Source organism: Myotis brandtii, unplaced genomic scaffold, assembly GCF_000412655.1.
Source record: "Myotis brandtii unplaced genomic scaffold, ASM41265v1 scaffold50, whole genome shotgun sequence".
NCBI classification, from domain to species: Eukaryota; Metazoa; Chordata; class Mammalia; order Chiroptera; family Vespertilionidae; genus Myotis; species Myotis brandtii.
The window spans coordinates 1,632,292-1,684,290 of NW_005369061.1; the positions used below are offsets into that span (position 1 = coordinate 1,632,292).

Sequence of the window (51,999 nt, forward strand, 5' to 3'; positions counted from 1 at the left end):
GCGCGCGAAGCCCCGGCTCCCGCCCCCTTTCCCATCCTCCCCCTGCCTTCCCTCCCCGACCGGGCACCCCTTGCCTGAGTGTCCTACCTTCTGCCTCCCAGCCTGAGATCTCCATGTCCCCCCTTCCCCTGATCTCCTGTGCCCCTCCTCTCCCTTTAGAGATTTATTTCCACCCCCTTCCTTCCTTTTGGAGTCCATCCCCTTTTCCTGTGGTGGATGGAGGTGGGGCAGCAGCTGAAACTGACCCCTTCCCCATGTGGTTTTTAGAACCTTTTGAATCCTTTCTCTGCAATAATGAGGAGGAGGCTGAATGCAGTCTGTCCTCCGCCCCCAGCCTCGAGGCTAGGTAGAGGCGGAGTCACTTAGGTGGCATTATTAAGGTCTCCCTGACCATTAATGCCCTCACCCTGGGTCCCCCAGGAAGTCTCGAACCACCCCCCTCCCCAGGAAAGGACCTGAGCAGGAAGCTTCAGTTGTTTGGGTCTGTGCCCTCTTAAGGGAGTAGGTTAACACCCCCCCTTCGCCTGGACTAGGGCCAACCCTGGAGGCCTAGAGGTCTCCACTGTGGTTGAGTTTCTGGGCTGGACCGCCTGGGTTGTCCCAGCTTTGCAATGTAATGGACTGTTTGGCCTTGGGCAAGTAACTTCACCTCTCTGAGCACGTTCATCTGTAAAACGGGGATAATACCTCAGAGCTATTGTGGAAATAAATTCTCTGGTTTTGCACAGTGCCTGGCTGTGCATGCTCTGTAAACAGGGCTCTTTTATGAGTAGTGCTGAGGGCCCCCAGGACTGCTGATGGCTGCTGCCTGGAAGCAGACAACTGAGCATTCAGAGCAGGAGAGGGGAGTCACCAAAGGCAGGGAACAAGGACTGGGAAGCCTCACGGCAGAAGTGGTGGCTGAGCCTCAAAGAATAGAAGGCGTTTGGAGAGGCAGTGGCCTTCCACTTGGACCTCACTCATCAGTAACCCTGCCCTGGCTCCCTCTGTGAGCAGCTCTTGAGGCCTCTCCGTGGGGATGGGGGGTGTGGGTGCTGGGTGGGTGCTGCTGTAGGAGCAGCAGAGCCCAAGGCTACCAGACAGAGCTGGGGACGAGACCATGCTGGCAGGTCTAGGCCTGTACATCTGGGTCCCTAGGGGACCAGCTTCTCTCTCCTCGCTGAGCCAGGCAGCAGCCATTCTTGGCTGGGCCCTCAGAGTGCTGAGTGGCCTTGCCCAAGCAGGCAGTTGTAGTGAGAGGGGGTCTGGACCACTCTGATGTTGGTGCCAGCTGGGCTATAATAGACAACAGCAGCATTTAAGATTCAGGTTAGCGGTTGGCTCTGGGAAAGAACTTCCTTATAGGATGATCTGTTCAGGTCCTAGGTAACTTTAGAGGTTAGTTTGCACCTATGGGGGTATGTGTGTTCCAGCCCACATGCCACCATTTGTCTCCTAATTTGGAGGAAATTCATAGCCTTAGAGATGGGGCATCTGTGGGGGAGGGAGGGAGGGAGGAAGGGAGGGGCTTCATGGGAGCTCTTTCCTCTATAGAAGCTGAGAATAGGGTGCCAGGGCTTTCCATCCTGGCACCTCCTGGTCTCCTCTGACCCTAATCACATAGGTCTGAGGTTTGTGCCTCCTGGATTACTGAATCCGGCTTAGGAAGCTATTTGTGGCTGATGGGAAGGGAGCAGTTGTGTTCTGAGCCCTCGGCCACTCTTCCCCTTCTCTGGCCTGACCCTGGGTCCCCGGCCTCACCCTTCCCTGGCGAAGGGAGGGGGTGGCTGTGGTGCCCTGAGCCATTGGCATCCCCGTTCCTCACTCCCTCAGAGGGGTTGATAGATTGAATTTGCAGTAGAAGAGACAGACTGAGGTCAGACCGCAAGAAGTTGTTTCTAAATGAGAGGAGAAGCTCCAAAAGTTGGAGAATAGAGGAAGGGGGTGCTGTGCCCAGCACCTTATTTCTACACCTCTGGACTTTCTGTGACAATAAGGTGTGTACAGGGTGAGGTAGGGGCTGCCCACTGCCATTTCCTCTTTCTGCCTTCTCCCCCCCATGGGCTCTGGTGGGCTGTCCAGGGCTCAGGCCCCTTCCCAAGCCTATGTAGTTTCTGCTGGACCCCAGGGTGCCAGGTGGCTACCAGGAGGGCTTCGTGGAGGGGGCTGGCCCAGGCTTGGGGAAGAGAGAACAACTTTACATTTACTTCCTCTTTCTGCCCCAGAGGAATAGGAGGTGCCCCCGGGGCCTGGAGGGTAATTTCCGGGCCTCTTGGGGGAGGATGTGATGCTGTGCAGGCTGACAGAGCCCCTTGCTGCACCTCTCTGCCTCTTCCTATTTGTTGCCAGGGCGTCCCTGAGCACTTGCAGTTGCTGCAAGCAGTGAGGGTTGGATGAGGCCCTGGTATTCCTGAGCTTCCTCAGGCGGGGCCCACCACTGTTCCTGGTTCCTCTTCTGGGTACTGAGGACTCCCCTTAACCCCCCCTGCACACCCTCTGCTGCACCTGCCACACCCTCTTCCTGTCCTCCCTCATACTCTTCTCTCTGGGAGTGGCTCAGAGCCAAAGCTGGGTACATGACCTTTGAAGGGGTTCCCTCTGTTTGCTAAGACTTCCTCCCATTTGGAGATCAACAGGGGATGAAAACAAAGGTGGCTCCCTTCCCCCCAAATTCCAGGCTCTGCGTTTGAGTCAGCAGAGCTTTGGCTAAGCTGCTTAGGGGAGCTGGGCTTGTATAAGCTGCTTATGGCGATAGGAGGTGACCACACGTGGGGAGAAAGGGTTGAGGAGGAACAGGGAAGGGGTTGTTCCTCTGCCCCAGCACTGCCCAGGTCAGGGGAAGTCTTGGCCTGACACACATAGATGTGGCGCCAGGGATAGCTATGTGGTAGGGGTGGGAGTATCCAGAGAAGGACTGGGTCTCCTGAGGCCAAGTTGTGTCACTCCTTTTATTTATTTTTATTTTTATTATTTCAGAGAGGAAGGGAGAGGGAAAGAGAGAAACATCAATGATGAGAGAGAATCATTGATCGGCTGCTTCCTGCACGTCCCCTGCTGGGGATCAAGCCCACTACCCGGGCATGTACCCTTGACCGGAATCGAACCTGGGACCCTTCAGTCCGCAGGCTGACGCTCTATTCCCTGAGCCAAACCAGCTAGGGCTGTGTCACTCCTTTTAGAGTGAGGTTTCCCAAAGCAGGGCTGTATCTTCCCTGTCATGCCAGGGGCTTCTTATGAGATTGGAGACCCGTTTGGCTCAGGGTCACCAAGCCAGCCCTGGCAGAGGCTGGAATAAGGGCCCTCAACTCCAGGGTAGGAGGGAAAATGTGGGGGAGGTAGCCTTGTCTGCCACCCTTCTCCGCCCTGCCCCTCCCTGTCCCCAGAGGCCACTAGTTGGAGATGTTTGTTTCCCATTAGATCCCAATGACGAGCTATGTCTCCCCCACACAGTGGGGTTCCTCCAGGGCAGGGGCTCAGTTCTCTCTTTCTGGAAGGCAGGGACTTTAGGGATCAGAGAAATGTAGTTAGTCCGGGGTCCCACAAAAGCTGAGCTGGAGCAGCCACCTGTCTCCCCTAGACTACCTGTGCTCCCCGGAGGAGAATATATATAAGATCGACTTCATCAGGTTTAAGATTCGGGACATGGATTCAGGCACTGTCCTCTTTGAAATCAAGAAGCCCCCAGCTTCAGGTGAGTGGCTGGGTGGGCCATGGACAGAGGGAGGTGGGTGAGCTGTGAAGTGGGCTGCCCAGGGACTCCTCAGGCCGCAGAGGGGTCAGAGCACAGCTGGGACTTGGACCCCATCATTCCCAGGAGTCATCTGGCAGGGGGTCTCTTCTTTCCCATCTGCTCTGGGATTGGACATTTTAGGACAGTCCTGTCCCTTCAGTCCCTGCCAGCCTGCCCTCTGCAGGCCTTCTTGGGAACTGCAGTCCTGGAGGCCCCAGGCCTTTGTGTCTCCTTTGGCCCTGGGAACCTCAGTTGAAAATTTTGACCTGTTGACCTAGAACTCCCAGGTGGGACTTTCCAGCCAAAGGTCTGAACCCTCAATGTGCATCAGAATCTCCTGGGAGTTTTAAAACTTTCTGAGAGATGGGAGCCCTGGGGTGAAACCCGGGATGGGCACGGGCCCCAGTCGGAAGCCCACTGAGCCCCAGCTGGGGTGCATTACAGAGCGGTTGCCCATCAACCGGCGGGACCTGGACCCCAATGCTGGGCGCTTTGTCCGCTACCAGTTCACCCCTGCCTTCCTCCGCCTGAGGCAGGTGGGAGCCACGTGAGTCACTGGGCCGGGGGGGTAAGGGCTGGGGGTAAGGGTGGGATGGGAGTGAGCCCTTCCTGAGTTCTTACTGAGCCTCTCTTAGGGGCAGTCTGTCCTGAACCTGGCCGGTTGACTTCAAGGCCAAGCTCAGCCCTGCCCCCTTCTCTCACTCAGGGTGGAGTTCACGGTGGGAGACAAGCCTGTCAACAACTTCCGCATGATCGAGAGGCACTACTTCAGGAATCAGCTGCTCAAAAGCTTTGACTTCCACTTTGGCTTCTGCATCCCCAGCAGCAAGAACACCTGCGAGCACATCTATGACTTCCCCCCTCTCTCTGAGGAGCTGAGTGAGTGGGCAGGGCCCTGTGGGCAAGGGGACTCAGAGACCAAGCTGGGGGGAGTGTGGTCTCACCCCCTTTCTTCCCACCCTGGGTCTCCTGTGTCTGGCACCTGTAGGGACACTCAGGCTCAAAGAGGCTGGGGGAATTCTTTGAGGTGGTTTAGCTTGTCCCTGTCCCATAGTCCTGAAGGCCCTGCAGTGGCCTGGCTCTGGCTCCTGACCTTTGCCCCGCCTGGCTGGGGCTCTCTTGCAGTCAATGAGATGATCCGTCACCCATATGAGACACAGTCTGACAGCTTCTACTTCGTGGATGACCGGCTGGTGATGCACAACAAAGCAGACTATTCCTACAGTGGGACACCCTGACCCCCCAGCTGCCTCCTACCCCAGGAGGGTCCTGGGCCCTCAGCTGTGACTTTCCAGTGCTCACTTCTCAACCCCAGGTCTTCTGCCTGGGAAGTGTCCCAGGGGCCCTGGACCCTGAGTCAGTGTTGGGAGGGAGGGTGCCTGATGTCCCCAGCCCCAGTCCATAAAGTGCATGGGGCCTGGCATCTGGGGTGGGATAGGGTGGTAGGGGGGCTGTTTGCCTCCATCTCCAGGAAGGCCTCCTATGAGAGGAGTAGCCAGAATTTCTGGACAGCCTAATTGGGCCTCTTGTGCTCAAGTTTCAGAACAGTGTTCTCCTACCCAGGCTTTGACTGGGTCAGGCAGAGACCCATTCTTTGTTTCCTGCCCACCACTGACAGGCCGTTTAGATTTGTAAATTCACAGATGAAGATCTTGGCTGGCAAGACTCCCAAGGGGGTTTAGGCTCTGGCCCCAGCCCTAGCCTCCATCATCAGGGGCCAAGATACTGCCTGAGGTGTGGGAGGGATCGGCCCCGACTGCCACCTGTGCTAGGGGCTGGACCAACTGTATATAGTTTTCAATAAACTCTTTCTCCTTTTCTGTTCTCTGATTGTGGGCCTGCATGTGTATCTGTTGGGGAGGTGGGGAGGAGAGTGGAGCAGGCTATAATGTGGTCCCCAAGTCCTCTTGTGCCCTAATCCTCTTGGTACCTGGAGTCAGCATTTAGTACATGTTGCAGCTGGAAAGGGTTTTTCCTTTGATAAAAGAAGGCGATTCAGGCCCTGAGAGGGGAAGCTTTAGGCCAAAGTCATAGCCAACCCTGACAGAACAGAGGATGGGACAAGGGACCCCAACTTTAGGATGGGAGGGAAGGTATGGGGAGGTGGCCTTGTTCCTTACCTTACCTTCTCTGACCCCCTGAGGCCACTAGGACCCCTAGGTTGTGCTTTTCGCCCTCATCAGAGAAGGTGGACAGGGCTGTGACTAAGAACTGGAGGGCTCTTGTTTTAAGCTGTCTTGGGGAGCCCCCTGGACTGGCCGTCCTACATATAACACTTGCCCCCAGCCCTACCCCTCCTTCATTTCCTTAATGGAGAAAATTGAAGAACTGAGAGGTAGGTGGAGAACTTATCTCAGGGTTCACATCCTACTGTTCCAAGCACAAATTTGGATATGCCTGGTGCTGAGGAGTTAAATCTAACCCCCGCGAGTCCTACACGCACTGGAATTCAGGTGGTTCCTGTGGAGCCCTTGCTGGGGGCCAGGACCTGGGCTGGACTCTGGGAATTCTAAAATGAGTGAGACACAGGAACAAATATCCATCCCTAGAATAGGATGGGCTGGGCATATAGGGAAGCAAGAGTCGCCTGCTTGGAGGATTCTGGGGAGGAATCTTGGAGGAGGCAGCGTGGAACAGCTTGAGAACTCAAGACAACTTTGGCTGGAAGAGATGGGGGAGAGTGTGTAGGCACAGGGAACAGCATAAAGCAAAGGTCTGGAGGCAAGATTTACCAGGTATGTTCAAGAGGGTGTATTCCTGATGTGAAAGGAAGACAGATCTGTGCAGCCTTGTTCAGGCATCGGGGCTTCTCCTGAGGAAGATGGGGGGTCATTGAGGAGGATGACCTGGTCCGACTAGTGAAGGGTGGATTGGAAAGAGTGAGACTAATAATAAAAGCTAATCTATATTGAGTGCCGAGCCCAGGGCTGGGTGCTTTTTTTTTTTTTAAAAAAAATATATATATTTTATTGATTTTTCACAGAGAGGAAGGGAGAGGGATAGAGAGTTAGAAACATCGATGAGAGAGGAACATCGATCAGTTGCCTCCTGCACACCTCCCACTGGGGATGTGCCCACAACCAAGGTACATGCCCTTGGCCAGAATCGAACCTGGGACCCTTTAGTCCGCAGACCGACGCTCTATCCACTGAGCCAAACCGGTTAGGGCAGGGCTGGGTGCTTTATATGTGTTAATAGAATGCCCACGATCATTTCTGAGGTAGGTGCTATTATTATGTTCATTTTGCAGAAAATGCAGGCCCAGAGAGGTTAATTTGCCAACGTCGCAGTTAAGTGTCAGTGTCAGGATTTGAACCCAGGCAGTGTGACTCCAGAGTCTCTGCATTGAGGATGTGCCGAGGAGGGTGTTGCAGGAATTTGGGTGAGAGAAGATTGAAGAATTGAAGGCAACCTGAATTAGGTCAATATCCACGGAGATGGGGAGAAATAGATGAAGTTGAGATTTTCAGGGCTGGTGGTTGATTGGATGAGGGACTTGGAGACAGGGAGGAGTCGAGGCTGCATCCCTGGTTTGTGACCTGCGTGTCAGGGTGAATGGGAGTGTTGGTCCTGGGTGTGGGGACCCAGGTTGGATCACGGCGGGGGCTGGTGGGAGGTGATGAGTTCAGGTTGGGGCCTGGTGAGGTGTGGCACAGATGTCCTGGAGGAGGTGATCTAGAGGAGACAGACATTTGGGCACTGAGATGAGGAAGGGGGTGAGGGCTGGAGATGGTGATGCTTGGAGGTCATTGGTCACTAGGTGATTGCTGGTGCTGTGATGGTGGCTGAGATGATGGGGTCCCCATCTGACACTACTGGTGTTTAGTGAGCAGGGGGCAGAAGTGCCAAATGTCCTCCAATTAATGGGGCGCTCAGTGCTAATAGTCCATACCCCCAACGGAGGGTCACTGAACGAGAGTGTGTAACCCTAGGGAAGGCCAGGGAGCTTTTGAGAGCAGGTGATGGAGACAGGAAGAGCAGCCAGAGAGGTGGGCATGGGAGCCTGTTTTAGAGGAAGTTATGTTAAAGCAAAGGGAATAGAGAATTTCACCAAGAAGCAGGTGGTCAGGAATTGTCACAAAGGTGAAGGGGTATGGTGGGGAAGGGGGTGATTTGAAGAATGAGGCTGTGTAGGTATAGAACTATTTGGAGTTGGAGGTGTTGTTTATGGGGTTACAAGAGAAGTTAAAGTTATAAAAGCCCTAGCGGGTTTGGCTCAGTGGATAGAGCGTCGGCCTGCGGACTGAAGGGTCCCGGGTTCGATTCCGGTCAAGGGCACATGCCCAGGTTGTGGGCTCAGTTCCCAGTAGGGGGTGTGCAGGAGGCAGCCAATCAATGATTCTCTCTCATCATTGATGTTTCTACCTCTCTCCCTCTCCCTTCCTCTCTCAAATAAATAAAAATATATATTTTTTAAAAAGTTATAAAAAAGGGACTTTTAGGCCTACACAGTGTCAGGAGGAGGACCCTCTCTTACCACCTGATAATAGTTCTCACTGCTCCTGCTCAGTCAATTGGGTTGAAGTTCTGGATTGGGCCTGCTGCACTTCCACCTCCAGACAGGGAGGGAGGTCCCTGGGAGGGAGGTCCCCATCCTTGGAGCAGGTACCAGGTTGGCACTCACTCAGAGAAGCCTGTATCCCTTGGCCCCCTGTCTCCTTTTTTTAAAAAAATATATTTTTATTGATTTCACAGAGAGAGGGAGAGAGAGATAGAAATATCAATGATGAGAGAGAATCATTGATTGTCGGCCTCCTGCACACCCCACACTGGGGATGGAGCCCACAACCCGGGCATGTGCCCTGTCCTGGAATCGAACCACGACCTCCTGGTTCATAGGTCAACGCTCAACCACTGAGCCACACTGCTTGGGCCGCCCTGTCTCCTTTTAAGTCTTCATGTCTCTGGCATTGGTCTGGCTGCTAAGGTGCAACTTGCTGCATTTAGTTCCTCGCACTTTCCTTAGGAACCTAGGAGATTCCTGGGCAGTAGAAGGAGGAAAAAGATGGGGGTGGGGTCGGGTGGGGGGTGCAGCTAGTCTGATGAGTTGTTGACTTTGAAGGTTGATCTAGACTAGGCTGGGTCTGACCATGCTCAGATTCTGTCTCTTTGAAGTCAGCCAGAGACAACGCTACCACTGGGTTAAGCAGGAAAGCCCAAATACTAGAGCAGTGATTCTCAACCTTCCTAATGCCGCGACCCTTTAATACAGTTCCTCATGTTGTGGTGACCCCCAACCATAAAATTATTTTCGTTGCTACTTCATAACTGTAATTTTGCTACTGTTATGAATCGTAATGTAAATATCTGATATGCAGGATGTATTTTCATTGTTACAAATTGAACATAATTAAAGCATAGTGATTAATCACAAAAACAATATGTAATTATATATGTGTTTTCCGATGGTCTTAGGCGACCCCTGTGAAAGGGTTGTTCGACCCCCAAAGGGGTCGCGACCCACAGGTTGAGAACTGCTGTACTAGAGGAAGACAGCCTGCTCGTGCCACCCCTGGCCTGCAGGGTGCACTTTGGGACCACCACACCCGCTGTGCAATACTGAGAGGTTTCCCTTCCAGCTGATGAAGAGCTGCTGTCTCGTGCCCGTAGGGCTTCCTCTCTAGCCTGGCCCAGCCCCTAAGAGCCACCCTCCATTTCCCCACCATCTGGCACCAAAAGTCAAGGGTGCTTGACTTTCTTGTGTGTCATGGACCCCTTTGTTATTGTCTACTGAAGCATATGGCAACACGGTTTTTATGTACATAAAATATATTGTAATCCTATATTTTATGTATTGAACACTACATATAGACACCTCTATCTATATCTATTCTGAAATACCTGTAATGTAATATGAAAACATCTATGGTTTCTCTTCTTATTTTTTTTATTTCTTTATTGATTTCAGAGAGGAAGGGAGAAGGAGAGAGAGAGAGAGAAACATCAATGATGACAGAGAATCATTGATTGGCTGCCTCCTGCATGCCCCACACTGGGGATCGAGCCCACAACTCAGGCATGTGCCCTTGGCCGGAACTGAACCTGGGACTCTTCAGTCCGCAGGCTGACGCCCCATCCACTGAGCCAAGCCGGCTAGGGCTATGGTTTCTCTTCTTAATGGCAAAGTCACAGCTTCTGCTAAAGCTACTGTGCTTTGTTGCTGACATTCATAATCAAGGGAGATGCTAAATTTGAGGTGGAGATGAGTAAAAACGAAGGTGTAATTTCTTTCATTGGACCCATGAATTCTAACCAGTTTAAAACCAGGTGTAGAGCCCCTGAACAAAAGGGATCATTTCCCCCAAAGGGTCTTCCAGACCCTGCATCCATTCAGACTGTTGCTCACCCTAAAATGGTGGTTGAACGCTTGGTGTAAGGTGGCCAGCAGAGGGCAGCATATGAGCGGGAGTGTGGGCTCAGCTCAGCGAGGCACTGTTGCCCAGTTTTAAAAGTCTAAGGGCCAAGCCTGGTTACAAACAACAACAAAAAAAGAAACTCTCAAGTCCCATCAACTTGCTACCTGTCTTAGCTGCGTGGGGGCCAGTTCAGGCCCCAGCTGAATGGGCCCATGGGACAGAGGTCTGACTGAGGAGCCCTGGAGCTGTCCTCTGCTCACTAGCTAGGCTGGAGGTGTACAGTATGTTTGTCTGAGGCCCCAGGGTTCGGAGTCTGAGGCAAGGAAGCAGGTCCCAGTAAAGTTCTCTCCTGAAACACTTGCCTTGTTCTTGGGGGCTTGGGCATTCAGACCCAGGCCTAGGGTTGGTCAGAACTGGGGGGTACTATCACCTGGGGGCTTGACATTGACCCTTCACCCCCTCCTATACAGCCAGGGCTGGGTGGGTCTTCCTCTTGGGTGTACGGACTGGCCATGCTTCCCCCACTCCTCACCCTACCCTATCCCTCTAGGCCCAGACCCCGCCTTGGAGCCTCTTGTGGGAAGGTACTGGTGTGTCTCCGTACGAGATCTGCAGAGCTGTCCTCTGGGGCAGGCAGGCAGGCGATGTTGGCCGGCCCCCAGGCCTGGCCCCTGGAAGAGCTTTCTAAGCACAGGCCCCACCTGTGGCTGTTGTAAGACTGAGGCTCATGCGAGTGCTTTTGGCTCCTACACCTTCGCATCCCTGTTCAGGCAGAGTGGGGGGCTGCCTCTCAGGCTGCCCTTTGGTGACAGCAACCTGTCTGCAGGTGGCAGCTGGGAGGTGAGCCTGAAGTGGGACGGAGTAGGCCCCGACCCTCCAGGGACCAGCAGTGCATAGCACCCGGCTATGCTCTGATCATGTCACCTGTGGAACCCAGAGCCCAGCCAGGGAAAGATGGGGGGCAGGAAGGCACAGCCTGGACAGGGAAGTGACCCTTCTTGTGCGAGGAAATGAGAGTGGGTGGATCTCAGAGGGGGGACAAGGGGAGGGCATCCTCTCCCTCCGGGCAGGACAGCTGCTTCTTTGCATCCCTTTGAAAGTTCACCTGGGAAGACGCTCTGCCCACATTCCCCCTCATCCTCTCGGCTGGTCAGAAGGCTGGTCAGAAAGTCCTCCCAGATGCTTCCCAGTCCTGAATGAGGGTGGGGGGAAGTCACAGGCCCAGGGCACCTACAGTCAGTGCGGCCTGACGGTTCTCCCTAGGGAGAGAGGTCCAGAAAGGAAGGCTCGGAGCTGAGACCACATGGCACTTGCTTTATTGTTCCAGGGCAAGGGACAATGGCAGGCCATTGAGGGATCTGCCTGTGCCTCTCCTGAGGCCAAACTCTGTGGGTTCTTGTCGTCCCCAGGCCCAGGGTAGGCTGAGGTTCCCACGTGGTGGGGGTTGGGCTCCCAGGTAGGGCCTGGCAGGCAACAGGGCCACGCCCCCAGCTCCAAGGGCATCCCAGGTCTGTCAAGCAGTCAGAGAGAGGGGACATGGGTGCTCCCCGTCAGCCTGTGCCAGGCTTCCCTTCCCTGAATGCCCAGGCTGCCTCAGACCGTTGGAAGTAATTAGTAAGCTGGGGCCTAAACTACATGAGCTTATAGAGAAGGAGTGAGACCAAAATGACTTGGAGGGGCCCTGCCTACACCCAGGGCTGGGAGGAGAGGATACTTTCAAGTTTCCAAGGGCAGGGGCTTTTCCAAACACTTTGTGTCGGAATTGGGCTCAGTTTGGGCCTGGGGTGGACATGGTCCCTCCTGTGTGTCACCTGGGGCTAGACAGAGCATGTGCTGAGGATGGGCAGAGTCGGTGCTGCTAAACAGCAGCCCCCTGGGGAGTCCCCGGGCAACGTGGGGAGAGGAAGGCTCCGTGTCTCCTCCTCCCTCACAGGCTGCTGGAATGAAGATGGGAGAATAAATACCTCGACTTCGGGGAAGATCATGCCTGGAGGGGGCCAGGCCCAAAGAGAATGTGGGCGTCAAAATAGTGGTCAGGGTGGTCTTGGGCCTGCATGGAGGTCACCAAAGCTCTCAGCTGCCCCCGAAAGCAAGTCAGGCTCTGTGACGTAGTTCCGGTTCCTCAGGATAGAAGGCGCGGGGGTGGGTGTATGTCTGAATGACAGTGTGTACGCACGGGCACAGGTGCAGGGAGGCTTGAGTGTGGATGAGTGAGAGCGGGTGAATTTTTTTGCCCAGACACTTGTTCTCAGGGGCTCTGAGTGAGGAGCTGGCACCGGGCAGCAGAAATGTGTGAGGGGTAGCATCCTGGGTGGTGTCTCCACCCCTGGCTGTCAGCTAACAAACAAGTTGGCTTCGTGGCAGAGGGGACAGGGAGAGTTTTCCTTCTTTGACCTTTAAGGTGAGCCCGATGTGGGCGGCCAGCGGGGACCTCCAGGCCAGGCCAAGGCTGGAGCTGCTGCCGGGCATGGCTCATGCTAGGGCCATGGGCTTGGAGCTGGGGCTGAGGTACACAGAGGGGCCAGCGGGGGCCGTGGGGGGCGGGGGCTCCAGCTCCATGAAGGCTGAGTAGAGGGTGGTGAGGTGCAGGTCACCCAGGGCTGCCGAGCCCCCGCTGCCTGGTGATGCCAAGTCACCCGCCCCACTGCCTGTCTCTCCCAGACAGGGCCCTGGAGGGAAGCAGTGGGGAGGTGGCGGCATTGCAGATGATGTCGGGGATGAGGTCACCAGTACCAAGGGGTCGAGGGCCAAGCTGTCATCCTTCAGCTGTTCCCACAGGTTTCCTAGTGGGGGGATAGAACAGGCATCACTGGGAGGCACCCAAGGGGCCCGTCTGCCCCCACCCCGTCTCTCCCATGCTAAACAGAGCACAGTTTGGGTAACATTTGCTGGGGAACAGACCCTGGCACTAGCTGTGTGACTCCAGGCAGTTGCAGAACCTCTCTGACTCCTCCTCCCACGTGTGGTCTAAAAGCCATAGCCTGGATGACTGTGTGGCTCTCTTTTGGGAGGTGGAGAGGGTTGAGGATTTGAGAGCTGCCTATTGGAAGGGTTGATGCAGGTACTGTGCGCTCCAGGGTTAGCCTGGGGAGGGAGCCCCAGGAACTCTTCACCCTGGCTGCTACCCAGGCTCCAAGGAAGGAGGATCTGCAGCCCAGACCACGGATCTTCTAATAATGCACCGCTCGACCCGATGAGACGATGAGACAGCTGGACTTGCCTCCCTGGGCCTCCTCTACGGCAGGGCCCGAGGGACAGGAGCAGAGCCAGGAAGCGCACCTTACTCCGAGGAGAACTAGTGCTGTGGCCTCACAGCCTTCTTTATGTCATGTGACCTGCATCCTGGCAGGCCAGGCCCTGGCGACTGCCCCGGGTATCTGGTGGCAGGAGGCTGGACTAAATACTGAACTTAGTTGTCAGGATTCCAATCCCAACTCTCCCTCTTTCTAGCTACGTGACCTTGAGCACGTTACCTAACCTCTGTGCTTCTGTGAAATGTGTTTAATAATCCCTCCTATCCTGCAGGCCCATATAAGGAAGCACATGCAAAGCGACTAGCCTGCTGCCTGAGAGTAGGGGTCAAGTACATGTTCATGACTAGAGCTTCCTCTGAGGCCGTTGAGCCTGCTTCCCACTTCTGGATGGGAGTGGGGTGAGGATCTAGCTTCCTAAAGCCTGTACCGTCTCCCCACCAGACTGGGAGCTCTCGGAGGGCTGGCTGCCTCCACCTGCTTGTGGATATTCCCATCCCAGCGTACGCAGGGGGTCGGAGGCCTGGTTTAGCACAAGCCACCAAACCTCCTCTGTCCAGTAGCAGGGCCGGGGGTGCACTGGAGTTCAGAGGGACACATCTGGGGCTGGTCACATGCAGAGACGGAGCAGACAAGATGGAGCGGAATGAATAGAACCTCCCCCCTGACTCCTACCCTCAAATCTCTCCTGGACCTGCCTGGTTCTGAGGCTTTACATTCTTCTAGGGGGGAAGATATCTTTCCTTTTACTGCATTAAAAGATGAACTCTGTGTTGTTGGCTTCGGCAGCACATATACTAAATTGGAACGATTGGAATGGATAGAACCTCCCCCCTGACTCCTACCCTCAAAGCTCTCCTGGACCTGCCTGGTTCTGAGGCCTTGCATTCTTCTAGGGGGGAAGATCTCTTTCCTTTTTCTGCATTAAAAGATGAACTCAGCCTGGGTGGTGTGGCTCAGTGGTTGAGCATCAACCTATGAACCAGGAGGCCACGGTTCAATTCCTGGTCAGGGCACATGCCTGGGTTGCAGGCTCGATCCCCAGTAGGGGGCGTGCAGGAGGCAGCCAATCAATGATTTTCTCTCATCATTGATGTTTCTATCTCCCTCTCTGAAATAAAAAAATATATACTTAAAAAATTTTTTAAAAGATGAGATGCAACTGGTTCTGGGAACGTTAGGACTATCAGTCGCTCACAGCTAAGTATGGAATGAAACACCAGGCCCCTCCAGCCTACCCAGAGCTGAAAGGAGTTTGACGGTGGGGTTAGTGAGAGCACATTCAGAGGCACCAGGAGGGGGACAAGGGCATTCCTCTTGGCCCCCTGACACCCCCTGTCTGCTTTGCCCCAGCCTCTCTGCTTCAGTGCCTGGACACCTGGCAGCTAGCCGGCTGCAGCCCGGAGACTTGGAGGGGATGGGCCACACTGCCAGGTGGACCTCTCCAGCTTCGTCCCACCTCCCCTTTCCCACCCCCAGCTCACCCTGGAAGTCAAAGTCGGTGAGCGAGGGATTGATGGCATCCAGGTCAGTGCCGAGATCTCCGTCTGGCAGCAGGGTGTCATGCATGGTCCTGGCTGGGGAAGGCTCAGCCAGCAGCTTGGTGCTGTGGCTGGGTGGGGTGTGGGCCGGCAGAGGCGAGTCCTGGGGGGTGCCTGGCTGGGCCCGCAGCTCAAGGTGACCATCTGGCTGCGGGAACAATGGCTGCGGAGGTCCAGGAGGGCCCAGGCCCGGTGAGAGGTGTGAGTATGTCTGCCCATAGCAGGAGGGCGCGTGGCCCCCAAGTAGGTCCTGCAGGGGGTTTTTGCCAGGAATGGGGCCTGGAGCTGGGTGGATTGAGTGCAGCGGCTGGGAGAGCCCAACTGGAGGTGCCAGGGGCTGGATGGGGCCTGAGCCTGCCAGCCCAGGGGGTGGGCAGCCCAGGAGTGGGGTGCCCAGCTTCTCCCTCTTGTCTCCAATGAGGCTGTCCAGCTCTTCTGAAAAAGCCCAAGAGAGAGGGATACCATGAGACCTCCCTTTCCCCACAAACCCTCCCCAGCCCTGGAACTGCACGCAGGCCCTCTCCTTACTCAGCAGTTTTTCTTTTTCAGTTTCCCTCTCCCCGTTTGCTCGTGGGAACCCTGGCCTTCCCTCACAGCCTGCCTGCCTCACCTGGCTTGGCCATGCTCTTGCGCACAGCTATGGGGTCTTTCCTCTTCCACTTCTGCAGCTCCTCCTGCATCTTGTCGATCTTGGCTGGATTGAGGGCCCACAGGCAGCCCTTGCGAGAGGAGCTTCCCGATTTGTTCTCCACCTTCTCGAAGCATTTGTTGAGAGAGAGGTTATGGCGGACAGAATTCTTCCATCCATCGGGCGCCGTCTGCCGGGGCAGAGCAAGACAAGAAATGAGGCCGGGATCAGGCAGCCAGAGCTGGCTCTGGGTCTGGGCTCCAGAAAACTCCACTGTGCACAGAACTGCTGCCCACTCTGGGGCTGGTCCTCCTCAGCACCAGCCCAGGCTCCGTTCCCTTCAGTGGTGGGGGAAGGGCTGCAGGAACCTTGACTACAAGTCATTCTCACCTAAAATCTGCCTTTCTCCTACCCAATCCTGGCCGACTGCGAGGATGGTCCAGGTGACTCATAAGGGAGGGCCAGTGGGTGCTGCAGAGGCCCAGGCCTCTCCCGCACCTGGAATCGGACCACTCCCCATGGGGCTTGGAGCCTGTGCTTGGAGCCCTTTGTGGAAAGGGAACTCACTGCTCTGAGGCCTCTGGTGCCAACTTAGGAGAGAGAATGAGGGGGAAGCTCTGGAATGTTCTCCTGGGTCGGCCCCATCCCTGCTGGGGCAAATGTGGGAGAGAAGAAAGCTGGGTGAGGTTGGTGTTTGGGTGTGTGCACTGTTGCACATCTTTTTGCTCTGTGTGTGTATGAGCTCGCACATGTCCCTAAATGTGCCTCCCTGGTGTGAGCTTGTCTCCTGGGTATGAGTCTGTAAATTCCCGAGTGTGAGGATGTGTCCCTGAAGATGAGCGTGTGTGAGAAAGTCTCTGCTGTGTGTGGGTATCTGTGATTGCATGTGTACGTGGGTGTGAGTGTTCACATGAGTGTGCCCGAGGGGGCGTGCCCTGGTGGGGAGGCCAGGCCTCGGGGTGGTGGTGCTCGTGCCAACAGAATAAACACCCATTAGGAAGCCTGGTCATGTCACCAGTGCAGTAATTGTGCCCAGGGAATGTTGTAAAAACCATTAGGCTGACTCAGTTGGGTGAGAGGCGGTGGCGGGGGTGCCGGTAGGCACCCGCAGTCCTCCTACCTCCAGCTCAGTTCCAGGCTCTGTGCCGGTCCTGGGCCCAGCAGGGGTGACTGTGGATAGAGTTTCTGCTCTGGCCAGTGGGACCCCTCCCCCTTTCAGGGCCCAGTTTCTGCTTAATGAGGGGCAGCCACTCCCTCCTCCCCGGCTCACTTGCCCCAGGGAGCAGCCAGGCTGAATCATGCCCAGCAGAACGGGGCTCTGATGCCAGCGTCACTGCAAGCTGCTGGCAGGAGCTACAGAGTTTTTCTTAAGGGCAGCTGGCCTGGGCAGGGTGCTGGTTGAGATGACCCCCCAAGGCTCCTGGGGTCACAAGGAAGAATTCTTGAGCCACCAGATCAGTCATCTGGGGATTCACCTTCAACTCCCATGACAGTCCCTACTAAGAGTCAAGGCTGTGTCGTCTGATGGGCAGAGTTAATGGGCACTGGACCCTTTTATAGCCCCATAAATCTGTGAATTCAGATGCCAGGGCAGCTCCCACCCCAGCCACTTCCTGTTTGGAAGAAGGATGGTCAGCACTAGCAATTATGTCCAGTGGCTGGACATGTCCCCAATCCCACAACCCTGACTCATGGGGCTACAGGACGCCCACCTCGGCTACCTCGGGCATGAGTGCTGCCCACTCCAGGGTCCCCTCCGTCCTTGCCTTCAAATAGGGAGTGAGAGATAGAAGGGCCCAGGGATCTTGGATTAACTTCGTAGGTGGGTCTGAGGGGAAGTGTCAGAATGGGAAAGAATCTATGTGCCAACTGGTTCAACCTGACCATTTTACAGATTGGGAAACTGAGGGTTAGAGAAGAAAGGGCCTCGCCTTAGATCACACAAGGAGGCAGTGACAGAGCCCAGGCTCCAACTCTGTCCCCTAGTTAAAGGCCCTGCCCAGGTTACCCCATAGGGTGGCTTCGCCATCTGGGCCCGCCCCATCCTCAAAGATGCTTTCTCTCTGAAGTCAAATGTAAACGAGGGAGTGATGCAACTGCTAAGAACAACAACTAGAACCAAAAAAAAAAAGCTGTTAGACCTCTTCACTCTTCAGCTCTATAAAACAGGGATTACACGGCTCCCAGGAAAAATAATTAAGCCAGGAAGATGAGATGCAGGGAGGGGCTGGGGACCAGGTGGGGAGTTAGCAGGGAGGCAAGACTGAGAGGAGGAGGGCAGGGCCCTCACTTCCTCTCTATGGCCTGGGCCCTTAAAGTCCTAGAGCAGCGGTTCTCAACCTGTGGGTCGCGACCCCTTTGGCGGTCGAACTATCTTTTCACAGGAGTCGCCTAAGACCATCCTGCATATCAGATATTTACATTACGATTCGTAACAGTAGCAACATTACAGTTATGAAGTAGCAACGAAAATAATTTTATGGTTGGGTCACAACATGAGGAACTGTATTTAAAGGGCCAGAAGGTTGAGAACCACTGTCCTAGAGGAACCTCCAAAGGCTTTAGAGTTAAGGAGACTTTGGTTCCCTGACCTGCTGGGGCAAAGGGGAAGCCCTGGATATTGGCTTTCATGCTCCTCCAATCCCAGAGACAACTCTCTTTCCCCCTCTTCTTCCTTCCAGAACTTCTAGTAGATGGCCATACTTTTCCATTCCTGGCCAGACCACTCTGGCCATCATGCCCACTACTCATTTGATGGCAGCTCAGCAAGTACAGACTTGTTTGAATATCAGCCTCAAATTATCCCCGGGAAGACGTGGGCCTGGGCATCACCCACTGGCAGGTGGAGCTGAGTTCTGGGTTACTGGGGCCTCAGCTCCCGCCTGCTGCCTGGGTAGCAGACAAGATTGTATCCACCAGGGTGCAGAACTCCTTACAAGTTCTGATCTCCCCTGCACCCACCTCAGGAGAAACGGGGTCCATGCTCGGGGTGTCTGGGGGGCAAGCAGAGAAGGGAAATGGGTGCTGCGTGAAGCCAAACAGCTTGAACCAGCAACTAGTCCCACCTGCTGAGTGACCTTGAACAGGTGGGTCACCCTCTCTGATGTGTTTGCCCATCTGGAGAGAAGGGCCTCTGTCCTGCCTCTAGGGAGGGAGTCTGGTAGAGGCCCCAGAAGCCCGTTCTGTGGGTGATGGGAACGAGATCCTGTCTATGGGAAGGTGAGGCGAGCCAGCCAGTTCCCTGGGACACTCAAAGACCATGAAGCCCACACCCCGCTTTTTGGCAGAACTGCAGCTGAGCCTGCCGCCCACAGAGGAGATCCTAATCTCTCCCTGGAAGGCAATGGGTTCTGCGGTCCCAGCATCCATGTCACCTTGGCTGGCCAGCTCCTACCCAAATTCCTCCAGCCCTACGGCATCCTGGGGGCAGGGGTGGGGACAGCCTCTCCTTTCTTCCCCAGCTCTCTCCCCACTTGGGGAAGGTGGATGCTCCTTGAGGCCTAACAGGACTGACATGTCCACCTTCTGCCAGCATGAGGTCTGACTCCAGCCTGCTGTGTCACCTTGTGTGCATGGCTTGAGCTCCCTGTTCTCCACTCTGTCCTGCAGAAGTGGAGACCAGGGGAAGCATGTGGGGGGCAAACCCTCTTCTGGATTTCATTCTCACTCGTCTCCCACCTCCCAGCGGAGTCCTCTGGTTCCAGAGAGGCCTGGCTTGCTCAGCACCGAGGCATGGGGGCGTGGGAGTGGGTCTTGGGCTCACCTTGAAGTATGGGAAGTGCTCCGTCATAAAATTGTAGATCTCGCTGACAGGAAGGCTCCCAGTTTTACTGTTCTTAAGGGCCATGAAGATGAGGATGCTGAAGGCAAAGAAAACCCTGAGAGTTTTAACCTCGGACCAGGCCCGGAGTCTCCCCCAAACCCTCTGCCCTAGCTGGAGTAGTTGAGGAGAGAGAACCTGCTGCAGAATTAATGGGTGAGAGGCTCTATGAGGTTGAAAGGAGAAGGGATGAAAACGTGTTTACTGAAGCCAGAAATTACAGATATGAGGGCCCTGTGGAATCTGAGAGACCTGGGCTGCAGTCCGGGCTTAGCCACTCACTAGCTGTGTGACCTTTGGTGAGTGCCTCAACCTCTCTGAACCTCAGTTTCCTCAGCTTTGAAGTGAAGAATGTAATAGCTACCTCAGAGTTGTGAGGATTAAGGGTGATGCCTAGCACATAGAAGCACTCATTAAATGGGAGCTGTCATTACCAGTCAACCCTCAGCCAACTGCAGAAATGCTGGATAGATAGCAAGGGAGGGAATTAAGGTTTTTTGAGCCTCTACAATGTGCCAGGCATATTTTTGCACTTAATCCTTCCAAAGGCCCGAATATTGCAGCTTTTTATTTTTAAAACAAATAAACAAAGGCTCAGAGAGATTAGGTAACTTGCCTGAGGTTTCACAGCTAGTACATTCCAGAGCCTGAACTTGAACCCAGTTCTGCTGGACTGCAAGGATTGCATGTGCTCCTCTCTGCATATCATCCTACCTCCCCGCAAACTCCTCTGTGTTCTTGGCTGCTGTTTAAATTCCTTTTCCTTCCCCTGAGCTCACACTGGCTAATGACCTGACCCCATGTGGGGCCTGGCACCTAGGAAGTCGAGTGTCAATGTGGTTGAATGAAGGAAAGTTCAGATAGACGGTCTCCCAGACAGGCTGGGTGCCGCTGGCCTGGCATTTACAACCCTGGCCCCAGAGAAGGTGCACCAGATCTGGAAGATGCTGGATAACTGAGTTACATCTGCAGTCCTCATTCCTCGCTTATTTCCAGCAGAGCTTTGTGGTGGGGCTTCTCTCTGTATCTGGGGAAGGAGGGTGGGAGTAGGGGGCAAGCATCCCTCCTAAACTCTCAGTCCCAGGCCCTGGGCCCCAGGAGTCTAGAACTGTGCAGGACAACAGATCTGCTGTTGAGCCACAGACATGGCTTCCCAGGGTTAGACAAGAGGTCAGAGGTGATCTAGTTTATCCCCTAGTCCCCATGAAAAAAAATCCCTTCTCCAACATACTCTGGAAGCCCATCCAACTATGAACCGCCCCCCAACACACACACCGTTACCCTTATACCATGAGGATTCCATGCCTCAGTTTCCCCAAGGGTCCTCTCACCCCTCTTTGTTCCATCCAGGAGTGTTGGGAGACATACCTGTAGGAGTAGATGGGTTTGGGGAAGAGTGGCTGGTGCCCATCAGTGCTGGCCTGGGGTGCAATCCGCTGGTACGGATAGTGTGGGGAGCCCAGGTAGGGTACAGGGTAGCTGCCGCCACCTGGTGAGTACTGTAGAGGTCAAAGGAGGCAGAGTGGTTGCCATGGTAACCATCCTTCCCAAGGGGAGGCTCCCCTTCCCTCAGTCATGTACATCCAGAGAGAGAGCTGAGACTAGATTCTTCTCTCCCTGGTCCTAGGCTCCACCACTCATGGTCATGGTCATGGGCTCCAGTGGCAGAGCTACCTGAGGGGCTTGGCCAAGGGTGTGGACATCTGAGTGCCTGTGAGGAGATCCGCATTCTAGAACTCAGGATCTCAGAGGCCTCAAAGCTCCCTTGGTCCAGCACTTTTCTCTGAGGCCTTCTGGGGACTCTGGTTGCCATGGTGATGGGATAGCAGCCTGGCTGCGCTAGAAGTGCGATGGGTAGTCCTGGCTTCCGCACCCTCCTGGGCAGGCGCTCCAGGCCTCCCTTGCATCTCCTAGGGCAGCGGGGCCGGAAGTGGGATGTCCAGCCTGGGCGTTTGCTGGGCACTGCCACCTTTTATGAGTTTCAGTGGCTCTTTGAAAGGGCCGGTCATGGTGGTGGGCAGGTGGGGTAGGAGGTGGTTTACAGCAAAGGGAGTGGCTGTGGTGCCAGGGACGGTGTTTTATGGGGGCGAGGGGGAAGGGAGACTCTGACTCCCCCACCTGCTCCAAGCTGAGGTGCTTTTTCCAGGTCACCCGAGCGGCACGTAGTGCCTGAGTCACCCCCTCCGCAGTCTCCATAAAGTCCTGGGTGCGGCCATCTTGGAGGTTGGGGTGCGGAACGCAGAGGGCATCAAAGCAGGGCGGGCACGGTGAGGCCATTTAAGGTCTGGTAGCCCCTTAGCCAGGGGTCCTCAAACTTTTTAAACAGGGGGCCAGTTCACTGTCCCTCAGACCGTTGGAGGGCCGGACTATAGTTTAAAAAAAGCCTATGAACAAATTCCTATGCACACTGCACATATCTTATTTTGAAGTAAAAAAACAAAACGGGAACAAATACAATATTTGTATTTGCATGTGGCCCGCGGGCCGTAGTTTGAGGACCCCTGTAAACAGGGGGCCAGTTCACTGTCCTCCCTCAGACTGGAGGGCCGGACTATAGTTTAAAAAAAGCCTATGAACAAATTCCTATGCACACTGCACATATCTTATTTTGAAGTAAAAAAACAAAACGGGAACAAATACAATATTTGTATTTGCATATGGCCCGCGGGGCCGTAGTTTGAGGACCCCTGCCCTTAGCCCTGCTGTGTTGTTCCCTGACGGGCCAGGCTGCCTCAGGAACACCCTCTCCCCCAGGTCAGACCAGCGGCCTCAGGAAGGCTTTGACCATTCCAGCTGGGCCCCTCATGGGATGACCCCTCATGTGTCCCCTCTGCTTCCTTCCATCTCTTTCTTTTTTCCCACAAACCAAGCAGCCTGGCTACTTCCCCCCGCCACGTGCCTGCCTCCCTGGCTGCACCAAGACCAGGGCCAATGCCAAAGGCTGGGAGTAGAACCTGCTCCACAGGCAGGGCCTGTCTCAGTGCCAGGCTGCAGGTGGATGGAGCTGGGCGCTGGGCAGCCACTTGCTCCGTCTTGCCCGGCGACTCCTGGGAGCTGCTTACCTGCTCTGGGGCTCTTTTCTTTCTTTCTCTTTCTAAAAACCTCCATCCCATGCCCGTGTGGGGCAATTACTTGGCAACCTGTACATCTAGGAGGAGCTGAAGCTGGGCAGTGAGGTGGGGAAGGGGAAAACGGCTGAAGGTCATGGGGACTTGAAGCCTCCAGGTGGGAAGGTCCCCTAGTCCCACCCTGTCTGAGCTGAAAGGAAGTTTGAGGCCAAGGCCACATAGGAAGATGGTGGCCGGCCCGGGCGGCAGTCCATTGTTCCCTGCCCTGCTCAGCCTTGTGTGTCACCCCACACACTCCTTTTCTCTCGGCCTCGTCTTTGTCTGGTTCTCCTCCTCCCTCCTTTTGTGGTTCACATCCGGTCCCTGCCCCAATCTCAGCCCCAATTCTCTTTTCTGAGACCTCTCAGGTTCTACCTGGGTCTCAGAAAGCCCTGCCCAATCCCACAGAAGGGCAATTGCTTCCCTCCCCATGAACCCTGCCCCCACCCCCACTGGCCCAGCCTGAGGATTAAGGCCCTGCTGCCCACCCAGATGTATACACACCCCCACACCACACACCCACAGAGGATCCTGAGACTCGGGAAGCAAGCCCACTTGCCCCAGACCCACCTGGTGGAAGGGAGGCTGGGAGGGGCAGTACATGTGCTGCAAGGGGGGCTGGAAGCAGTACATGCCAGGACCAGTCTCCAGAGCTGGGGGCTTGACCTTGACTTCCGACCCCTGTTGGAAGAAAAAGCAGATGACTGGGCTAGGCCTTATTTTTCTTCCTTCCTCTTGTCTGTTTCTTAAACCTTCCACAAAAACAACCCCTTCTGTGCCTCCCCCAGAACTTATTCCTGGACAACAGAGAACAGAGAAGGACGGGGATTTTTCTGAGGGTGCTCAGCAAATTAGTGGCGGAGCTGGGGCTGGAACCAGCAGTGCTCCCTACCTCCCACCTCACTGCAGGTGAAAGGCTGAGACTGGGCTGTCCAGAGGAGTGGGGGAGACTTGTCAATGGTTTCACTGAGGCTGGGGTAGGGCAGAGATCTCCCTGGAAGGGCACAAGGGTGCAGGGCCTGACCCCTCTCACCAAGCCGAGCCCAGGGCCTGCTTGCTGGTTCAGAGCCCCCAGCCTTTTAGAACAGGTCTGCAGAGGACACCACGGAAAAGGCCCCAGCTCTGCAATTCCCACTGCAGAGCCATGGTGAGGGGAGCACAGGAAGTGACCAGAGAGGTTGGTCCAGCTGAGGCCCTCAGGCCTTGCCACTTTCTCTTTTGCAAAGCCCAAGGGAGCTCTAGCAGGCTCCCTGGAGGGGGCTAAGTGAGTCCTCTGCTCTGTCCTCCCCAACCATCCCCCACTCAGAGCCTTTGCGCCCTGCTCCAGGGAGTCTGCCCCACTGCTGGTCTGCATGAGCCTGTGGCACTCTCTCAAACTGGCCCAGGGAGCCTGTAGCTCCTGCCGGTAGTGGTGGCCAGACTCCGGCTTCCCATGAATTGTGAGCCCCTCAAAGAGTCCTCAGGGCCTAGCACAGAGCTAGGCCCAGGAAGATCAACAAGGTTGGTAGGTCAACAAGGCCTGGAGGAGGTGGGCCGCTGTTCCTGGGGTTATGAGGGAACCGGGAACCAGCATGTGGGCCCAGAGGGTCAAACCAGCTGAGAGCTCTTTCTGGGTGTGCCCTGGGGTTGCTGATGCATAGATAGCCACAATCATAGAATCTCAGGCCTGGAAGGGCCAAGAGCATTGTGTCCAACCCCCTCATTTGGCAGATGATGGGGCTAAGCCCATGAAGGGGAATTGATGTGCCCGGGTCACCTAGAGAGTCGGCCAGCGAGCTGTGGGGCTCTGGGCCTGAGCTTTTCTCCACTGTGCAGGGGCTAAGGGCGTGGGCTCAAGTCTCAGCCTCACCTCTATGGGGCCTCAGTTTACCCATCTGTAAAATGGAGATAGGGGGAGCTCTTTAGAGGTTTGTTGTGAGGATTAAATGGGGCGCTTGAAAGCAATCGCCTGGCAGAGTGACCAAGGGCAGGCGCTGAGTGGACATTGGGTGTGAGTATGATGGTGCCTCACTGTGAGCTGCTGTCATGTTCCACAGGCCCGAGGAGAAGCCATCAAAAGGCCCAGAACCAGAACAAGGTCCTGTCTTGGCCACACCTAGTAGGTGCCCAACCCTTTTCTCTATCTTCCAAGCCTGGGAAACAGGTCTTTGTTGGGGGTGGCTGGGGGGTGGAATGGGAGCCTATTTGAAAGCAAGAGGTGAGGAGGGCTGGTGGGCATCTAGAGCAGGCACAGCCCAGGCTGAGCCCACTCAGTGCGCACCGCCTCAGGGGCCTCCAAAGCTGGGGAGAAGGGAGCAAAGCTCCTCTTAGCTTCCTCTTCCCAAGGCAACAAGTCTCTGAGGCAGATACTATTAAGCACACTTTTTTGAATGAGGCTCAGAGAGCTTAAGAGATTTGCCTAAGGTCACACCGCTTGAGGATATGGCCGTGAAGGACATGTTGACCTTCCAAAGTGCTTTCAAGATACTTCTACAAACATACCCAGGTCCCTCTCTGGGCAAAGAATGGGGCCAGGAAGTATCCTTTGAGAAGACTTAAGTCCTCTCTCAACTCTGCAAGCTGATGCTGGAGAGGGGAATATTGTATTCGGTGGCTCCTCCCTTAACCCTTTCTCTTGGTCTCTGGAATGTGTTTTTCTTCTCACATTTGCATATGGGTGTATCTACGTCTGGCTGGGGATTCTTGACACTTAAACAAACAGAGAGAAGTCACACACTGGGATCCTGACTCAGGAGCCACTGGGAAGCTGCCAGCTCGCTTCCTTAGCCTGACCTGCCTACCGCACCTTGTCTCCTCCACGCCGGGCCAGGCCAGCATGCCCTTCCTAGTTGACCTGGAGGCCCCGAGTCTCTGAGCTTGCTGCTTCCTTGATACACACAGAACCTGAGTGGAAAGGTCTGGGAAGGGAAGGGGGGGAGTTTGATCTCTGAGGACTCACCTGGGCTGCTGGGAGCGGGCACAGAGGATAAGTGGGCTGCCCACTGCCCACTGGTACTTACCAGGACCTGGGGGCTGTGCTCATGGCTGGAGTAGGGGAGCCCATTGCACCAGGCCTCTGCTGAGAAGCCAGGCAGGAAGGCCTCAGCCTCCCCCACATCCACAGGGATCTCTTCAAAGGCCTCCAGCACCCCCGGGGTCTTAAAGGCGTGTCCATCAAGGGCCAGGGCAGTCTGGGCCTCGGGGAAGATGTCCTCCTGGAAATGCCGCTTGTACGGGTGGAAAGGCACGTGGCCGCCCTTGAGGAAGCGCCCGGGACTGCTGGCCGGGCCCTCTTCAAAGCTGAAGCCGGGGTACTTGTCTGAGGGTGAGAGCCGGAAAGGGCTGGGGCCAGGACCCGCCGTGCAGTGGACTTGCTCAGGGCCTGGTGAAGCGATGCTGGGGCTGTGTGGGGGCAGTGAGGGTGCCCTCTCCGGAGGGCCATCGGGCACAAATGACGAGCAGCTGAAGCCGGCATGCTTCTGGGTGGACAGAGGGGAGAGGCCTGTGAGTGGAGGCTGGACCAGGATCCTGCTCTGTGTTTGGGTAAAGGGGGTCTGGGGCTGAGCTCTTGGAGCCCCCATATGATGGAGGAGACCTAGCCTGCCCTTGGAAGCCCCAATACGATGAGGGTACACTGCTCTTAAACCCGGGGTGCCCCAGTAGGTGGATGCACGTTCCTGCTCTGGAAAAGCCCCAGCCTGAAGGAATGAGCCTATCTGAATACCTCTGGGTCTTGGAGTCACTGGGTCGTTGTTTGCTGGTGGAAGGGACAAGACAGACCCCAGGGAGGTCCCTGGAGGGTGGGGCGATTGTTCACCTGTTTCCCATGCAGCCCTCAGGACTTGGCCTCAGCCCAGGCCTGGGTGCCAGGTACTTACGCTCTGTGGGGCAGGCGAGCCTGGGAGGCCCGGGGCCTGCATGAGGTCCCCTTGGGGCTCGCCCTCCAGTCTGGTGGGGCCCGGCAGCGTGACGTCAGACTGCGGCGGGAGTAGCGACACCATCACCCAGTCCTGGCCTCGAAGAAAGCCGGCTGTGATGAGAATGAGGCCCAGTGTCCGGGGGTGACCAATCCCAAGTCCACCACCTCCACTCCCACCCCATCCCTGGGCTGGGATCCTGACTCCAGCCTGACATCTTGATGAGAAAGACAGACAGACAGACAGACAAAGAAACTGAGAGAACATTAGAAACAGAAGTAAGCAGGTCATGTGAGAGATAGAGCAAGAAAGACAGACAGAAAGAGAAGCCTGGTGGGGAGAGAGCAAAATGAACCAGTTAGGAGCCTCCCCCGCCCCCCACGGAGGGAGGGCTTGGCTGCTCTAGACTCTGCAGCTGCAGAATAGTGAACTAGGAGAGGTTCCCAGCGAGACCCTGCCTCCGGCTCCTGCCACCTTGAAGGCCCGGGCTAGGTGACTGGCTAGTAGTCTCTGTGCAGTGGCTGAGCAAGTGGGTGGTCCTGAGAGGAAGGGGAGCTGGAGAAGGAAGGAAGTGGGCTAGGCCCAGGTGGGAGTGACCCTCCCACTGCAGGTGACCAGCCCTCAGCAGAGGCCTGTGGTGCCATCCTCGGGCACCTTGGCCTGGCTCTCAAGACCAGGGTACAACTCGAGGGGACCTGATTCCTGGTGGCCCTGAGAGCCTGGCATGGCACAGGGGATGATGCCACTCGTCCACTGTGGAATGTCTGGCTGTTTTCTCCTGTGTTCTTCACATTTTGCTCTGGCCACTGCCTTTTCTGAGCTGTTGTTTCACTGTTTGAAACACTAGAGACTTAGACTACATGATATCTGAGGGCTCCTTCTGCTCATTCCTTCTAGAATTGTAAGAGAACTCTGTCCCCAGCATAGCTGTGTGGTTGAGGACTCAGCTCAAAGCCAGCCTTGGCCTTTCCTTGCTAGCTGTGCCAGCGAAGCTCTCTGAGCCTCAGCATTATCATCATCAAACCAGGGAGAGAGCGAGGGCCTCCCTCGTGGGCATGCCGTATCAACGGAAATCGTGCACGCGCAGTAGTTAGCATAGTGCCTGGCACATCGTAAGTGCTCAATAAGTGCCAGCTCTCATTATTCTGTGGCTTATTAGTATGGCTCTTACTATCGTTATCTCTCAGTTCTCTGCCTTCCTTCTCCACCATCTGCAAAGAGCAGTTTCTCTTGAATTTACTCCTCCTGACCTAAGGGGTCTCTGATAAAGGCTACCATTTACTGATGCCTGCTCTGGGCTGGCCACTGTGCACACGATGTGGAGAATTTTCTCATTGGTTTGTTAGAACAGCTGTGAGGAAAGTACATTATTAATCCCACCTTTCAGATGAGGAAACTGAGGCCCGGAGGGGTTATGTGACTGGCCCAAGTCACATAGCTAATCCTTGATAGAGCCAGGATTCGAACCCAGATCTGTCTGACTCTGGAGTCTGTCTTACAGTTTCTTCATTTGGTGGGGGTCAGAGTGGGGCGAGCTGGGGTGGGGCAGGCAACAAGGAAAGCATGAGGTTCGTACTTATCCCTCTTACCCAGGACCCACTCACGCAGAACAGGATAACTGCATCTCCCAAGCCCTGCGCTCCTAGGGGCTCTGGGAAGGAGGAATGGCCTTGCTGACTCCATGGTGCCCAGCCTGGGGTTAGCACCTCTTTGCTACATTATCTCCTTTGTTTGATAGGAGGGTAACAGGGACGAGGAAGGGAAAGCATTTGCCCAACGTCCCTCAAGGGATCCGTGGTGGAGAGGGCTGGTCGCTGGGGTCCAGGTGGGGGCCTGGTGGGAGGCTCTCCCGCCCCTTCAAGAGTCTCCACCGCCCCTTCTCCATGTCCAGGCGCCCGCTCACTCGGCAATGCTAAATGTGGCGTGACCGGGGAAGCGCCGAGCTGGCCGTAACTGGACACCGAGGTGGAGCAGGCATGGGGCCCAAGGGGCAGGGCAGCCCATCTCTGGCTCCGCATGACCGCCTGGTCTGGCCCCCGCTCCCTGGACAGCTCCTGGACAGCGGGGGCCTGCCTGTCACTCCTGGCCCTGGCCCAGAGTTGCTTTCCCAAGGCGTTCTCCAGCTCCTCCAGAGGCCAGGCCGGGTGGGGGCCCTCCCCCCCGCAGGGAGCGGTGTTTGGTCCCCTCTGGAGGCAGAATAAAATGTGGTTGAGAGCAAGGGTTTAGGATTTCAGCTGACTCGAGTTTGAATCCCAGTGGTGTCACCTCCTGGCTGGGTGACTTTGAACCAACTGTGTAATTCTCTTTCTTTGCTTCTCTGGTCAATGGGGATTGTGCACCCACCTCAAAGGGTTGTCGGGAAGATTAGGTGAGATGATGGGTATAAGGTGCCCACACATAGAAAACGCTTAAGGACACATGTCACACATCTGGCCTCATTGGCCAACTGTGACCGTGGTCTCTGACCCCAGACTCTCTTTTCCCTGATGGTCTCGCTGCTTCAGGCCTGACAGGCCTGGGGAGTTTGGCTTATGGCCCCATGCCCGGTGGCAGCTGCCCTTGTGAGTCCTTCCTGTCTGCCTGGCCTTCACTCAGCTTGGCCATAAGGGGGCTCAGACCCCATCTCTGCTCCTCTGAGGCATGAACGTCAGGAGGCCTCTCTGAGCCCTAGGTTGGGCCGCACCGCCTCCTGAGGGTCTGGCCTTCGCAGAAGGACCCCTGCAGCATCTGCCTCACCCCCATCCTTGCTTTAGTCCCTATGTCCCAGGACATTGTTTGTAGCCCTGGCTGAGTTCCTGCATGTCAGAGTCCTTACCTGAAGGCTTCAGTTCAGCCATGACTTTTATACCCTGGCTTGGTCAACTCTACCCCCCTCCCCACCACACACACACCTTCCAAGCCCCCAGGCACAGGATTAGAGCCAGGGAGGCCACGCAGAATTTAGAGGTTTGTCCCTTGACTTGCATTGAGGATGTAGAAGTCCCTGAATGGTCCTCCGTGCAGGGTTTCCTCTGGGAAGGTTTTATCAATAATGACCCCTGACTTGGTGACCACGGCCCCCCTTTGGTTGCCTCAGCCAAAGCTCTGTTTCACAAATGAGGAAGGAAGGACCAGAGAAGAGGTCAAGTGACTTGGGTAAGATCATATAATCCTGGAAAGAGGGGTCCTTGACCAACGGCAGTCCAAAGGACCCTCCTGCCTCAGGGGTGGGGCTGAGGGGTTCTGATGGGTGTATAGGGGGGCTCCTGTCCAGGGAGGGAAAGGCTCACTGAGAGGGATGAGGCTGCCTTGGCTCCTGACCACAACCTGGAGTAGTTGGTGAAACTCCTGAAGTTGGATGAAGTAGGATGATGTAGTTCAGAAGCCCTAGAATCAGGATTGGATTTGGATCCCAGTCACTGTGGGGCTTTGGGTGGACAAGTTGCCTAACTTCCTTCCCTGGGCCTCAGTTTCCTCATTTGTAAAATGGGGCTAATAATACGTATCTCTCTGGAGGATTAGATGAAATATTGCTTGTAAAGAGCTTAATGCATAGTATGTGCTCAATAAATGATAGCTATTATTAATAATTAACAGTGGGACAGAGTTAATTCAAAGCATGAACTCTAGTTATAGGAGCAGGCAGAGCAGAGGAAATTCCTCTTCCTGCTGTCCACCTCCATCTCCCTGACATCCTCCTACCCTATTTGCAGAGGCTAAACTTCCTTCCTCTTGATTCTCTGACCTCAGAGATCATTTTAGCCATTCCCCTAAGGTGGGATGGCTGTAGGAGCTCCCAGGGATTAGCCCAGCTGGCGTGGCTCAGTGATTGAGTATCGACCTATGAACCAGGAGGTCATGGTTCGATTCCAGGTCAGGGCACATGCCCGGGGTTGCGGGCTCCATCCCCAGTGTGGGGCGTGTAGGAGGCAGCCAAGCAGTGATTTTCTCTCAGCATTGATGTTTCTATCTCCCTCTCCCTCTCCCTTCCTCTCTGACATCAACAAAAATATATTCGAAAACACAACAACTCCCAGGGATTAGAGTAAGAAGGAGGGAGTGACTGTTGCTTTGGATCTCTCAGGAGGCCTCTCTGATGCCATCTGCATTTAGAAGAAATCCTTTCCTGACGATTCCTTTATCCCACCTGCTTCAGTTTCAGGAAGCACAATAGGATGTGTGTGTGCAAACAGCAGCAAACCAATGCAGGAGGCCCAGTCAGCTCTCCGCCTTTCTCAGATCCTGGGAGCTACCCCAGATGGCACTCATCGTCCCGCCATTTAGTGTGGGCACCCACAACCCACAATCCACAAGCTCCCCCTTCCTGGGCGGGAGCTAGGCCAGGGCTCTCAATATGCCCTGGAGTCCCTTCCACTCTACGGTTGATCCTCATCACCACTCCGCATCCATAAAGCGCTCTGTAGTTTACAAAGCACTTTTGTATCTGTCATCTCATTTCGTCTGCCCTTTGCCCCAGAGGGGAGCAGGCAGTGGTGCGCTGCAGCCAGCAGCGATGGGCTTGGGAGAGCCAATTGTGTCCATCTCTTCCCGACTCCACGTTCAGTGAGATCAGCCCAAATTGGCCGCGGTGGAAGTATTTTCCCACAGAAATTAGCAAATACTATAAATTATAAATCAGAGCCCCTTTTTTTCCCCTCCCCATTTTTCAGGGGAGAAAACCGAGGCCCAGAGAGAAGTGACAAGCCCAGGACCACAGAGCTAAACCTGAAAACCACATCTATTCATTCTCAGGCCTTGAGAGCCCCAACCGCATCCCCAAACACACACACGCTCCAGGGGTACAACCCTGGCAAACCTTAGCTGAAGACCATTTCAGTATCTGGGCATTCTGTCTACCCTCCTCGTTCTGAACTTCCTTCCATGATCCTTGGGGAGTGGGAGGGCAGGGGTGGAGGTGAAAGAAGCAGACTCGATCTTCCCTGGAGTCAGAGGGAAGAAAGAAATGGCCCTCTAACCTGAGTAGGGAACATGACAGGTAAGAAATTTCCCAGAATGCATAAATCAGGCTCAACCATGAACCTTATTGAATGCCTGCTCTGTGCCCGTCTCACAAACAGCCAGGCCTGCACCCCCTCTACCCAGCACATTTTCCCATCTCTCAGACCATTTCCCTAGCGTGTCAGGACTCAGGCAAAAGGGGCCATTTGGGTTGAGGGCCAGGGGGCACCGCGTTTGCTGGTTGTATGACTTTGGACAAGTTACTTCCCCTTTCTATACTCGGTTCCCTTGTCAGTAAAATGAGGCACTGGAATTACTTGCATCTCAAGATGCTGCAGCTGGTCCGGTGGATGTGTCTGTGGTCCACAGAGCTGTCAGCTGGGCCTCTCCCTGCTCTGCCTTCAGGGGGGGCCTCCCAGAGGAAATCCTCAAGGGGACCAGGGACGGCTGGGTGAGTTATTATACCCCAGAGGGGAGGTGCTGTATTACCACCCTCATTTTATAGATGAGGAAACTGAGGCTCAGAGAGGCTCACCAGACTTGTCCACGTTCACTCAGCTAGTAAATTATGCTCCCCAGGACTCAGACACAGGCTTCAAAGCTGGCGTGCTTAACCACTACACCACACGGCCCCACCTGGGGAACACCTCAGCTTCCTGGCTCACACCTGGAAGCCAGAGTGGCAGGTGGGGGGCAAGGTTGGAGGTTTCCTTGGGAGGGTCTGTCCTTGAATCCCCTGTGGGCAGCTGAGTCACAGGGGACACCGAGGGCCCTCACTGGGCTCTTCACACTCCCTCCCACCTGGGCTGCATCCTACCCGGGTGCCTCCTACCCGCCCTTTATGAGTGAGGTGGAGACAGCGCGGTTCCGCCTTAATGGTTTCTGTTGCCGGCTGCGGCAGCATGTTTTACGAGGGGTGGGGCCCGTGCCCAGTGCTGCCTGTGGCCCCACCCGGGGCTCCGCCCGCCTAGCTGCTGGGAGGGGTTCCCTGGAGCAGCTTCGTAATTACCTACTTGGGGGTGGCAGGGAAGGGCCTGGGGGCTCTCTCCTGAGGCTTGGGCACCCCAGGATACTCAGAATCTGAGAGTGCCAAGGAGGAGGGGATTTCTAGCTCCTCTCCTCTCCTCTCACCCAGATTGGGGTTTCTGAGGCCAAAATTCTGGCCCCTCTGGCTCTTGACTCTGCCTGGGTTTCAGGAAGCTGTCCCTGCCTTTGAGAAGTGCTACAGACAGACAGACAGACAGAAGGGGGTGGAGAAGAACAAAGGATGAGGAGCAACTCTGTCCTCCAAGTGATGCTTTCCTCAAATCTGAGCCCCTGACACTGGTAGCTGAGTTATTATCCCCTAACCCCCCCTCCCCCCAATCAGGGCTCTCCCAAAGCCATTCCAGTCCTTCCCCGCCTGCCTCTGGAAGTAGGCTGGTCCCGGAGCATCACTCAGTATGCCCATCCCGAAAGCACACCTGAGCCACCTTCCGTGCCCGGGGCTGACTTGGAAGTTCTTCCAGATATTTAACCTTAATCTCCCTTATAATCTTAGTCCTCTTGCTCTATCCTTCCTGCCATTCACCAAGGGACCCTCCAGAGGCTAGTACATGGCAACAGACTCACCCCTCCTCCCCCTGCTGCGGATGCCTGACTCCAACAGTTTCCTGCTCTCCTTTGCCTAGCACCCCTTCCTTTCTACCACCCCTGACCACCTCTGGGCACCTTTCCATCTCTCCAGCCGGTCCCCAGCTCCTGCCACCCAGCCCTGGTCCCAGTGGAGCTGAATCCAAGCACTCACAGTGGGCTCTGGGCCATGGCCACCATCACGGCTTCAGGGAGTCATCAGGCCAGCAACACCCCAGGAGCCTCCATGGAGGTATAAATACTCCCACATGCCTGGACCAGCCCCCTGCCTGAGGGCTGGGGCGGGGCTGCTTCCCCAGGCCTGGCAGGCAGGTCACATGCCCCATAAATGCCATGGGGCCACAGGCCCTTCCCAGCAGCTCTGGGGAGACCAACTGGGACCTGACCTCTCTGGATGGATGGCTGATGGATGGGTGGATGGCTGACGGATGGATTGGTGGGTGAATGGAAGGATGGATGGATGGAATTGACAGATCAATGGATGGACAGATTGATGGGTAGACAAATGACTGGATGGAAAGGTGGACACATGGATCAATAGACAGGCAGATGGGTGAACAAATAGCAGCTAGTGTGCTTGGATAAATAGACTGATGGGAACCCTTGACCTGCCTGTGGATGCTTATTGGTTGATGGGAAGGAGAGAATGCTTGGTTTCAAGGGGGGGAGGGGGAAGCTCCCATTCATCCCTTTTTAAGACATATCTACCAGGACCCCTTCTCTCCTCTGCTATGACCACCTAGTCTGAGAGATTGACTCTCCTGGGTTCCCCCTACTCCTTAGATGCCCCTTTCCAGAGACCTCCCACCTAAACACCCCCAGTCCCCAAAGGATCTTTTGCTCTAGGGTATCCTTCATGGTCTGCCTCTTCCTCCCTCCTGCCGACTCTGGGGTCCAGGCTCTGCAGCTGTGAGCCCACCTTCAGATCTTGCTCCCAGAAGTAAGGTCAGCTTGCCCTCCAAGGTTAGCAGGTGGAGGGGGAGGCAAAATTAAAGAAACATGAAACCCTTACATGGGCAACTTAGGGAGAAGATGCCACTAACCTCCCACCTTCCCCAGGGATTTTTAAAGGCATGACTGTCTGACAGCGAGAACAGGCCTGGCAAGGAACTTGTGGGTAGCCAAGGTGACCTAGAACCATTGGGGGCCCGACTGGATTGCTGGGCTGCTGGGGATGGGGACTTCTTGCTTGCTTAATCCTCCCAGGAGTAACGCAGTGGTCTGAGGCCTTAGACACTGATTTCCAGGGAAGAAAGTTCTTTCTAATCCTCAGTCTGTCCCACTGTGAAAAGGACCAAAGAATAGATGGTAATGTAGGCAGTGACTGGAGGGACAGGAGGATTTTTCATAGATTATGAAATATTGCCTTCATCCTTCTTGAAAACAAGGTTCCTCCAGCCACATTGGCTGAAGAGGGGTGACAGAATGGGATAGGGAATGGGAGGAAGCTCCTTAACTCTGAGTACCCATTAGCTCTGCCCATCTGTGGTCCAGAAGTCCCTCCTCCATATGAAGTCACTCAAGGCTGAGCCTGGTAGTCCCACCCCCAGCCTCCTGTGGGCTGCATTGGCCACTGGCTGCAGAATTGATTGGCTGTGGTGGTGATTGGCAGCTGAGCATTTGAACTGGAAGACCAATAGGGATGACAGAACCTTTGTTTCTCCTCATACCCTATCCCCTCCACCTGGGTGGCCCTCACAAGGAGTCCTCACCAAGGATCCCACAAGCATCCTCTCCCAGCCCTGCCATCAGTGTGGGCCAGTCACAGGAATGAACCTCATTTCCTCCTTTATAAAATGGGGTCCTCATCATTGCCCTACACACCTCACCTGGCTGTCCTGGGGACTGAATGAGAAGCAGAAAAACCGACACCATCTTGTCCGCTGCTCCTGCCTCCTTTATTGGGGTCCCAGGCTCGTGGCACTTCAGGGGAGGAATGGTGGCTAAGATCTTTCCCCTTCAACCATTTGCCCTTCCCGGGGTGCTCCCCTTGGGGGTGGTCAAGAATGCTTATATCCAGCTGCATGCCCATCTTAGTGGGGGCATAAGATGGCACAGGATTCTACTATTTCTTCGGTTACAGGCCTCTCACGCTTAGACATATCATTATCAGAAGGAATGCTCATTATTACCAATCTATTTTTAGGGATATTAATTCCGCCACCACTACTAATAATACAGATCTAGTGTAAGACAAACACATACCGGCAGAGCCCCGCCCCTCACAGCACCCAGAGCACGCGCGCACACACACACACACACACACACACACACACACACACACACGAGGCAAGCTTTACATTAACTGCCTGGACTCATCAAACTTCGGAGTGAGAAGAGCACTGGGAGTCCCTCCCACCCAAGCCCGTCTCTATTTGAAACTGAGGCCCCACCACGGAAGGCACTGTTCTCTGCCATGCAGGTGCCTGCCCGCTGGCCCTTCCTCCAGGCACCTGGGCTGGGTGAAGCCAGCTCTGAGCACCTAATCATTTTCTTGCCCATCTGAGGAGAAGGATGGAAAGTGGCAGGTTGTGGGGTTTTTCTGAACCTACCCAGCTCCTGGGCTCCAGCCCCCTCCTTTCTCTCTCGAACAACCCCAGATCCTCTTGGCGTTGTCATCCCAAAGAACTTTTGCTCCAAAACCCTCCCCAGCCCTGCCAGATTGGACATGCTCATGGGAAGGCCCACAGAAGCCGAGCCTCCTCTCCAAAGCCACATGCTCTGTAAGACTCCACATGGGCTCCCCTCTCCTCCAAGAAGGGGCTGGGCACACCTCTGACAGGGAACATTTCTGTGGTCACTCTGGCTCTGTTGTGGGGGGACTGCTAAATACAGAGTCTGATAATTGGGTTTTCTGATTACAGTAGTGTGTGTGTGTGTGTGTGTGTGTGTGTGTGTGTCCTTGTGCGTATCCGATGCCTTCCAAGACTGATGAGCTGGTATAGTCTGGGACATGGCTGTGGAATTTACAAGTGTAGGTGGGATCTCCAACTGTCTCCCGGCAATCCGGTTCCAGAGACACACCCCATTCTGTGTGTGTGTGTGTGTGTGTGTGTGTGTGTGTGTGTGTGTGTTGGTGCCCAGGACAGCTGTAGTTTGTCAGAAGCAGTAGTTTCAGGATGGAGGATCAGGGGTTGGAAGCCGACTGACCATGCACCCTCCTATGAGCAAGAGGTAGAGGGTTAGGTCAGACCTCCCAGGGGCCTCTCTGTTGCATCCTTGGGGATCTCGAGGGGTGCCCACACCCTGGAGCTTCCAGAGTAGTCGTGAGAGCATGGGATCCCTTTTCTCTGTGACTCACGGATGGTTCTCTAGTCAAGTTCCCTAAAAGATCACGATTCAGCTCATTCTCTCCCTGGCCCCATTAATCTGAGCTGACTAAGCAAGAGCTACAGGCAGGGTAGAGACCCGGGATGCTCATGATGGCAGGCATTACTAAACAACCCTGCAGGCCTCCTTGCTTCAGCTTCTGCCCATCTCCCTGCCTTGGGACTGGCCATGCCGAATTGGATTGGTTACACTCCCATGCTCCCAGGAAAGGTTGCCACTGCCTCCTTTGGGGGCCCTCTGTGCATGTCTCTCCACTCCCCCCCTAGTACCTGCCACCCACCTACAGTGTAGAGAGATCCATCTGGACATCAGACCTCAACTTGTCTGGGTGGGAATGAGTTCATTTTACTGTTTGGCCAGCATCCAGCCTGTAAGGTCCAGATAGGATCAGGAAGCCGAGGGCTTCTCCAGGGATGATTCTATCGCATCCGTTTTGTCCTAGCAGCATGGCCCTAGGCTTTTCCTGAACACTGGGAGAATGCGGAGGACAGACCAGGACTTGATGAGGGGGGCCTGATGGGGGATCTCTGATGTATGGAAAGATCCATCCTGGGAGGTGGGGATGGTGTGAGGTGGGGATACGGTATTAGGGATGAAGATGGAGGTAGGGCTGAGGAGGTGAGGAGGAAAGAGAAGAGAAGAATGGGGTTGTGAAGATGGAGGTAAGCCCTGGCTGGCGTGACTCAGTAGTTAAAGTGTTGGCCCGAGAACCAAAGGGTCTCGGGTTTGATTCTGGTCAAGGGCACGTACCTGGGTTGCAGGTTCCTGGCCCTGGTTGGGTCGCATGCAGGAGGCAACCAATTGATGTGGTTCTCTCTCACATCGATGTTTCTCTCTCTCTCTCTCTCCTCTCTTTCTCTCACCCTCCCATTCTCTCTAAAATCAATGGGAAAAACAGTGAGGATTAACAAATTAAAAAAAAAAGATGGAGGTAAAATTGAGGATGAGGAGTTGGATAGGAAGAGAGCTGGGTTGGGGTTGAAGATGGGAATGGGGATAGGGCTGGGCTGTGAAAGGAGATAGGGCTAGAGTGGAGGGGTGAGGGATGGGGTGGGGGTTGAGGTTGGGGGTGAGCAGAGGGATGGAGGAAGGGACAAAAGGCGGGAAAGGGTCCATTGGAAAGACCAAAATTATTCAGGGACCTTTGATTGATGCTTCCGAGATGCACTCTCCTGGAGGTCATCGTGTCATTGCCCTGCTCCTGGGCATGTTGCCAGCCCGGCCACACCCATCCCAGATCAATGGCTGCTTCTCCACTCAGGAAACCACCTCCTGTGGTCACTTAGTCCAGCCAAGTCAGTTTAAAAGATTGAAACATCTGCTGAAGCCTGCGGGGGAGTTCAACCAGCCGAGATTGGCTTCTGCAGCAGGAGAGACTGACATGCGTCTTTGGAGGAGGGATGGAGGACTGTGATTGGGAAGGAAAGAGGGCAGGGCCTGCCTGCGGGACCTCTGTCCCCTGAAAGGGAGGCAGGCAAAAGTGGCTCCCCACAGCCCCCTCCTCATTCGAGTACGGAGATGGAGAGACTCATAGAGGGGCTGTGGGCATGGGGCCTTCTTTCTGTCCCTTCTCGTACACAAACTCCCAGGCAATGGCCAGTCTCTGGCTGTGTGTTCGAGCCCTGTGCAGGCAGTGGGTGTTCTTCTGGTCCATGAAAACTCAAACTGGAAGGAGGGAGGCTAGACAGCAGGAAGGACTTCCTGGCTTTGGAGGATGGAGAATGCACTGGAAGCGAGGGCAGATGAGACTCTCCATGGAAACTAAAGGAAGGCTCTCCCTGAGACCAGGGAGGGGACACACGACAGCTTCCCAGAAGCCACGGGTCACCAGTCGGCTTTCCCCTAGTCTTGAACTGTATCGAGCCTTTCCCTCTCCTCACATGGGTGACGAAAGCTGTTGGTTGGGGGCCATGTGGGGTCAGTGTGTGGATGAGACAAAGATGGGAAGCAGGAAGGGGTCCAAAATCCCGAGGTTTTTTTTTCCCTTTCCTTCCCAGGAGCAGAATTGAGAGGATTCTGGGGCTCCCTGAGCCCCTGGGAAATAAAACCCTCTGAGAACTCCCTGGCATTCCTGGGAGAACAGGTTCCTGGCCCTGGGAGGTGAGTGAGGCGCCGGGCCTGGGGGGGCAGCGTGCCTCAGCAGGCCCTGGAGCCGGGAGCTGGGCTCGGCAGAGGCAGGACGGGCGGGGCTGGGCGGGAGCTGGGAGGACATGTGCCTCTCCCCATGGCACCTTCTCCTCTGAGGATCCCTAGCCCGGCCTGGCCCACGACCAGAGAGGAGCCAGGCTAGTGGGGACGCCCTGCTACTGCCTGCATCCTGGGGGTCAGGGAATGACCAAGGTGTTGCCACCGCCTGAGCCAGGCACGATGGAGACCGGACTGGAGTGCAAGGCCACCCTCCCCATCTCACCCCCCAGTCAGCCCAGAGGAACTGGTATTGTTCAGTGGGGAACAGAGAAGGCTGTGAGGCCTGGCAGAGCTGGACCCTGTAGCCCTGGGACTTCAGACTCCAGGGAGGACTTCATGGCTGTGAGGGGTTAGGAAAGCGAGGAGGGGGGCAGTCCTGTCTGGCGTGGGAAATGACCAGCTTAGAGGCAGGGGGATGGATGAGATGACTTCTCAAGAGAATGGACCCTCTCCACCGGGTCGTTTTCCTCTGATCGGCTGGGTCTGGCACAAAGCACATACAAGCATATCCCCCCGCCCCTGTAGGTGCAGAGAGAAGAGGCAAACACGCCCACTTGGTAGAGTCTACACGTAATCTAACTTGCTCTTTGGACATTTAGGGAGGGCCTGGGGGACTCCACGGGGAATGCCAGAACCTTACCTGATCAGGTAGCGGGTGGGGAGGAGATGTGGGAGCCAGAGGGGGCTTCCTGCTGCTCCAGCCAATTCCCTACGGCATTCACTTCCCAGCCCCCAATTCTAGGTTTCAAGGGTCTGAGAGCTCCCTGCAGATCCCAGGTTTGCTCACTCGGCCCCTCGGCTTCAGGGTTCTCCAGGGAGAGATGTTCCTAGACCCCCGGGGGATTCTGCCTCGAGCCCAGCATCAGGTACCGGCTACAGCACCTGTTTGCCACCTGTCTGCTTCCCCACCAGGTGCACTGCTCCTTCCTGCAACCCAGGCCTCCCCCCTGGCCCCAGGCATCTAGAACCCAGCCCAGGCTGCTCGAGATGTTGCCTGATCCGTTGGCCAACACACAACCTTGGCACCAGCAGCCCCCAGAGCTGAGTGCTCCCCTTTCTACTTGGAAAAAAACACTAAGTTAGGAATATGCCTCCTTGCCTTTCAGCTCAAGTTTTTCAGTTCAAGCACTTCCGAGTCATCATTTTCTCCCAGCACAGGGTGGCTAAGTCCACCCTCTTAACACACAGAGGCTCACACAAACTCCAACCAAGACCAGAATGAAAAGCTCCGCTACAGCAAGAAGGATTGAAGTTAGACAACCTGAAACAGGAGCAAGAGGGAGGAGCATGGCCGAGAGGGTCCTCTTTGGCCTCCAGGCACTCACCCACTTCCTGCGTCTCCCTTGAGCTGCAGTGAGAAGATGGGGAGGACCCCTGTGCTCTCAGTCACTTCCCGGCCCCATTAAAAAAGCAATCCCTCCCACCCCATGCCCTGGCCGGCCCTGCTGGCCTCCACGGCTGACTTGGGCCGGGTCTCCTCTTACCTGCTCAATGAAGCAGGTCGGCGTGGGGCCCCGAGGCTGGGGGGCCAAGAGCTCAGTCCGTCTGTCAGTCCGTCAGCTCGGCCGTCCCGGGTCTGTGCTGACATCAGGTGAGGGGAGGCAGTTGCTGGGTGAGCCAATAATTATGATATCAGCTTCCCCTTGCCCCGAGGGGCTGCTGCCAAAACGGGGAGAAGAGCAAGGTGACTAAGAAGCTAGTTTGCTCCTTGGCTCTTGTTTGACAGGTACGGGCTCTTGTGCCCGCCCCAGCCGCGCCCTGGCCCCCCCAACCCCTCCCTCCTCCTGAGCCAGCCCAGGCCCCCTGTCTCTGCCAGCAGGCACAGCCCGTGGCCTGCGAAGGAGGGGGTTGTCCCGTGGCCCCCACCTGCACTCAAGAACGGGGATGTCAGCCCCCGTAGGTGGGGCACTGGCCTGTCGGGACATGCACACATGTGTCAGGAGAGCCGGGCCACCACATGTATGTTCATGGAGCCGGTGAGAAGGTTCTGGGGCGCAGCTCTGGGTGGTGGCCCCGGGGTCTCTGAGGCCCGGTGTGGACGAGTGGTAATTGTGGCTTCTCAAGGGCCAAGCACAAGTACAGATGTGTGGAGAATGCTCTGTCCATGGGGTCTGGCCATCTGTCTGTCTCTCTATGATCCCTCTGCCACCTTCGGGGTGTCTCCTTGTGTGTGTGGGTGTGTGCACCCATGTGTACATGTGTCGTGACTCCCTGCGTGTGTCTGCGGGCACGTGTGGCTCTCTGTGTGTCTGACCGCTCATCTCCTGGTTGGTGTGCATCTGCATCTAAGTCTTTCCCCGTATCTGTGTGGGAAGCTGTGTCCCTGTATCCAGGCCGTGTCCATGTCCTCTTGTGTGTCCTCTGTGTCCATGCACATACCTGTGCTCTGGGTCAGCAGTCCTTCCCTGTGTGTGTATCTGTGTCACTGAGTGGGTGAAGATGGGCCCCGGGTTCTGTGTCACGATCCGCGGCCACTCTTTATGGCCTAGCAGTGGTCAGCAAACTGTGGCTCGGCAAACTGCGGCTCTCGAACCACATGCGGCTCTTTGGCCCCTTCAGTGTGGCTCTTCCACAAAATACCGACTTCTGCGCAGGGGCCACGAAGTTTCGATCGCACTGTACGTGCGCGCCGGCACGCGGTATTTTGTGGAAGAGCCACACTCAAGGGGCCAAAGAGCCGCATGTGGCTCGCGAGCCGCGGTTTGCCGACCACGGGCCTAGAGAATGGAAACAGAAACCCATGTGGTTGCGGCCTTGGTCCTGGCCCCGAGTCCACCTCGAGAGTAGAGCCTGGTGAGCCCTGGAACTGGCCCCACTGCTCCTCCCTGGACTCAGGCCTGGGGCCTGCCCCTGGCTCCCTGTCCGCCTTCCCTGCTTCTGCCCAGACCCTGTCCCCACCACTTCCTCACTGCTTCCCTTTTCATCATCTTTGTCCAACCTGTCTCCTGTCCCTGGCCATTCTTTCCCGCTTCTCCTTCCCTTTCTTGTCCTCAAAGCCCACTTTCATGTCTTCCTGGGGCTAAAGGCTCCAGGGACATAGTGGTAGATCTCTTGCCCAGCAAGACCTGGGATTTGGCTTCTGGCCTGAGGGTGTGGAGAGGCCAGCTCCTCCCCTCTTACTCTATCTCATTCCAAGGAGGGTGGTAACGTCAGCCTTGGCTAGGATGTGGGGGCAGGGGGGGGTGGTCTTTTGGCGCCAGTGTGGAGTGGACTAAAACTTTTGGAGACTTCTTTGTCTAGGCAGGGAATATCCATTTCAGAAAAGAGGGTGCTGAGGCAGATAGCAACGCACCCATCTGCGAGTGATGGCTAGCTGTGTCCTCTTCCATACGCATCACTCCGAGCTTCCGTGTCCTCGTCTCTTAACAAGGAATAATATTATTTACCCATAGAGTTGTTGTGAGGGTTAAGTAAGATTATGTCTAAAGTTCTAGCACAATGTCTGGTATATACGTAACTAGATGCTCAATAAATGAATACGTGCCCCATTTCTCTTCACCAAGCCCAGTGGTGCTGGGTGGGACATGAGAATGTGGTGGTTTGCCCAATTGGGTATAGTAATTGTGTTCTGGGGCTACAACAGGGGCCCTGACTCAATTCACCTTCCCCTGGGTCTCACAGCAGCAATCAAAACCCTGCTCCCTTAACCTAATAATTGATGAAATTTCACAGTGAAAGAGCAGCTGTTGAGACCTACTAGTGTGTTTGCTACTTGCTCCCTTCTGATGTATACGGGGCTAATTGTTTCTTCTAGACTCCCAGGTAATTCCACATGGGTAATCTGGGCATGAAAGTTCTAAATTGGAGGCTGCTCTCATTGCTATCAATCAACATTATTCTGAAGGCCCTAATATTGCCATAAGATAAGAAAAATAAATAAGGGACATAAATATGAGCAGGAAAGAGGCAAAACCTTCAAGAATTACCAGTTATGTCATTGTTTACTTAGGAAATCTAAGAGAATCAGCTGAAAAACTATTAGAACCAGTGAGAGAAATTAAGGTAGCAGAATCAGAATACATGTTAAGTATAGAAAAATCAAAGCCATTTCTATACAACTAAACAACTAATTAGAAAATATAAGGAGACATAACCTGCAATTCACAGTAGCAACAACCTTACAAGATACCCAGGAATAAACTTAATAAGAAATGTATAAAATCTACAAGAGGAAAACAATAGAACTTTACTGACAGACACAAAATAAGACCTAAAAAACATAAAGGTATATCGTGTTCTTGAATTGAAAAGCTCAATATAATATTCTAAAGATGTCAACTCTGCCCTAATAATCTATAAACTGAGTATAATTCAAATCATAAGTCTAATCCTGCCCTGGCTGGTGTGGGTCAGTTGGTTGGGACATCGTCCCATACACTGAAAGGCTGAGGGTTCTATTTTGGGTCAGGGCACATACCTAGGCTGTGGGTTCAATCCCCGGTTGGGGTGCGTACAAGAGGCAACCGATCGATGTTTCTCTCTCACATCAATATTTCTCTCTCTCGCTTCCCCTCTCTCTAATGGACACATACTCAGGTGAGGATTAAAAAAAAAAGTCAAATTCCCCTCCCCCAACTTTACAAGTTGATTCTAAAATTTGGGGAAGAGTATATACATGAGAATAGCTTAGAACTTTTTAAAAAAGAGACTAACAGGGGAACTTGTCTTGCCAGATTTAAAGATGTTCAATAAGCCTTCTGCAATTAAAACAGTGTGATTTTGGTGCAAATTAGCAAACAAACTAGTCAGAGATAATAGAGTTCAGAATAAACTTGGGTATTTGTGAGAATTGGGTATATGATAATAAGGTGTTTTAAAGCAGCTGGAAGACAAAAATTCTTCAATAAATGGACTTGGGATAATGGGCTTTCCATTTGAAAAAAATAAAGTTAAGTCTTACTTCTCACTATACATAAAAAAATCCAGATGGACTCAAGATCTAATATAAAGTGAAAACCATACAAATAAATAGAAAATATATAAGAAACATTTTCATAATTATGGAGTGGAAATGGCATTTTTAAAGCATGACATCAAATCCAGAAGCCATAGAGGATTATATAACTTGGCTAAGGAAAAATTAAATATTTCATTGGAGTAAAATATGCCGGAAAAAGTTAAAAGACAAAAAAACAGCCTAAAAGAAAGTGTTGCAACACATATAACAAAGAGTTGGTATCCACAATATATAAACAGCTCTTCTAAAGAAGTAAGAAGAGAGACAACCTCAGAGAATAATGGGCAAAGGATATAAGAAGCAATTTACCAATAAAATGCAAATGGCCAATAAACAAGTGAAAAGACTTGCAACTTTATTAAAAATCAAGGAATTGCAAATTAATTCAGGGCCGGAGGGTCCCAGAAAGGTTGTGATGGGACGATAGGACCGATCGTGGTTTGACCTTCCCACAGTGAAACTCGGCTTCTGATGGGTGAGATGAACTTCTCTCTCTTCTGAGAGAGGATCCACCTCTGCCCGGGGAAAGGGTGTGGACCCTGCTCCTGCTTTCCTTTGGGAAGCACTATTTCCTCATTGCATGCACTCTGGGAGCTGAAGCAGGAGCCTCGGGAATCCCAGAGAATTTTGGAATGAAAGGGGGTCTGTGAGGTCCTTCTCCTCGTTCTCTGCCCCCAAGCCGGACCACCGTCCCCTTCTCTCATCATACCAGCGCCTCAGAATTCTCTCCCGGATCCAGAAAGTCTGTCCTGGTGCCTCACTTTACCTCTAGCTCCTGTGGTGTTGGCTCTGCTCCCCTTAGAAAGGACTTCTATCTGACGGTTCGGTCCCCCACACTCCTGCACCCTCATTTCAGGGCCTGCATCTGTCGCTGAGCTGGGCTCTGGCCTGGATGGGCTGTAGCTAGGGCTAGTGAGACAGACTGGGGCCGGGGGACTCTGTCTTTCTGGAGCCTGAAGGTCTAGAACTGGTTCACTGTCTATTGCTGGGCTCTGCCCAGGGCTGGGTGGCTTTGAACCAGTGGCAGCCCTGACCAGGGATGGAAACCCCTGGGGCCAATGTCTGCCATGCTCCAGTCTGAGGCAAGACTCCAGGAGAAGGGAGAGCATGTGCCCACCCTTGGGAGCCCCCGTGTGCTGGTGGAAGCCCCTCCCTGTAACCCACATTAGGACTGGCCATATTCTGTCCACTTCTGCTCAGTGTGAACGGGACTTGCCTTCCTAAGTGGGTTTCTAAGACGGTCTGCTACTTCGCAGGCCTTCCGTCTCAATCCATTGGCATGGAAGACAGTGAGGAACATCTGAGGAGGCTCTGGGCCGAAGCATAGCTGCCATGAGCCTGAGGACCTCATGTAAAGAAGGCTTAGAGCTCAGCCAGTGTGGCTCAGTGGTCAACCCATGAACCAGAAGGTCACGGTTCGATTCTCGGTCAGGGCACATGCCTGGATTTCGGGCTCGATCCCCGGTAGAGGGTGACAGGAGGCAGCTGATCGATGATTCTCTTTTATCATTGATGTTTCTATCTTTCTCTCCCTCTCCCTTCCTCTCTTAAATCAATAAAAACATTAGGGAAAAAAAGAAGGCTTGGAGAGGTCTGGGATTAATCAGGGTGGGCTTCTGCGGGGAGACCAGGCAGCGCCTTGGCTGTGGGTGATAGAGGAGTGCTGGCCAGAGCTGTGGAGGGTGTGTGGCAGGGGCCCTGGGTTGGGAGGTCTGAGCCTGTTCTGGTTGGCTGACCCTCTGGGAAATCCAGGGAGTTTCCAAGCCCAGAGCTTGGGGGTGGGGGGTGTCGGGTAGGGAGGGACATAGCTAGAGTCCTGCTGGGTGGGGAGGGCAGGCTTCTCCTGTCTTGTCCTAATCTCTCCTGTTACTGGGAGGCAGGGTTGTGGAGGTGGGGAGGAGCAATGCCAGTGTATGTGTGTTCACTGTGCGTGAGAGTGTGTATTTACATGTCTGTTCTCATGCTCACATGTGCCACCATGGGTGTGCAGCTAAATTGTGGCGTTATAATGTGATGCTGGGCATGTCCATACCAGAATCTGTGTGTGTGTGTGTGTGTGTGTGTGTGTGTGTGTGTGTGTGTGTGAATGACTGGGTGTTTGAAGGGTTGTGAATGCCTGTGAATAACTGTACACACATGAGTGTCTCTGTGTGTGTAACTGTGTATGCAGGCATCTATGTCTGTGCTGGTGTCTGTGAGTTGTTCTATGCGTACCCAAGAACCCATAGCTCTGTATATACATGTCTGTGGATCTCCCACCCTTAAGAGCAACTCTTCCCTGTCATAATCTTTTTTTAAAAAAATGTTTTTATTGATTGATTTCAGAGGAAGGGAGAGGGAAAGAGAGAGAAACATCAATGATGAGAGAGAATCATTGGTCAGCTGCTTCCTGCACGCCCCCAACTGGAGCTCGAGCCCGAAACCTGGATATGTGCCTTGACCAGGAATTGAACTGTGACCTCCTGGTTCGTAGGTCAACGCTCAACCACTGAGCCACACCAGCTGGGCCTGTGGCAACCTTTCCAATCAGGCTGCTCTATTCCCTTCCCTGACCTCCGTGCCCCCTCCTCTCCCCGCTCCCCTCCCTGAGGTTGACCCAGGGCTTTTGCAGGCCCTCAGACTCCCTGCCCCAGCAAAACCTCAGGACTCTGCTGACCTTGACGAATGGAGCCCAGACTTGGGTGGAGGCTGTAGGGGGCACCCTCCTCAGGCTGGCCCCAACCAGAACCTCGAACATCCCATTTCTACCCGACCCCTCACCCAGAACTCCCTGACTGCACCACCCTCCCTCCTGCACAGCTCACCCCGCCCTCTTCAAGAGGCAGCCTCCCCTCTGAGACTTTGGGGAGACAGGGAAGTCATGGCCTGAGTCCCCAAGGGGCCTACTCTGGGGTTGTAACCCCCAGCGCTGCCCTTCACCTGAGCTCAAATCAAGGTGAACGCAGAGAATGGAATCAATAGCCTACTCCTACCTTGTCCATCTCATGACAAATGCCCCTTTTCTACCTGTCAGGTTTCTCCTGGAAAAACTTGGCTTGACATCTTTTCCCGGGGCACTCTGGTCGCCACAGTTGCCTCTGGGGCTGGTGCTGGCCAGCAGGAGAAGACGCAGGAGGCAAACGGGGCCTCTCCCAAGGCCCCAGGGCACGGGGGCAGGGGGAACAGTAGGAGTTGGCTCAGAAACCTGGACCTATGCAGAGCCTAAGATGACATTGGCCCAGAGAGGCCAAGACCTTGTCTCAAGGCCACACAGCACTCCGCACACAGCAGTCTGGAAAGGGGCTCTGAGGGCAGCATGTCCAACTTTCCTCCAGGAGCAAGAAGCCCCCAGTGCTTCTGACACATTCATTTATTTATATAATAATCGAAGTGCCAGGCCCTGTGCCAGGAACACACAGCTGCCTCAGGCAGACAGTCCTCTGGCTCAGAAATCTGGACCTATGCGGAGCCTCAGATGACATTGGCCCAGAGAGGCCAAGACATTGTCTCAAGGCCACACAGCACTCCACACACAGCAGTCTGGAAAGGAGCTCTGAGGGCAGCATGTCCAACTTTCCTCCAGGAGCAAGAAGCCCCCAGTGCTTCTGACACATTCATTTATTTATATAATAATCGAAGTGCCAGGCCCTGTGCCAGGAACACACAGCTGCCTCAGGCAGACTGTCCTCTGGTTGTTTCTGGCCTCCTTGATCTCCTCCAGCAATGAGGAGCTCACTACCATAGCAGTGCCTGAGTCCCAGCACTGCCCACATTCAGCTGGTAGGGGACCCCAAAGTACCTCGACTTTTCTGGAAGCCACGAGTGAAGGGGTGCGGGTGCCCAGGCAGGGAAGATGCAGACCCTAGTCCCAGCACTGCCCCATCCACCTGCCGCAGCCCGGGGTACGTGTGCAGGAAGGCCGAGCTGCTAGGCTGCTTGCACAAACCTGACCTGGGCTGACAGGCCCTTCCTTCAAAGGCTGGCCGGGTCCGTGCCGCTTTATTGCCCAGCTAATGACGATGATTAGGCTGACAGGTGCCGCCTGCCTCCCGTCCGCCCTCCCACCTGCTGAGGGGGATGGTTTCTGAGCACCTGGGGGAGGCCTGGCCCCCAAGCTCTGCCAGGGCCCCCACCACAACGGACCCCTCAACCCCCAGGCCAGCCTTTGTCTCCTTCCTCCCCGGAGAAGGCAGGGCCAGCTCAGTCTTTATCCCCTGAGACTGCTGTGTGACCTTAGTCCACATATGACCCTCTCTGAGCAGGACTGAGGGAGACGTGGAGAGGGTGGGTGGTGGTACGAAGGGTGAGCTGATAACAGTGGACGGGGCATGTGCCCCTGAGAAGCACAACCCTCTTCCCCAGCCAGGGCTGGACTAGGGTACCCACCAGGGTCTAGAAGAGAGTGGTGGCAGAGGGTCTCCTCACAGTGGGGCCGGCTGCTCCTTGGGGAGCCCAGCACTGGGGCAAGCCACTGGCGGAGTCCCACCATCCTGGGCCTGGCCCATTCCCAATGGTGGGGGGGCTTGGCCTGGGGCCCTGTGGGGGTCTCAGTGTGGGGCTGGGTGGGAGCCCTGATTTATGATGTGCTTCATAAACCAGGAATGCCAGCCTGGGGGGCTGGGGTGGGGGTGGGGCCACCGCCTGACACTCCTCTCTCTGCAGGATGTCTGGCATGTCCTGTCAGAATCCCCTGTCCCCTGGGGACAGCCACGTTCTCCTCATGCTGCAGCCCCTCCCATTGGCGCCCGCCCGCCACCCTGGAACCCCCAGCTCTAGGATTATTGAATGAAGGCCCAGACCAGGGGGAATCCAGGCTGAAATCCTTTCTGGGATTCTCTCTTCACCAATCACCCCTCTCTTTTATTGGGCATGAGAGTGACGATAAACACCTTTGTTGTTTTTTTTCTCCCACTGCAGCAGGAGGGAACTGGATGAGACTCTCAGAAACTTCCATCTATGAACTCAAGGCTCACATGCCACTGTCCACGAGGAGAGACTTAGGACTGATACAAAGATGAACTTCCAGCCATCCTCATCTCACCTTGCCAGAGAGACAAAACTCAGAGTTCATGGCGGCGGGGAGGCCGAGGAGGGACGGAGGGGAGCTGGGGCGGCAGAGTGACCCAGGGTGCTGTCGGGTCCTGAACTCTGAAGGCCGGGCCAGTTTCGAACCTGCTGCTGTGAGTCTCGCCGGCATCCTTCTTGCTGCCGTTGCCGGCGAGAGTCCGGCTTTGCGGGCACTGAGCACGGGTCAGCCTGCCTCCCCTGGTCTGGTGGGACTGGTTTTTCCGGCTGGAGGAAGGGTCGGCGAGGAATTGGCAGGGGCAGAGGGTTTTATGTAAATACCCAGGGAGTGCTCTGGGAACCGGAGGCCGGTTTTCCCAAAGACACGCAGCGACTGGCAGCTCCCAATTAGCCTGGCCGGGTGATGTCAGTGCTGCTCCCCTGGGTGGCTGCGCCCACTCCGACTGGCCTTGGCAGGGGTCCCTGGCCATTACCTTCTCTCTTGGGTGGGAAGGGTGGCAAGGGGGGCTGCCATACGGGACAAAGTCAGGTCCCTTCCGACCATAATCCCCAACCTAGGGCCTGAACCCTGTGGTGGACCAGCCCTGGAAAGCGCCGTGAAAAACCATCCCAGACTCTACTGAAAAAGACTTTAATGTACCTAGTATTCGAGCCCTTCCCCCTAACGGTGACCGGAGAGGCTGGGGAGAGCTCCGTATGCCGGGCTGGTCCCAGAGGCGGTTGCCATGGCAACTGCTGGCAGGCCCCGCTGCCCAGGCCACCCCAACCTTGAGTTTCAATAAATACAGTGTGAAGGGGTCTGGTCACCCACCAAGCTGGGGAGACCAAGACCTGGGGTGCTAGAAAGGGCACGTTACATTATCTGTGAACTCACATACATGCACTATTAAGCACACACACCTAAGATCATATGCACACACACAACCCCCCCCCCAGACATCCTCACGTGACACACCCTCCTCACACAGACACGTACATACTATCTACACATTTTCTTCAGACACAGGATTGAGTGCACACACACATTCCTCGGATACACATGAGGCAACGTACACATGTGCCCTTCTCTCATTGTCCGGCGTGGAGCCTGGTGTCTCCTCCCGACTCAGAGGAGTGGGAACGGCTTGGGTCTTCCTGGTCTTGGCCAGACTGGACCCGGGTCTAGGGGCCTGGCGCGGTGGCGTTCGCCATGCAGTGGGTTGCGTTGGCGAAGGCCCAGGGAGGGAAGGTGTTCAGGCTGAAGATGGGGGTGCTCCAGGTGTTGATGGCCAGCATGATGACCAGCACGCCCAGGATGTTGAGCAGGAATCCCGCTCGGACCTGGTTTGCAGAGAATCAGTGTGAGTGAGCAGAGCAGCTGCTGAGCTGGGCCAGCACCCACCCCTTCGGTGTCCACAGGTGCCCAGAAGCTGTCACTAGCAAAACTCGCCCTTGGGAAGTCCTCCCTTGGGAAGTCCTCCCTTGGGAAGTCCTCCCTTGCGTCTAACCTGCAGCTCCAGGCAGTGCCCTGGCCTCTGGCTTTACTCCCAGGGCTAAGAGGGGAAAGGGAAGCTCCTCCATGAGCTTCCCTGATCCTGGGCCTGGTTCCCTCTGAGTCCATCTCCCCGCGAGTGGCTGCTTGGCACCTTGGAACCTCCCCGAAATTCCTCACCCCTTTCTCTTCCTCTCACATGGCTTGGGCCTGGCAGGGCCTAAAGATGCTCGAACGGGGGGTCATATCCCAACCTCCCTGCGCCCCCCACCCCAGACAAGGCCCATTCTCAGCTGAGAGTCTCAGGGGCTTCTTGCTACTTTGTAGTCCACCGAGATGGGAAGACGGAGCAGAAAGGGGTGCTGAGACATTGGGGCCCTGCCACTCACCATATCGGACACTTTGATTCCTCCAAAGGAGAAGACGATGGCATTGGGCGGGGTGGCCACAGGCAGCATGAAGGCCAGGGAGGCGGCCAGAGTGCAAGGGAGCATGACATAGAGAGGGTGGAGGCAGATGGCCTTCGCCTGGAGGGGGAGACAGTGGGCAGAGTTGATGGCAGTCCCTGTCCCAGAGGGAAAGGTGTGGCTCCCAATACCCCTGCTTCCCCGCTTTGAGGGACAACCCCCTTCCCCCAACACATACTCTGGGCATGAACCCACCACTTCTGCCAGAAGGTACTGGGTGACCTGGGAAGGGCCCCTTGACCTCTCTGGAGGGAATGACTGTGTGGCCCTGCCCTGTGGGGTGTGGTGAGGGGAGGGGCCCATAAAACGGATCTCAAAGGGGCCCCGGGAATCATCAAAGGCTGTGGGAAGGGGCTGGGGACGCTCCGGGGAGCAATTTTACCCCATCACCTCAGGAATGACCAGAACAGGGGCTGGGCTGGGGAGGTGGGGGAGGCCACCAGTGAGCCCCATCAAGATACTCAGGGGGTGACGTCACCAGGGGTGGGATGAGTCAGGGGCCTGGGGCCTTTGGGGCCCAAGGTAGCTGGAGAGCCCCAGGAAGCGTGGAAGCTCAGAGGTCCTCTCCCGGCAATGAGAGGAGGCGCAGACAGGTCACTGTGACCCACAGGTGGGGCCCCTGAGTCGGGGTGGACAGGAGGGATGCCTGGAGGAGGCGTGTCTGCTGGGCCAACTCACCATGGAGGCCAGGATGGGCAGGAAGAGTGTGGTGGTGGCCACGTTGCTGGTGCACTCAGTGAAGGTGGCAACCAGGATAGAGAGGATGAAGGCAATGGCGGGAGGCGACACGCTCTGCAGTGGGGTCAGCTTGTCCCCCAGCCACGCAGACAGGCGTGATTCCTGTGGGCAGAAGAGGGTGGTGTGTGAGAGGCAGGGCTGCCTGGGGTCCCGGAGTCCCCTGCTGAGGCTCTGGGAGGGTCACCTTCCTGTCCACACCTCTCTAGGTTCTTCAAAAGCAAGAGCAGCTTGGGAGGGAAGAACCAGCCAGAACCAAGGGGTCCCCTCTCCTGCTCTTGAAGAACAGTTGGGTGTGGGGAGAAGGGTCAGATGAGAAGCTAAGAAAGAGGCCAAAGGGCCTTCTTGGGAAACCTGGGGCTTGGTGGGAGTCAAGACTTCTCCGACCTCTCTCAGGAGGTCTCTGGCCAGCCTTCGCCCTCTCTCTGCCCTCTCTAGCCCAGGGCTCACACAGCAGTTCGAGGAGGGAGAGTGGGGAAGGGTCAGAGGCTGGGAGGAGGCTGACAGGCGGGTGGGGACTGTCCACAGGGTCAGAAGAGCTCCGAGGTCTTGTCCTGCCCACTGTAATGCTAGATTGTGAGCCAATGCTGCCTACCCAGCACCCAGCACCCAGCACCCAGCACCCAGCACCAGCACCCAGCACCGAGCTTGGCACAGTCAGTGAACGCTTGATGGATGAACTAACCTTGGACTTAGGAGTCCCCAGCACCAATCCCTGACCCAGGGAAGCTGCCTCCTGTCTGTGCAGCGAATGAGCTTAGTGGGAACACTGAGGCCCAGGTGTGCAGGTTCAGGGATTTCCCTCTTGGATGGAGGCTCTGAGAATGATGCCCTTGTCCCCAGAGCCTGGCTGGATGTGATTACAGCGCCCCCTGGTGGCTATAGCAGGCTCACCCTGTCAACCCGAAGCCAACTACTCTCAGGTGCTAAAGACATTATATTCTCTGTCTGGAAGGGGTGAGGGGTTGGA

At 55.2% G+C, this 51,999-nt stretch overlaps 3 protein-coding genes across 10 annotated transcripts in view; 1 reads left to right on the plus strand and 2 right to left on the minus strand.

Annotated features, from left to right (window-relative positions):
* Positions 1-1,594: 1,594 nt before the first annotated feature.
* UNC119 (unc-119 lipid binding chaperone) lies at positions 1,595-5,539 on the plus strand. 2 transcript variants are annotated; one of them, XM_014548279.1, is made up of 5 exons: positions 1,595-1,976; positions 3,557-3,670; positions 4,154-4,256; positions 4,416-4,588; positions 4,835-5,539. In XM_014548279.1, the coding sequence occupies exons 2-5, from the start codon at positions 3,622-3,624 to the stop codon at positions 4,945-4,947; spliced, it is 438 nt and encodes a 145-aa protein (XP_014403765.1). In that variant the 5' UTR covers positions 1,595-1,976; positions 3,557-3,621; the 3' UTR covers positions 4,948-5,539. The 2 variants fall into 2 exon arrangements, with proteins under 2 accessions (XP_014403765.1, XP_014403764.1); XM_014548278.1 differs by lacking the exon at positions 1,595-1,976 and adding an exon at positions 3,074-3,291.
* Positions 5,540-11,359: 5,820 nt separating this feature from the next.
* On the minus strand, positions 11,360-40,120 carry FOXN1 (forkhead box N1). Of its 7 annotated transcripts, XM_014548281.1 has the most exons (10): positions 39,880-40,120; positions 39,721-39,743; positions 26,270-26,421; positions 25,412-25,870; positions 22,983-23,093; positions 20,674-20,804; positions 19,249-19,345; positions 15,468-15,675; positions 14,801-15,292; positions 11,360-12,848 (listed from the first exon to the last, which is right to left on the minus strand). In XM_014548281.1, the coding sequence occupies exons 1-10, from the start codon at positions 39,981-39,983 to the stop codon at positions 12,538-12,540; spliced, it is 2,088 nt and encodes a 695-aa protein (XP_014403767.1). In that variant the 5' UTR covers positions 39,984-40,120; the 3' UTR covers positions 11,360-12,537. The 7 variants fall into 7 exon arrangements, with proteins under 7 accessions (XP_014403767.1, XP_014403771.1, XP_014403768.1 ...); XM_014548285.1 differs by lacking the exon at positions 39,721-39,743 and having other exon boundaries at positions 26,270-26,406; XM_014548282.1 differs by lacking the exon at positions 39,721-39,743 and having other exon boundaries at positions 39,880-39,968.
* An 8,851-nt stretch (positions 40,121-48,971) lies between these two features.
* Positions 48,972-51,999, minus strand: part of SLC13A2 (solute carrier family 13 (sodium-dependent dicarboxylate transporter), member 2) — a 33,001-nt gene continuing 29,973 nt past the window's right edge. The window contains exon 12 of the mRNA XM_005876902.2: positions 48,972-49,676. Within this exon, the coding sequence (XP_005876964.1) occupies positions 49,518-49,676 (159 nt within the window). The 3' untranslated portion in view covers positions 48,972-49,517. The remainder of the gene's footprint in view (positions 49,677-51,999) is intronic.

Excerpts from the sequence above, each read along its gene's own strand:
- UNC119 (XM_014548278.1), top strand. The coding sequence starts at position 3,213 with ATGAGATTGGAGACCCGTTTGGCTCAGGGTCACCAAGCCAGCCCTGGC. Across the intron at positions 3,671-4,153 it reads CAAGAAGCCCCCAGCTTCAG|AGCGGTTGCCCATCAACCGG; the intron begins GTGAGTGGCTGG and ends GGTGCATTACAG. Across the intron at positions 4,257-4,415 it reads CTGAGGCAGGTGGGAGCCAC|GGTGGAGTTCACGGTGGGAG; the intron begins GTGAGTCACTGG and ends TCTCTCACTCAG.
- FOXN1 (XM_014548281.1), bottom strand. The coding sequence starts at position 39,983 with ATGTCAGCACAGACCCGGGACGGCCGAGCTGACGGACTGACAGACGGA. Across the intron at positions 26,422-39,720 it reads AAGGGAGACGCAGGAAGTGG|CCGGCTTTCTTCGAGGCCAG; the intron begins GTGAGTGCCTGG and ends TTCTCATCACAG. Across the intron at positions 15,676-19,248 it reads AGCACTTCCCATACTTCAAG|ACGGCGCCCGATGGATGGAA; the intron begins GTGAGCCCAAGA and ends CTGCCCCGGCAG.